The 69,553-nt window shown below is 47.8% G+C and overlaps 5 protein-coding genes across 5 annotated transcripts; 1 reads left to right on the forward strand and 4 right to left on the reverse strand.

Annotated features, from left to right (window-relative positions):
- Positions 1-16,059: 16,059 nt before the first annotated feature.
- On the reverse strand, positions 16,060-17,272 carry CUNH6orf15 (chromosome unknown C6orf15 homolog). Its single transcript, XM_004390400.1, has 2 exons — positions 17,206-17,272; positions 16,060-16,985 (listed from the first exon to the last, which is right to left on the reverse strand). The coding sequence occupies exons 1-2, from the start codon at positions 17,270-17,272 to the stop codon at positions 16,060-16,062; spliced, it is 993 nt and encodes a 330-aa protein (XP_004390457.1).
- A 4,018-nt stretch (positions 17,273-21,290) lies between these two features.
- Positions 21,291-24,871, reverse strand: CDSN (corneodesmosin). Its single transcript, XM_004390390.1, has 2 exons — positions 24,787-24,871; positions 21,291-22,705 (listed from the first exon to the last, which is right to left on the reverse strand). The coding sequence occupies exons 1-2, from the start codon at positions 24,869-24,871 to the stop codon at positions 21,291-21,293; spliced, it is 1,500 nt and encodes a 499-aa protein (XP_004390447.1).
- Positions 24,872-47,487: 22,616 nt separating this feature from the next.
- Positions 47,488-48,518, reverse strand: PSORS1C2 (psoriasis susceptibility 1 candidate 2). The gene is made up of 2 exons (XM_012559694.1): positions 48,464-48,518; positions 47,488-47,819 (listed from the first exon to the last, which is right to left on the reverse strand). Exons 1-2 carry the CDS (start codon positions 48,516-48,518, stop codon positions 47,488-47,490), a joined length of 387 nt encoding a protein of 128 aa, XP_012415148.1.
- Positions 48,519-50,678: 2,160 nt separating this feature from the next.
- Positions 50,679-63,282, reverse strand: CCHCR1 (coiled-coil alpha-helical rod protein 1). The gene is made up of 18 exons (XM_023725301.1): positions 63,076-63,282; positions 62,716-62,782; positions 62,425-62,638; positions 60,239-60,536; positions 58,964-59,127; positions 58,714-58,849; positions 58,409-58,519; positions 58,034-58,183; positions 57,342-57,452; positions 57,148-57,254; positions 54,187-54,299; positions 53,979-54,024; positions 53,673-53,827; positions 53,336-53,524; positions 53,133-53,234; positions 51,366-51,517; positions 51,055-51,244; positions 50,679-50,815 (listed from the first exon to the last, which is right to left on the reverse strand). Exons 1-18 carry the CDS (start codon positions 63,280-63,282, stop codon positions 50,703-50,705), a joined length of 2,625 nt encoding a protein of 874 aa, XP_023581069.1. The 3' UTR covers positions 50,679-50,702.
- A 1,539-nt stretch (positions 63,283-64,821) lies between these two features.
- On the forward strand, positions 64,822-68,569 carry TCF19 (transcription factor 19). The gene is made up of 3 exons (XM_004390392.2): positions 64,822-65,382; positions 66,499-67,066; positions 67,627-68,569. Exons 1-3 carry the CDS (start codon positions 65,154-65,156, stop codon positions 67,865-67,867), a joined length of 1,038 nt encoding a protein of 345 aa, XP_004390449.1. The 5' UTR covers positions 64,822-65,153; the 3' UTR covers positions 67,868-68,569.
- Positions 68,570-69,553: the final 984 nt, after the last annotated feature.

Here is a 69,553-nt window from a genome sequence, read left to right on the forward strand (position 1 = left end):
CGATGACTGACAGCTCATACTTCTTTTCCCTGGTCCCTATTTCCTGGATTCCATAAAGGCCACCCCCTTCTGCAGCCACATTCTTCCTTCAATGGGGCCCAGTACCATGGATTTGAATTTTGCTCCCTTAGTTATAGCCTAGGAGTCTCCGGGTGGCACAAACGGTTAACGACTCTACTACTAACCAATAGGTTGAGAGTTGAGCTCACTCAGAGGTGCCTCTGAAGAAAGACCTGGTGAAATGCTTCGGAAAGGTCACAGCCTTGAAAACCCTATAGAGCAGTTCTACTCTGCACACATGGGGTCACTGTGAGTAGGAGCCGACTAGACAGCAACTAACAATGACAACAGTTACAGTCTCCATCCAGGCACGCTTCCCTGGGGTTACCTTTTGATTGGACTTGTTTACTCCTGAATTTCCTTAGCACCATCTGTGATTCCTTCCACAGATGGCGCCTCTCATTCACTGTGTACAGATTCTCCACAACTTTCACTCATGGGTGATTAACTTACATCTAACTCTTCAAGAAGCCCTTTAGTAGCTGTGTGACTTTAGGTAAGTTAGTTAACCTCTCTGAGCTATCTTTTCGTCATTTATAATGTTGATAATGCCCACGTTGGAGAGCTGTTTGGAATTAGAGTGATTGTAATAATAACAGTAGCAGCAAAAGTTGATTGAGTTCTTACTGTGCCAGGCACTATGCTATACATTTAACATGCAAGTATTTGGTTGAGTCATCTCAACAACCCTATCACATGGGGTACTCTGATTATCCCCATTTTACAGATAAGGAAACTGAAGCTTAGAGAGCTTAGTGCCTGGCCCATTAGCCGCAATAGTTACAACTATAATTATTCAATGTCCTGAGAAAGACACCAAGTGCATGGGAGTTCAATGGAGGGGTCAGGAAAGATTTCTTGAACAATGAGTCATTTGCAGATGGCCTTGTTTGTTTTGTTTCTTTGTTTTTATTGTAAACCTAGAACTGGATACGCTTCTGGGGAAAAAAAAATCAAACAATTTGAATTGCAAACTATGTTTACAAAGTAAAAAGTTGAAAAACCCTAAAAGGTTTTCCCCACTAAAAAACCAAACTCATTGTCCTCCAGTCAATTCCAACTCATAGTGACCCTATAGGACAGAGGAGAACTGCCCCATAGGGTTTCCAAGGCTGTAATCTTTGGAAGCAGACTGCCACAACTTTCTCCCACCGAGCAGCTGGTGAGTTAGATCCACCAACCTTTCCGTTAGCAGCCAAGCGCTTAACAACTTTGCCCCCAGAGCTCCCTTTCCCCACTAGTTGAATAAAATTCTTGACAGACCTTTCCCCATCATCTATATTGTTTTTTTCTGAGTACCAATTTTTTCTTGTCTGATTTGCACTAAAAAGATTGCCTTTTGTGTTGTTGTTTCAGACCCTCCACTAGTTAAAAACATGGACCTTCAAGTTCTAGTCTAATTGGCGGTTACCCTTTGATCTTTTTCCCCCACTGTGTATTTATTTTTTAAAATCGTTTTTCCTTGTTTTTATTGTGGTAAAATATATATAATAAATTTGTCGTTTTAACCATTTTTAAGTACAGTCATGGAGCTGCGTAACGTCTCTTCGAGCGATGTCTGACTGCATATACCTCTGTGGTCGGGTGAGCGGCCTCCCGAGGATGCCCACAGCCCAACTTGGCAGCGAGCCAGACCTGCTCCGCCGCCCCCACCCGCGGGAACAGGCACTCCTGCTGCTGGCAGGAGTGGGCGCTCAATCCTGCTCTGGAGCCCCCAAGGTCACCAAGACCGCTCCCTGGCTGCTCCAGCAGGCGCCCAGAGTCTCCTCACCACAACCTTCAAGGGCTGCCGGGCTGGGTGGGATCCCACCTGGGACGGCACCCAGCGCTCACCTGGGGCAGCTGCAGCAGGAGTTCCCTGGGCCGTGGGCCACACAGCAGTCCCGAGACCTGTGTGTCCTGCAGACCCAGGTGTTTGAACAATGTCCAAATCACGTAAGGTCCTATTTCAGAGAGCATACCATGGACATTAAGCGATGCATGACTGTATACAATTCAGTGGCATTATTTATATTCACAATGTTCGGCAACCATCATACCCTTTGATTTTTAACAAAGCTATTTAAAGCTATATTTTTATTTAACATCAAAGATTGATCAATCTCTCTGTTAAACCGAGCTTCTTTCACTTCTTTCTTCCTCCTATTTCCCCCACTCAGGTTTTGTTTAAATCTTCTGGAACTGGAATTTCTGGTGAATAAATGAAATATTTAATAGAGGAAAAAAAGGTAAGTGGGTAACAGGAGCAAGGGTACAGAGCAGCCGAGGGCTCCAGGGCTGAGCACAGTGTGGCTGGGCTGGGCAGGGGGCCTGGTATATGCATGCATGCATTCATTCATTCATTCATTCTTTGCCTCTGCAAACACTCCCTGAGCACCAACAGTAGTGCCTGCTCTCACAGAGAGCAGGGCCCAGGTAGAGAAGTAAAAACAAATGAAACCCGTTGCTGTAGTCAGTTCCAACTCATGGCGATCCCACGTGTTAGAGAAGAACTGCTCCATAGGGATTTCTTGGCTGCAATCTTTACAGAAACAGATTGCTGAGCCTGTATTCAGTGGCACTTCTGGGTGAGTTCGAACCACCAACCTTTAGGTTAGCAGTTGATCTCACCGTTTGTGCCACGCAGGGACCTTCTGGGATGAGGAGTAGAGGGAGCCAGAGTCATCCACACATGAATGACCTTCAGTGGAAGCTCCAGGCTCTGCAACCAGCAAAATACCTAAGCAGGGAAATGATCTGACTGGAGCTGTCTTTTAGGCCGGGCTGGAGGAGGCCAAGCCTGTAGGTATGAGGCCAATTAGGAGATTGTTGTAACCATCCGAGTGGGAGGCACGGGATCCCTACTTGAGAAAGAAAGACATAAACAGGAAACACATTTAACAATTAAACAAACCACCTCCCTTGCATGTAAAGCACTCTTAGCCAGGCCCCACAGAACTGACTGAGGAGTCATTTCCTCTCCTGGGGACCTGCCCCAAGGAGTCAGCCCTGGCTACTGCGAAGCCAGCTAGACTTGCTGTCAGTGCTGGTAACCGCCCTTTTCTGTACCATTTCTCACTTGATTGAAGCTGTCAGATCATCAAACTCTATCCCTTTTCTCATCCACACTTCCAAAAAACAAAGAAACCCATTGCCATCAAGCTGATTCCGACTCACAGCGATCCTGTAAAACAGAGTAGAACTGCCCATAGGGTTTCCAAAGCTGTAATCTTTACAGAAGCAGACTGCCACATCTTTCTCTGACGGGTTCAAATCGCCGACCTTTAGGTTAGCAGCCGAGCACTCAACCACTGCACCACCAGGGCTTCTTCATCCACACTTAATTCCCTCCAGTCTCTTCACTCATACTGAGAAATCGTTGTAAAAGGCAGATATGATCCTGTTAATCTTTTGATTAAAACCCTGCGTTCCCATGGTTCTTCAGATAAATTAAATACTCTTTGTGGAAACATTTGACAATGTCTGCCTATGAGGGCAGTGGTAGTTCTGCGGTAGAATTCTTTCCTTCCATTCTTGACTTCCAGGTGGGAGACTCATTTGCATTATCAGTCAATGCTCTTCATGTGCAGCCACCACCCATCAGCCTGCGGAGGCTTAACAATTGTGTATTGCTATGAGTCAGAATTGACTCAATGGCAAAAGGTTTGGGTTTTTGGTTTATGATGCTGTCATGGATTGAATTGTGTCCCCCAAAAAATGTGGGTAGCAGCTTGGCTGGGTCATGATTCCCAGTATTGTATGACTGTGTTATCTGATGTGATTTCCTTATGTGTTGTAAACTCTACCACTATGGTGAGATTATATGTCATCTCCTCAGGTGTTATAAATTCTATCACTGTGATGAGGTTATACTGATGAGGTTGACAAGATTAGTGTCTTAATGCAATCTCTTTTGAGATATAAAAGAGAGAAGTCAGCAGAGACACATGGGAACCTCGTACCACCAAGAAAGCAGTGCTGGGCGCAGAGCGCATCCTTTGGACCTGAGGTTCCTGTGCAGAGAAGCTCCCAGACCGAGGGAAGACTGATGACACGGACCTTCCTCCAGAGCCGAAGGAGAAAGCGTTCCCCTGGAGCTGACACCCTGAATTTGGACTTGCAGCTTACTGGACTGTGAGAGAATAAACTTCTGTTTGCTGAAGCCATCCACTTGTGATATTTCTGTTAGAGCAGCACTAGATGACTAAGACAGATGCTGAACAAGGTCTCTGAGTGGTGTAAATGCTTTGCGCTTGTATGCTAACTACAGTTTCGAGCCTACCCAGCAGCACCCCAAAAGAAAGGCCTGGTGATCTGCTTCCATAAAAATCACAGCCAAGAAACAGAAAACCCTATGAAGCTCAGAAATATCACTGAGCAATCCTATCTGAAACTGATGACCTCAAATCTCTGCAACTAACTGGCTCCCAATTCTAACCTCACCTTGACCTAGAATGTTCCTAATTCATACTCTCCAACCCTCTGCACGCCTATGTTAGCCTCCAAATGTTCCTTCCCTGGCATGCAACCTGGTCCAGAGTATGTTCCCCTCTTAATGATGTAGAAAGTCTTAGTGGTTAATGACACCCCATACTCTAATAAACAAATCATGTTAAACAAGAAAACTTAGTATAAATTGTCTATCTTAAAAGTGGCCAACAGAGAAGGTAACATTTTTACCAACTCTAAAGTGGACACCCAGCGTGCTACCTTTGGTTCCAAACACTGTTCTTCACTTAAACTAGGTCCCTTTAGCATCCAAGGTTTAGGTGACAGCTGATTCCATGTGTCAGGGAAGGAAAGAATCAGGATGGGACTTGAATGTTCTGTTGTTGCTGGAAAGTAAGGATGCCTTCAAGAGTGTGAAGGAAAGTGCTAAGAATGACAGAGGAGCCAACTTACAGGAGCTCCCATTGTTCAAGCTGAGACAATTGAGCATGAGAAACAAGAGCGGAAAGAATGATAATTTCAGTTAATTGAAAGAAATGGAGGTTGTGGAAGCCTATGAGATCATTATAATACTGAAAAGATAGAAGTTAATGTAAAGTGCACAAAAGGTGGTTGTAACACAGAAGAATGGAATCTTCATGATTGTAGTAAAAAGGGAACTGTTCGCCTTGTTTCTTCTATTAATTATGTGTCTGTTTATAAAGCATCTATAGGTGCTTACTTGCATCTATGTAAGCAGAAAAAAAAAAAAAACCCAAAGGCAATGGTGAAAAAGTCAAGTAGCCCCACTGTAAGTAGGAACTTTAGCAGAAATAAGAAGATGTAACAAGGGGTGGTGTCAGGCAATAATGAAAGAGAAGGCAATTTCAATAGTAGGTGTCTAGACAATAAATTAAGAGAAAAGATCACTAAAAAAGCAGAGCTAACCAAGTCAACTCAATTCCTCATTTCTAATAAGATTAAATATCTAGATTGCTCACTGATGGATTGAATTGTGCCCCGCCCCCCCCAAATATGTGTTAAAAATCCTAACCTCTATGACTGTGGTTATAATCTCATTTGGGAATGGATTTTCTTTGTTATGTTAATGAGGTAGTATTAGTATAAGGTATGTCTTAAATCCATCTCTTTTCAGATATAAAAGAGCAGACGAAGCAGAAAGCGAAAAATAGCACAGTTGGGATAAGATAGATGCCATGTTACATGAGATCTCCAAGGAACCAAGAAACAGAAGCTGAAAAGAGGCAAGGACTTTCCCCTAGAGCCAACAGAGAGAGAAAGCCTTTCCCTAGAGCAGGCACCCTGAATTTGGACTTCTAGCCTCCTAAACTGTGAGAAAATAAATTTTTGTTTGTTAAAGCCACCTACTTGTAGTATTTCTGTCATAGCAGCACTAGATAACTAAGATGGCCACTGTTTATAATAAAATACAAGTAAGAAATGCATAAGTTTTCATAGTGCTAATAGATCAAGTCAGTGTATCAAGAGAGAAAAATGAATTATTCAATACAGGTCAGGAGAGATTTTTAAAGTATGTTACATTAGGGGGAGAAAATAGATTGCAAAATTCCAAAATCTAAATGTAAACGATGTGCATTTTAAACAATTTTATTCCACAATGATACACCACTTCACACCCACTAGGATAACTATAATAAAAAAGACAGACAGTAGTGATGTTGGCAAAGATACAGAGAAATTGCAGCCACTTTGGAAGAATCTGGCAGTTCGTCAAAAGGATAAACGTAGAATTACCGGAATGACCCAGCAATTTCACTCCTAGGTATATATCCAAGAGAAACAAAACATATGTCCACGCAAGAACTTCTGCATGAATATTCATAATAGCCAAAAAGTGGAAACAACCCAAAATGTCCATCGACTATTGAATGGATCAATAAAATGTAGCCTATCTGTACAATTTCACTTTCAGGAAGCAAGGTTGTATCATCTGCATAACGAAGATTGTTAACGGCTGCAACAATGGGCTCAAGCATAACAATGGGCTCAAGCATAACAATGATTATAAAGATGGAGCAGGACCGGGCAGTGTTTCGTTCTGTTGTACATCGGGTCACTATCGGTTGGAACTGACTTGACAGCACATAACAACAATAACAACAACATCCATACAATGGAATATTATTCGACAGTGAAAAGGAATAAAATACTGATACATGTTATACCATGGATGAACCTTGAAGACATTAAGCTAAGCGACAGAAGCCAGTCACAAATGACTTCATATATAGGATTCCATTCATATGAAATGTCCATGATAGGCATATTGGTGACTGCCTAGGGCTGGGGTTGGGGAGAAATGGGGAAGGACTGCTAACGGGTATGGAATTTCTTTTGGAAGTGATGAAAATGTTCTAGAATTGATTGTAGTGTTGTTACACAACTCTGAATATACTAAAAGCAACTGAATTGTACACTTTAAATGGGTGAACTGAATAGTATGTAAATTATATCTCAAGAAAGCTGTTATTTTGTTTGTTTTAAAGCTTTTTTTTTTTAACTGGTGAAGTTTAATTAGAAGCAGCAGCAGCTCAGACTGAAGACTAGCAGCTCGAATGAGAATCACCATGAACTGTTTAACCAGGCCTCATGTACAACTGAGACTCAACGGTCAAAATGCAGAACCTGAAATGTTGGTTGGTCTGAGATGATATTTCTTTTCCTTTTGGATATATTAAGGTTATTGACACCTCAGAATGGTATAAAAATTAAAAAATATGGATATTCTACTAAGAATGGAAGAAGAAGGAGAAGCAAGAGAATGAAGAAACAAGTTTAAATCCATGGTACTAATCACTGGAGAAAGACATCATGCTTTGTAAAGTAGAGGGTCAGTGAAAAGACGGGAGATCCTCAATGAGATGGATTGACACAGTGGCTGCAACAATGGGCTCAAACATAGTAACAATTGTGAGGAAGGCGCAGAACCAGGCAATGTTTCATTCTGTTATATACAAGGTTGCCTGGTCCTGCATCATCTTTGTGATCATTGGTATGTTTGAATGCACTATTGTGGCAATTGTGTCAATCTGTCTCATGGAGGGTTTCCCTCATTTTAGCTGACTCTTCTTTACCAAGCACGAAGTCATTTTCTAGTGTTTGGTCTTTCCTGATGACATGTCCAAAGTAAGTGAGTCTAAGTCTCTCCATCCTCCCTTCTAAGGAACATTCTGGTTGCGTTTCTTGCTTCCTGAAAATGAAGACAACTTGAAGCACTTATTGATAAAGGTTAAAGATTACTGCCTTTAGTATGGATTACATCTGAATGTGAAGAAAGTGAAAATCCTCACAACTGGACCAATAAACAACATCATGATAAATGGAGAAGAAATTGAAGTTGTCCATGATTTCTTTCTTTTTTTTTAAATAATATTTTATTGTATTTTTGGTGAAAGTTTACACAGCAAGTTAGTTTCCCATTTGACAATTTCTACACAAATTGTTCAGTGACATTAATTACATTTTTCACAATGTGTCAACATTCTCTTTAATTGTGTTCTGGTTGTTCCATTTCCAATACTCTAGTTTCTCTGCTCCCTTATCTTCTCTTTTTACTATAGAGAAATTATTGACCTTTTGGTTTCATATAGCTAGTTTTTTAATGGAACATCGTACTTACGAGTAATATCCTTTATTTTGTGTGCCAATCTGTTATTTCGCTAAAAGGTGACCTCAGGATAGTTTTGGTACAAGGTAAGGATTTTATTCTACTTACACCAACAATCAACGTCCATGAAAGCAGCCGTCAAGTATGTAGATAAAAGAATGTTAATTGTTTAATGCTTTAATGTTCATTATTTCACAAATTTATAAGAGTGACAGATTTATGTTAAGAGTCTATTAATATAGCAGATTAAGGAGCCCTGGTAGAGCAGTGGTTACAGCACTTGGCTGTTAACTGAAAGGTCAGTGGTTCAAACCCACCAGCCACTTTGCAGGGTAAAGATGTGGAAATCTGCTTCTGAAAAGATTTACATCGTTGGAAGCCCTATGGGGCAGTTCTACTCCATCCTACAGCTTGCTATGAGTCGGAATGGACTCAGCGGCAGTGGGGTTTGTTTGGTAATATAACAAATTGGTTTTATCTTTCTACCCTCACCATCTTCACCTCTGTTCATTGCTAACAGAGGTAGTTGCTCTGAATTCATCATGTTCGCATGTCACAGTGAATAGAACTTGAAGAAATGGGATACAGGAGAGGTGAGTTTTGATGGAGTGAGGCCAGAGGGAGAGTCCAGCTCGTGGGACCAGGAGGTCAGACCCCAGCCAGAGTGAATAGTAGTGGATTGTCCTGGGTAGCCAGCAAGCAGTTCGAGATCTACTAGCATAGGAAAAGGACACTGAGACAGTAAACAGTTTCTGCTTCATCAGTTGTGACTGTCACTTGAGGCCAAGGACTCAATGGTCTTGAAATTATCTTGCAACTTTTCTCTATCACCCTCCCATATTGGGGATTGTCTAGCCGGACACCATCTGAGACCAAAAATTATTTCCACGTCAGCCTACCCTGCTCCTTTAGAACAAACAATAACTATAGCACTAGCATTTACTGCTACTTTGGGGTAAGCCATATCCATCCTGTTGGATGTGTTATGCAGATAACACAACCTTGCTCGCTGAAAGTGAAGAGGACTTGAAGCATTTACTGATGAACATCAAAGACTACAGCCTTCAGTATGGATTACACCTCAACATAAAGAAAACAAAAGTCTTCACAACCGAACCAACAAGCAACATCATGATAAACAGAGAAAATATTGAAGTTGTCAAGGATTTCATTTTACTTGGATCCACAATCAATACCCACGGAAGCAGCAGTCAAGAAATCGAAAGACTCATTGCATTGGGCAAATCTGCTGCAAAAGACCTCTTTAAAGTGTTGAAAAGCAAAGATGTCACCTTGAAGACTAAGGTGTGCCTGACCCAAGCCATGATGTTTTCAATCGCTTCATATGCGTGTAAAAGCTGGATGATGAATAAGGAAGACAGAAGAAGAATTGATGCCTTTGAATTGAGGTGTTGGCGAAGAATAGTGAATATATCATGGACTGCCAAAAGAACGAATAAATCTGTCTTGGAAGAAGTACAACCAGGATGCTCCTTAGAAGCAAGGATAGCGAGACTACGTCTCACATACTCTGGACATTTTATCAGGAAGAATCAGTCCCTGGAGAAGGACATCACGCTTGGTAGAGTACAGGGTCAACAAAAAAGAGGAAGACCCTCAATGAGATGGATTGACACAGTGGCTGCAACAATGGGCTCAAGCATAACAATGATTTGTGAGGATGGCGCAAGACCAGGTAGTGTTTCATTCTGTTATACATAGTATCGCTATGAGTTGGAACTAACTTGACAGCACCTAACAACAACAATAATCCTGTTGGTCTACGTGGGGCCAGTAACAACCCCTAGAACAGCCACTAGAGGGTTCGTACCACAGAGTTATGGATTGAATGGTGTCCCCCCAAAATGTGTGTCAACTTGGCTAGTCCATGATTCCCAGTATTTTGTGATTGTCCATGATTTTGTTATCTGATGTGATTTTCCTATGTGGTGTAAATCCTACCTCTCTGACGTTAATGAGGTGGGATTAGGAGCAGTTATGTTAATGACGCAGAACTCAATCCACAAGATTAGGTTGTTTTAGGTCAATCTCTTTTGAGATATAAAATAGAGAATCGAGTAGAGAGACATGGGAACCTCATACCACCAAGAAAGTTGTGCCAGGAGCAGAGCACATCCCTTGAACCTGGCATCCCTGCTATGAGAAGCTCCTAGACCAGGGGAAGATTGACGACAAGGACCTTCCTCCAGAGCTGACAGAGAGAGAAAGCCTTTCCCTGGAGCTGGCAGCCTGAATGCGGACTTCTAGCCTACTAGACTGTGAGAGAATAAACTTCTGCTTGTTAAAGCCACCCGTTTGTGGTATTTCTGTTATAGCAGCACTAGATAACAAAGACACTGGCCACAGCTAGGTCTCTCAGACCTGAAGCTCCTACTATCCTCCCGCTATCTGATCCCTGGACTCTACAGGCTCTGTGACCAGGGTAATCTGTAAGTGGGTGAAACTAAAAACCCTGGTGTGTGGCTGATTTTCTTGAGGGATTGTGTGTGCTCACTCTGACGTGTGAGAGTATGAGTTAGTAAAGCTGAGAGTCTCCTAAATTGTGCTCACTAGGCTCCTGCCAATCAAAAGGTGAATGCCCACCTAGAAGACAGGAGGAAGACAATAGGGACATCCTTCCAACGGAATAATAAGAAGAGCCCAATAGGTAGGCATCTTGTCTAGAGAAACAGATAAAACCAGAACCAGACTGCTGACCTTCAGGTGACATAGAAAGATGGGAGAAAATGAACTTGTTGGAGGAAGGACTCCAGGTGGTGATAGAGATGTGGGGTCAGGGCCTGGAGAATCTTTCACCTGCTCTGTAGGGTGTGCCCACCCAGGTTTGCAGTTTCCAAATGTTACCATAGCCAAGCTTCTTCACCTCTTACCCATGGACTTGGGTAAATTACTTAACATTGTTGAGCCTCAGTTTCTTCAACTGTAAAACGGAAATAAGAGAAACTGCATGCCAGAGTTCTTGTGAGGATTAATTGAAATAACCCTGTAGTTCATGGTAAATATATAATAACCTGTACCCATTGCCACAGAGTCAATTCCAACTCATAGTGACCCTATAGGACAGAGTAGAAGAGCCCCCACAGTGTTTCCAAGGAGCAGCTGGTGGATTCAAACTGCCAACCTAATATATAATAAAGGAAGCTATTATTATTATCACCCAAGAGTGTACGTATAAGTGAAAAACACCTGACTGAGTGAACACAGTTTGTTGGTGGAATCAAGTATTTAAATGAGAAGCCAACTCTCACTTCTTGATCCTGGAATCATTCTTTAGTAAGTAATTCCTGGGAGAAGCATCACACCAATCTTAACGATCAACCGTGCAGCCAAAAACGGCCACTTCACCAGACTAGCCTCTCTCTGTGGGGCTAAGAACTACCCTGCCATGTGGTCCCACTAGGAAGGCCTCACTGGGACAATTTATTGCATTATAGTCAATCCCTACAAACACTCAGTTTTTCAGTCTCTGAAGCACTTTACCAGTATACTAACTAAACTTTATAACAACCTCGTGAGGTAGGCCGGACATCTGCTTTCATTCCATTTTGTGGCTTACCTAAGCTGACGTGGCAGGGCAAGCAGTGCAGGCACACAGAAGGGGAATCTGGGTCTTCTAACTTCTAGACAAGTGCTTTTTCTACTGTAGAAGCTCACCTCCCAGGACAGGAGAGATGGCTCCTGCTACTCCAGCTGCCACTTCCACCACTAATAAAAACATAAAATCGGTGCACCAGCATCAACCCCCACTGTAAACTTTGTTGTTGCTGTTAGTTGCCCTCAAGTTGGTTCTGATTCCTGATGACCCCATGTACAACAGAACCAAATGTTACCTAGTCGTGTTTTCGTGTCTTAGTCATCTAGTGCTGCTATAACAGAAAGACCACAAGTGGATGGCTTTCACAAAGAGAAGTTTATTTCCTCACAGTCCAGTAGGCTACAAGTCCAAATTCAGGGCATCAGCTCCAGGGAACACTTCCTCTGTCAGCTCTGCAGGAAGGTCCATGTCATCAGGCTTCCCTTGCTTTGGGAGTTTCTCTGCACAGGAACCTCAGCTCCAAAGGACGTGCTCTGCTCCCGGCGCTGCTTTCTTGGTGGTGTGAGGTTCCCATGTCTCTCTGCTCGCTTCTCTCTTTTATATCTCCAAAGAGATTGACTTTAGACACTACCTAATCTTGTAGACCTCATCAATATAACTTCCACTAATCCATCTTATTACATCATAGTGAGAGAGTTTACAACACATAGGGAAATCACGTCAGATGATAAAATGGAAGACAATCATACAATACTGGAAATAATCATGACCTAGCCAAGCTGACAAATATTTTGAGGGGACACAATTCAGTCCGTGACACCTAGCCCCAACCATCCTTATTATCACCAGCATGCTTGAGCCCATTGTTTCTTTCCAACCTTGAGGGCTCATCTTCCAGCACTGCATTGGACAATATTCTATAGTGATCTATAGAGTTTTCATTGGCTGATTTTCAGAAGTACATCGCCAGGCCTTTCTTCCTAGTGTCTTAGTCTGGAAGCTCTGCTGAAACCTGTCCACCATGAGTGACCCTGCTGGTATTTGAAATACTGGTGGCATAGCTTCCAGCATCACAGCAACATGCAACCTGCCACAGTATAACCAACTGACAGACGGCTGCAAATCTTAGAACTTTTTATTCCTATTTTTAGCAACAATTGACCACTCTGACAAGGCTGGCCACAGCTACCCCAGGACCCTCCACTGTTGTAGCCTCAGCACCCACCAGCCATCAACACCGGCTGACTATGGGACAAACCTCACTCCCTCGGCACAGTGTTACCTCTGTGCAATCCTTGGCTTGCTTTCCTCTCTGGGCCTCAATATCTCCCTTGTGTAATGGGGCCCAGCAGTGCCTACCCAGTAAAACTGTCGTGAGGCTTAGCTGGAAGGATGTGTATGAAAGCACCTCACCTAGTGAGTGTCATGCACAAAGTAGGTACTCAGTAAAAGTTAGTTGTTTTTTTCTGTTTTGTTTAACTGCATATTGTATTTGAATACTCCCCGGACAGATACTGAGACAAATTACGTTTGAGTCACTGACTCTGTCACTTATTAGCTATATAAACTTGTCTTAGTTGTTTAATCTCCCTTCACCTCAGTTTCATCATCTGTAAAAAGTTAAAGGAGATCTTATGATACCTTCCTCACAGAGGATTGCTGTTGTTGTGTGCCATCAAACTGATTTTCGACTCAAAGCCACCCAATGTGACAGAGTAGATCTGCCTCATAGGGTTTTCTAGGCTGTAATTTCTATGGCCAGGTCTTTCTCCCATGGAGCTGCTGGGTGGGTTCGAACCACCAACCTTTCAGTCGAGCACTTAACCATTGCATCACCACAGCTCCTTACCTCACAGATAGTCAGAGTTAAATGAAGCAATGAACACAGCATTTTATGAGCTGAAAGGGGCTTTGTGACGTTTGTAAGGAAATGTCTGTGAGGCCCAGGAAAGGCCACAACAAAAGTCTGCATCAGTATTAGACTCTTAGTGTAGCCATGTGGCTCAGGAACAGGTTAGAAGAAGAGAGAAAACAGGGAGTCTCAGTTAGAGAGAGAGAGGATTCATCCATTCATTCAGTGATTACTGAGTGCCTACCATGGCCCAGGGGGGTCCTAGTGGCGCAGTGGTTAAGAGCTCGCCTGCTAACCAAAAGGTCGACTGTTCGAATCCACTAGCTGCTCCTTGAAAACTTTATGGGGCAGTTCTACTCCATCCTACAGGGTCTCTGTGAGTCAAAATGGGCTCGAAGGCAAAGGGCTACCATGGCCCGGACACTGTTCTCACTTTTCTCAGTAAACAAAGTAAGACAAAGTCCCTGCCCTCATGGGGCTTACGTTCTAGGGAGTGTGGGGAAGAGAGGAGGGGAGTGTGGATACAGACTTTAATAGTGAAAATAGGAGTGACTATCGAGAGGAGCCACTACGCGTATGTCAGTTTGTTGTGCTATGGTGGTTTGTGTGTTGTTGTTATGATACCAGAAGCTATGGCGCTGGTATTTCAAATACCCGCGGGGTCATCCATGGTGGAGAGGTTTTAGTGGAGCTTCCAGACTGAGACAGACTAGGAAGAAAGGCCTGGCGATACTTCTGAATATTAAAAACTATTTAAAAAAAAAAACATGTCGCTGTCGAGTTGATTCCAACTCATAGCAACACTATAGGACACAATAGAACTGCCCCATAGGGTTTCCAAGGAGTGGCTGGTAGATTTGAACTGCCAATCTCTTGGTTAACAGCCGAGCTCTTAATCACTGCACCACCAGAGCTCTTTCTGAATATTAGCCAATGGAAAACCTTATGATCACAATAGAACATTGTCTGATGTAGTGATGGAAGATGAGCCCCCTAGGTTGGAAAGTACTTAAAATATACAGTAGCCACAGCAATGGACTTGAGCATATCAACATCATGAAGATGGTGCAGGACCAGGCAACATTTGGTTCTGTTCTACATGGGGTCACCATGAATTGGAGCCGACTTGATGGCAACTAGCCACACCAATAGAGAGGGGGGCAACCGGAAAGAGGGCTAGAGATAGCCTGAGAGAATGAACTTGGGCTTGTGACAGACAGACACTGACAACAGGCCAGCCTGCCTTACCACCAGAAGAAACCAAGGAAGTCCAAGGTGGGAAAAGAATTGAGCGAGGAGGCTGAGGGGATAAAGAAGGGAATGTGGTGGTGATAAAGGTTGGCTGATGGGGAAGGTACCCCAAGAGGGAATTCTCCATGCGGGATGGAGACCGTGGCAGACACTGGGAGAGGAGAATGTTCTGAAAACACCTCAGTGCTGGTGTTTGTCCTCCTCCTGCCTCCCTCCCAACAACAGAACCAATTCCTTGGATCTGGGGTGTTCCACTGTGGGGAGGGTGCGCACACCTGAACCCTGAGGGTGAACTATACATTTGGGGAAACGAATACAGACCTTCACCAGAGGCAGGCCCTTCTGGAAGCCTCACCACCTCCATCTGGCTCCTGCCGGCTCTCATGCGCTCTTTCTTAAGAGTGACCCTCCCCTCCCTCCAACTCCTGTACAAGGATGCAGAGGTCCTGGGAAAAGCAAAGGGAGGGCATGGAGACCACAGTGTGACTAAAGCAAGAGAAAGTGTCATCACTTGAGAATAAAAGCATCAAATGCCACCGCAGGTGGCATTGTTGGCTCCAAAGTTTTTCTCTCCCTTTCTCTTCTCCCTTTCTTTTCTTCCTTTATGGAGGCCCACAGTTTAGTCAACAAATCTTCAAAGACCATGGTTCTTTCGGGCACAATGTGCTAAGTGATGTGTGTAAGGAGACCCACTTCCAAGAACTTTCCACGGTTGAAAACCTAAGCATCAACAATACGGCTTTCTCTGACTCTCTGTGTCTCTGGGAATTGAAGGGTGTTCAGCACCCCCCTGGCCCTGGTAGCAACTCCCTGGACTCAGCCCTCCTTCTGGCACAGGTGCCACCTCAGTTAGTCCTGCCTCCCCTCCTCCCTTCTTCAGGTTCCAGTACAATTCTGGAATCGGTTCTCCCACTTTGCCAGGGTAAGACTGTGAGGCTCCACCCTCAAACACCTGGGCTTTGATCTTTTGCAAAGAATGTGGGGGGGGTGGGCAGCAGGAGAGCATCTGGAGGGGACCAAAGAGGCACTGAGCATGGCTAGAAAGGACAAAATTCACTTCAGTTTTATGACCATAAAAAAATACACTGAGAGAAGGAAATTCCATAACCACTTGTGTTTTATTGTTGATCAGCGCAGGGAGGAAGGGGAGGCAGCGAGAAGCAGGGGTAATGCTGGGAGATCGGCTGATTGAATCTTAATTCAGTTTGTACTGCAAGGGCAGGGGGCAGGACTTCCCTCTCTGATTTCCAATTTAGGGGCCCCCTCCCCATCCCTGTCACACTCCTAACCCCACTGTGACCCAGGGTCTTGAGAACTGGGGAAGCCAGCTGGAATATTCCAAGAAGAGCCAGGAGGACGGAGAATTCTGGAAGGGAATTGATTATTGTTACCTGAGGGTAGATGAATATTCCCCCAGGTAGCCCCTGGATATTGATTAATATTCCCCCAGCTGCCTCCTGGATGTTGATTACTATTCCCCAAGCTGCCATCTGGATACCGATTGATATTCCCCCAGCTGGAACCTGGGTATTGATTATTGATTCCCCAGCATCCCGCATGGGATGATGGCATGCGCCTTGTCCCCCAGCCAGTTCCAGGATGTCCACTTCCCCAGGACACACAAGGATTCAGGGTCCCCCAGGGGAGACCAGGCAGAAGTGACTGACAGATCCTGTTCATGAGAGAGCAGAGTGGGTGTTGGGCAGGGACTTCCCCCTGGGCTTCCAGTGGACTAGAACGGGGTGGCCATCTAAGCTCAGAGTCCTGGTGGAGGAGAGAAGCATCCGGGGGGGCATCTGCAAAGTGTGCAGAAGGACCTTCAGGCATAGGGCCACTACTCAGAGGGAGGGCAGCAGCACTAGTAAGGTAAGATAGTCCTTCCAGCAGCACATCCCAGGGATGGTCCTCGACTGCCGCAGGCATCACTGGCCAAGGACCCTCAGGGGACCAGGAGTCCACAGAGGGCAGTCCCTCAGGTGAGAGCCAATTCTGTACACTAAAACCTTTTGCAGCCTGGGAGCCATCATATGGAGACATCTTGGGCTTCAGAAGACCCTTTGCTAAGCCATTAGACCCAGCATCTGACTTGGGCTGAGGTTGTTCCGAGTTGGAGGTCCTGGCCAAAGAAGGTTGTCCAAGCAGAGGCAAGTTGATCCCCAAGTCTTGGGGGAGTTTCTCCTCCACTGCACTGATACTTCGGGCAAAAAGACCTGAGGGAAAGTGAAGATAAAGCAACCAATGGACTCTCATGTTTGGTCCCAATGCCCTCCCTTCCCGGATTCCCTGGTTCCTAACCCTTCCCTACTCCATCTCATACTTCCCTCAGGGACCCAAGTGTGCATTCTTCCTGCCTTTATCCCTGCCCTTCATTCCACTTCCCCTGGGTGCCCCGGCACCCTCCTGCCCGAAGGCTGGGCATAGCCTCCATACCTGGGAGATGAAGACAAACCAGGAGCAAGCCCAGTAGAGCCCAGCTCCCTGCCATGCGGCCCTGCATCGTGCTCAGCTCTACCATCTCCCTCAGCCCCAGGACGGCCAGCCCTTTATCCTCCTCATGGGGCGGGGGACAGCAGAAACAGGCTGGGCCAGTGGTTTGAAGACAATAAATCTCCACATTCCACCCTCCTTCCTAATTCTGTCTGTGGCAACAGGTGCCACTTGAATGTCCGAGAGGAAGCTGGGTGTCTCCCCACCCTGGCACCTTTCCTTGAGCTCTGGGCCCCTTCTTGATGCAGGTGTCCTGGCTCACAGCTCATCGCAGGTTGCCAGCCCTACCCTTCCCTGATTCCTTGCACCAAGTACATAAGGACCATCACCCTTGCGATCCCAATCACTTCAGTGCATCTTCTCAGCAATAGAAACACCTGGTTCTCTTCTCGCTCCTTGGAATCCAGATCTTTCTCCCCCAGGGACCTCTTTCTCAAGCATCCTCATGTCTCCTTCACCTTGATCCCAATAGGTGAACTCCTGTATCTAGGGAAATAGACCTGGTTCCCATCCTTAACAGATGATGGTGTTATTAGTTCCCTATTGCTGCTGTGGAGCCCTGGTGGCACAACAGTTAAGAACTTGGCTGCTAACCAGAAGGCCAGCAGTTCGAACCCACCAGCTGCTCTTTGGAAACCCTATGGGGCAGTTCTACTCTGTCCTATAGGGTTCCTACTGACTTGACAGCACATAACAACAACATTGCTGCTGTAACAAATTACCACAACTTAATGGATTAAAACAACAAAAATTTGTTATCTTGCATTTCTGGAAGGTTGGAAGTCCAAAATGGGCCTCCCTGGCTCAAAATCAAGGTGTTGAGGGGACTGCATTCCTCTCTGAAAGCTCTAGGAGAAAATCCATTTCTTTGCCTTTTGCAGCTTCTAAAGACCACCTGCATGGGCTTGTAGCCCCTCCTCCCTCCATCTTCAAAGCCAGCAACAGCAGGTGAGGTTCTCACATTGTATCGTTCTGACCTCCTTTCTCTTCTGCATTTATAGACCCTTGTGATCACATTGGGTCCACCGGGATAATCCTGGATAATCTCCCTACTCTAAGATCAATTGATTAGAAAATTCCATCTGCAACCTTAATTTCCCCTTGCCATGTAACCTAATATGTTTGTGGGTTCCAGGGATTAGGATGTGGACATCTTCAGGGGAAGCATCATTCTGCCTACTATAGATGGTCAGATATATCCACAGAATATAAGAGATATAGAAAGACAGCAGATGTTTCCAACTAGCAGTAAAATATGGCATTTAAATATTACTGTCAAATGGCCATGAGTTGATATTTGTTGAAACTGAGTGATGGAAGCATAGGGTTTCTTTGACTATTCTGTCTACTTTAAATATGTTTGAAATTTCTCATGATAAAAAGTTCTGAAATGCCCTTGTTCTCACCACTGCTTCTGGGAGGTCCGCAGACTAAACTTGCCGGCTGCCTGAGGTCTAAACATTAGCTGTTAACAGACTTTACTGTTTCACCACCATCCATACCTGCTGCAGGCTAGCTGCTGGAGGAGTGAAGAGCTCCTCTCCAGACTGGCCAATGGGTGGAGGGCAGTGGCCCTTTTGAGTGACATCCACCATTTTTGCAAAATTAACCTTCACCACACCAGGGACTAGAGGAGTCCCCACAGCAGAGGCTGTCTCCCCCTTGTGATTCTAATCCATAAGCCTCTGATTGCCTTGACTCCTGCAGTGGCTGCCAGCTGTTGGACCAAGGGGGACTCAACCATGATGACAGAAACGGGACTGTTATGGAGTCTTTCTCTGTCTTCAAACAACCCTGCAGGGTGGCTGAGTTGCCCCAGGTCATTTCTGATCAATGTAATACATTTCTCCTGGTTCGGGACTTGAACTTTCAACAGCCCTAAATCTGTGACCAAGTGGCAATGGTGGTTCAGTGGTAAAATTCTCACCTTTCATGAGGGAGACCAAGGTTTGATTCCCAGCTAATATACCTTATGCATAGCCACCACCCATCTGTCAGGGAGGCTTGGGTGTTGCTGTAATATGGAACAGATTTCAGCAGAGCTTCCAGACTAAGACAGACTAGGAGGAAAGAGCTGGGGATCTACTACCGAAAGCCAGCCAGTGAAAACTCTATGGATCACAATGGTCCAGTCCATAACCCATCATAGGGATGATGTAGGACTAGGCAGTGCTTTGTTCTGTTGTTCATGTGATTGCCATGTCTCAGGGACCAGCCAGCACTATCCCAAAAGTAGGGAATGATTTAGGTCCTAAGGGAGAGGTGAATTCCTTTGCAGCCAAGCACAGGTTCTTAGAGGTTGCTTGTGCTTGGGGTGGGGCCCTTCCTATAGGTACAAGCACAGCCCACTCTCCCCTCCTTGGGATATGAGGACTTCCTCAGCCTCAGAATCTCCACCACCTGTCTCCAGCACATAAGTTGCATGGCCCTGAAATCACTCTGTCCATGTTCTCTCTCCCTTCTCCCAGGCAGACCACCTCCACTTCTCCACTCTTGTACTCTGCCCTCTCTCACCCGAGAGCCATGTCACCCACAGCTCTCACTCTAGAACCACAGCAGAGGCAGCAGGAGTGTGGAGGTGGAGGGGACTCTGTCAGCCCCTGTCCTCCATGAGCTGGCTGCCACCCTGCTTTGGACCTTATTATATAGGCCAGTGAGTCACCGTGTTTGGCTGCACTCCCTGTCATGTTCCTCTCCTCTCTTCCTTTTACTTTCTCCGCCCTCAACTCTCAGAACACCCAACTGGGCTCCTACTCAGTCACCAAGAATCTGGTCTGGGTTGTTGTGTCCCAGACTTTCCCAAGGTTCCAGGTGTCCCAGAAACCCAAGAAATCGACACTCATAACTCCCAGAGAGGATGGCTTCTAGAAGGTGAGACAAATTAATGGAGGAGAAGGAACCTGGGTGGGGACGGGGAGGAAATAATTAGGGGTCTATCTAGGGGGCAGGAAGGACCTCAGAGTGAAGGAGGAGTGGAGAGAGAATGGATTTTCTGGAACAATGAGAGAGGAGAGAAGTGGGAGGAAGAATCTGGGAGATCAGGCAGCCTCTGCATTTAGTTCAACAAATATTTATTGTTATCCTTTGTGGGAGGAGTATGTGAAGAAATACTGGGCCAACTTGTAATGAAAACGGGGGACACGGGGGCCACTAGAAGCAAAGAGGAGCACCACCCACGTCCTAAGAGGAGACCCAGGACGCCAAGAAAGCAAAAAGTCTGCATCTAGTTCGCACAGTTTATTGAGCCATCTGTCCAGGATCCACACAGCACAAGGAGCCTGCATAGGTCTCTGAGGATGTCCTGGCATCTCCCTCACACAGGCAACATCTGAGCACTGAGGGAAGTGGCAGCCAGGAAGGGAGCTGGGATGGAGGGAGACCTTAAGAGGCAAGCGGGGTGGGGTGGGGGGGTGATGTTTGGAACAGTGATTTCCAAGGTTACAGTGAGCTCGATGATGGGGGAGGGTACATGGAATTGAAAGTATAACATACCAGTGAGATATCAAGTTGGTTGACCAAATGGTGAAGAGTCTACCCAAGGTGAGTGAAAAGTGGCCACTGTTTTCAGATAACGGTTTAGATGTTGCTTTATTTAGCAAAGGGGGAGTGGATGGGGCAACTTGCTGTCCAGGCATAGAAATCCTCACCTTTTGGGAACATTTTAGGGAGTTTCCCCGTCAAGAACCTGAATGGGTGGGGTTAACTATGGACTGTACCATCTCAAAGAAATGTCAGGGGAGATTTAGGGGATAGTAATCTGACAGAGAAGGCATTGCAGTGGAATGGGAATCTAAGCAGTAGGAGGGAATGAGAATAGGATTTGAGGTCTACCATTTTGGGGAGACGAAGAAAGAAGAGGTGATGAGAGAGAGTCTGCCACATTGCAGTAATGGGGGAGGTAGAACATCTGTCTGGGGAGGGAGGAGGGAAACTGAGTGCACCCCATGCCTGGGTCCCTGGACTTCTCCCACTTGGGAGATGGTGTGCCAAATGTTTGTACCCGCACTTGCACATATACAGAAGCTGACTTATGAACTCTCAGGTAACTCTCCCTGGGGGAGGAAAATTTCAGGGTCAGCTAGCTGGGGCCCCAGAGGTTTCACGCGGGCCAGGATGTCCCGGATGGAACGGCAGGGGTTCTTTCCAGGGATGCCGGAGCCACAGGGCTTAGCACCAGCTGAGGGATCAGGTTTGGGAGAGCCATCAGGACCCCCTCTCAATGTTGAGGAGAAGACAGAAATGCAAGGGTGACCAGAAGAGCTGGACTTGCTGCCACAGGGCTGAAGGATGATTTTGCCACTGGATTGGGATCTGGAGCTGCCGCTGAGGGAGCCAGTGCCTGGTGGGGAGCAGGGACCCTGGGAAACACTGCCACAGGGATGGAGGGATGAACTGGAGCTGCTGGAACTGCGGTGGACTCCAGAACTGGAGAGGGAGCAGGGCCCCTTGGAGCCTGCGGAGCCAACCCCGCAGAGCTGGACCCCACCAGAGCCCACGGGCTGGAACACAATGGCTGAGGAAGCTCCAGACTGGTAGATGCTGGAACTAGAAGAGCTGTGGCTGGGGATTATTGGGTTGCTGGAGAAGTATTTGCCCTCAGAGATGGGGGGTCCAGCTGCAAAGGAGGGGACTTCAGGGGAGCCTTTGACAGGGTTTTCTTTGGTGAAGTAGCCCACAGGGTAGAGCTTACCCCCACTGTAGGTCATGCCTGGGACCAGGTAACTGTCAGAGGAGCCACCTACTACCTCATAGCCACCTTTGAATTTGTCTACCACAGAGGTGATAGGTGGGCAGGGCTTGCCCGGAAGGCCACCATTGCTACAGGGGGCACCTTGACCCACTCTGGGGCCACCAGAGCCATGCTGCTCCACCATCACTACCACAGGCTTCTGACCCCCTGACACAGTGTGGGAGCCAGAGATGTAGGATCCAGAGTGTGAGACAACGGGGCCCCCACTGCAGGGAGAGTCAGGGACATCAGAGCTACAGGGGTGCAGCTTATTGCTGACGCTTTGGCCACTGCTGCTGGACTTCCAAGAGTTTTGGGAAACAGAAGAGCTTGAGCCTCCACCAGTCAGTAAAGGGCCAGATCCTGATTGGGAGCTGCTGCTTCCGGACTGGGAGAAGCCGGATGAACCTTGTAGAGCAGAGCCAGATCCGGAGGAGTAGCTGATCTGGGAATACCCTGTTCCTGGCTTAAATACTGAAGATCCTGAAGAACCACTCTGGGAGACACTGTATCCACTGGACCCACTAATGAAGCCACTGGAACCACTGGAGCCACTGGAACTGGAAATGGAACTGCTGGAGCTGCCGGAACCACTGTGGCCACTGAAACTACTGGAACCATACTTCCCAGTGAGACAGGGGTCATTGGGGGAGGTGATACGAGTGTGGTCCTTGCAGGGGTCTGAGAAGGTCCCGATACTCTTAGCTGAGATCCCTGGGGAGGAAAGTAGTGGTTAGTAAGGGAAAGAGAGGCTGGCTCTCTCCCTCACGCCTCAGCCCACTCCAGTCATCTGCCACCCCGACTTCTCCCAAGAAGAGCTCAGGGAGGGTTTGCAGCGGAAAAGGGAGGGAGAACTGACTGTTGAGTCTCTGAAGGCTGTTGAGACGGCAGAATAAAGACAGTTATATGGCTTTGGGGAGGCAGGAAGGCCAAAGATGTACCAGAAAAAAAGAAAATAGAACCCAGAAGTGGGAGACCTCAAAGAAGTAAGCTGAAGACAAGGGGGAATGGGGAAGTGTCAGGAACGAACAGATCTAAAAGAAAGGAACCCAAATAGACAGAGTGGAGGAGACCAAGACTCTGAGAGGTGGGGGACTAGATCCCGAGGGACCAAGTGGAAGGAGAAGGCAAAAGACAAAACAATGGGGGGCTGAGAAGTGAAGGAAAAACATAAAAGAAATGCTGGGAAAAGAGAAACCAGGTGGCAAAGGGGCTGAAATAAGGGACAGGGTATCAGAGGACTAAGATCCAGTCACCAGCTTGCTGTGAGAGTCTAGGCCTGGGTAAGGGGTGGAAATCCATTTCCTGTACCAGCACTGGCCGTGCCAGTAAAGCTGGCTGGGGGCCAGGACATAGGGGCACCCACCTGTTGCTTCAGAACCTGTTGGTACCAGCGTGACAGGACGCCACACCCAGAGACACCCCTGCGCTCACTGGCCCAGCCCAAGGACAGCAGGAGGGAACCCTCCTCCGAGGCTGGTGACCATTGTCAGCTTCCCTCCCTGACCACCCAGGCCCACATCTGACTTCTCCTGACTTACTTCGCTTGGGGATGGGGAACAACTTCTTGCCCTGACTCTTTGCTCCCACCAATCCCCAGGCTCAACTTATCCCCCATCCTTCCTCCTCTCCTCTCTCACTTGAGTTTCCTCTGCCCACTCCAACCCCACAGGTCCCAAGTGGTGTGGACAGAGCCACATACTAGCTGTGACATTGCACTAAACTTCTCTGAGCTTTAGTTTATACATCCAGAGAGGCTGGGTCTGCCCAGCCTTTCTCACAGCACTACTGTGAGGACTGTGAGAGAATCTACATTGAAGGTGCTTTAGAAAACAAAGCTTTATGCGTTACCATTTATTATTGCCTCTTTTTCTGGAACTCCCATCAGCAACCAGATCTTCATAATCTGTGATGCCACATTCTCTCTCAAAAAGGCTCCTCTGCATATCCCTCCGTGCCAGATCCCTACTCTGCCCAGAGCCCTCTTCATTCCACTGCACTAATTCAACAAGCATTTCTTCTCTCCTCCCCTTCCTCCCCACCACACTCCACACCACAGACCCCACTCTCCACCCACCCAGACCATGGGGAAGGTGACAGAAATTCCTCAAGGGCGATATATCCAGTGGTCAGTAGCACAGGCCCTGGAGTCAGCCAGTCTGAGTTTGAATCCTGGCTTTACTGCTTTCTAACTTTGTGATCTTCAGCCAGTGTCCTAACCTTTCTGAGCCTCAGTGTTCCCAGTTGTAAAATGGGAATAATAAATCTTGTTTTGTAGTTATTGTAATGATCAGAAGTGCTAATGCATTTAAAGTGCTTAGAGTAGTGTCTGGCACATAAAAAGGGCTCTCTAAATGGAAGCAATTATTATTAGTACTAAATATTTACTCCTCATCTTCTAGCCCTCTAATAACAATGATAGTAACAACGACAGCACAGCAATCAACATTTATATAACCCTTTAGAATTTCCAAAGCACATATTACTTACATTATTTGAGTCTCACAGAGGCTATGGCTTGATGTTATTATTAAGCCTGTTTTAGAGTTGCAGAAGCTTGAGTCTCAGCAAGTTTAAGTAACCCTCCTGAGGTAACAAGGCAGTGAAGCCAGCCCAGGACTCACACATCAGATGCCAGAGTGCTTGCTTTCCCCCTCCTTCCATCCTCCTTGGGACTCTCCCTACATGAACTGTGGCCTCTCCAGGCACTGGATCCCCTCAGCTTTCCCTGAGCTGGTGTGGGCATACCGCGTGTCCCTCCCGCTCCCTCAGTTCCCAGAGCCCCAGCTTCCTACCTGGCAGGAGCAGGGCGACCAGCAGCAATGCCATCATCCCATGCCCTCCCACACTCCCCATCCAGGATGCCCGAGAGAAGCTCATCTTGACCGTGCAGTCGACTGACAGCAGCTCGTGGACACGCAGTCCTTTATTCCAGAGCTGGACATTCTCTGGGCAGGAGTCACTGTGGGCAGGGGAGGAGAGGCGGAGGGACAGGTGCCCGGGGGAACTTGGTGTGGCAGGGAGGAGTCGAATTAATCAGTGGGGAGCATCTGCCAACTCAGCAACAGCCGTGGCTGGACTGTGGGGTACCCATGGCCATGGGGCTGAGCAATTCCTGCCACCTGACTGGCCTGCCCCTAGCTCCTCATTTGTGCGTTGCCCAACACAGAACCTGCCCCCACCGCCCACTCTAAGGTGGCTACTCTCCTCCCTCTCGGTGTTCACCTGTCCTCTGACTCTCCATCCTCCCCCACTCCCGCCTCCCCATCCACCTATCCTCCCTCCACTCCCAACTCTCCATCCTCCTCATAGTCCCTCCTCTCCTGACTGACTGTGCTCCCTCCATGCCCAACTCCCCATCCTCCCATTCTCCCCCCAACTCCCAACTCCCTAGTCTTTCCTCCACTCCCAATTCCTCATCCTTCCCCTACTCCTGACTCCCTGACCTCCTCCCACTCACAGATGCAGACATTTCAGCTTTCCCTTCCGGAACCACGTACGTGCTCCAGCACACCCCACCCCAGGTTTGCAATCCCACCGGGGTTTCCACCACAGGCCCTGGTTCCACAATTTTCGTTGGTATCCTGTCAGTCACCCTGGGCTTTCCTTCTCCAAACATGAGGATCTGTGCCCCATAGTCTCCGCCTGTTATCACTGCCCAAGCACCATGCCTGCCACACACCTTTTATGTGCTCCATCAATGAATGAACCTTTTTCCTCTCTGAAACTAGGCATCTGCATTCCAGCAACAAGCTCCCTCAGAGCCTCTCCCTTCTGGGAGACTCCAAGGACAGTTTGGGAGATGCTGGCTGCCAGGGCCTCAGCCTAGGAGGAGGCTTGGGCTGGGGACCCCGGTCACAGCTGGACCTCAGTTACTCACAGGCCACTCACAGCCCCTCCCCCACAACTGGTGTCTCTGAGCAAGAGGCTAATAAGGCTAATTGGGAAGGTGGTGGCCTTACAGCCAATTTGCAGTCTCCCTGGCCTGGATGAGCGAACAGGAAGCAGCCAGCTCATGTTTGGGTAGGATAAGGGAGGGCCAGGCATCTTTGAGTTCCTGAAGGATGAGAAAAAAAGCCAGGATAGGAGGCCTAGAGCCCGGGACCTTCAAAAAGATACCAGTTTCTCCTCCATCCCATTCCCCTCCTTCTTGCTTCAGCTCTGGCCCCACCCCAACCAATTAATTGCTCACTAGTATTGCCATGAGTATCAGTATTGGAGGGAGGGGCCCTGGAGTTGGGTCTAGCTGCTCTCTCCCCTGGCCCAGACCCACCCCAGACGGTGCCCTGGAGGAGCCCCTGCTCACCTCACCCCTCCCCCATTTGCGCAATGTCCCCAGTCTTCTCCCAAAGGCAGCTCCATCCTTAGGAGCCTGTGAGCTGGGCCCTTCCTTTCTCTCTAGTCCAGACCTGTCTTTAACTCTAGCCCAGCACTGTCCAGTAGAACTTCCTTCAATGAGGCAAATGTCCTATACCTGTGTTGTCCAATATGGTAGCCACTAGCCACGCGTGGCTATTGGACACTTGAAATGGTACTAGTATAACCGAGGAACTGAACTTCTGATTTTGTTTAATTTAACTTAATTTAAATTAAATATTCACGTGTAGCTAAGGGCTACCATTTAATATAGCCCTTGACTTTCTCCCAGCACTCAGAACGGGGGTGGAAAGGAAGAGCTGTGGAGAGAGGAGAAAGAATGTGGTAGCATCCCCTAAAGAGAGGCGATGCAGAGGCTTTAGACCCAGGATGACTTGTGTTCAAGTTCCAGCTAGCCCCATGACTTTGGGAAACTTTCTGAACTTTAATTTCCTCATCTGTAAAATGGGTATGTTTTCAGTCATGCCTGCTTTGTAGGATTTTTGTGAAGATCAAATGAGAAATGATCAGAAAGATGAACTGGAACGAGGGATGTAGCCCTCCTAGCAGAGATACTCAGCAAATGCTGCCCCCCAGTTGACCCTGTCTGCCTCCTCCCACTTTGGGAAAGCAAATAAGATGGGTTTGCTCCAGACTCTCTCTCTCTGTCTCCTGGGAATCTAGCCCAACTGACTCTAGAAGAATCTCCTTGGCTCCGTATGTGCCCCCAGACAGAACAACAAACACAAACATGTGGACAGGGATGGTATTTAACATGGTGTTGTTCTTTCTGAATGTCAGTGGCGCCCCTCCCTACCTCAGGTCTGTTTCCTGCCAGACTCCCAGGCACTGACTCCCTCCCATGCCCCATCCCTCTGTTCTAGGGACTTGGGAGAAGCAGGGAGGGAGCTCTGGGAGCTGGGAGGGGAGTGGCAGAGAGGTAAGGGGGGTCAAGAGCCTGTTCCCAAGTGTGGGTAGAGAGAGGGCAGAGGCACAGCAGAGCCTGTGAGTTATTCTTTTCCAACACAAACTTCCTCGACAAGCCAGAGGTGGCAAAGTTTGTCTTGTTTTCTTCCTCACGTTCCTCTCAGGTGCTGTCAGATGGCCAGGGCTGAGGAGACACAATCTCTCTCCGCCTCCCGCCAAACTTCCAGCCTCCCACACAACTCTCATGTTTGGCCACATTCCTTTCTCTTGCTACTCTCCTCCTGGCCACTCTGTCCCTTCTGTCTAGCCCTCTCCTGTCCAGCCTACCACCCCGGGCCCCACTGAGCTCCCCACATCTGGGCCCCACTGAGCTCCTCTTCCCATTTCTTGCTGAGATCCTATCTGCTCTCCTGTACTGAACCCGCTGTGCCCCATGGTGCTCACCAGTAACCTTTCTCTCGGCTCAGGCAGTGAAAACCTGAAGCTAATGGGGCCAAGGAGGGAAAGGAAGGAAGGTACATTAGCCGATGCCCAACACAGGCCAGGGTCACCTGGAAAACTCGCCCGCTTGACGATGTTCATTGTAGCACAGGTGAATGTGCTGCATCTCACAGCCTCAGAGTATACCCCTAACCCCAGACAGCGAGTGCCAAGTGGAATGGATGGACTGGGTGCAAGAGTGTGGATGGCACAGGGCAGCCCACCTCCACCAGAGAAAACCAAGCTCAAAGCAAGCACCTTCTATAGGCAAGGAACGGGGGGCCTCTCCCTTTTATGTATGAGGAAGGAAGGACACTGCCCACTCCAGGCCACTGCCTTCTGCACCAGGCACTGGCTTACCATGTTCTTGGTCCTATGCTTTGCAAGTTGCAGTGATGAGGAAAATGAATTTGTCTTTGCCCTCCAGGAGCTATACTCCAGCTGCATAGAAAGAAGGCTAGAAGCCTTTGATCACTTGACTTCGAGAAGGGGGCAGGACTTCTGCTGAGCCTTGAAGAATGAGGAGAAAAGCAGAGAGCAGGACCTCAGACTCAGGACCCTGGAAGGGCTTAGAAATAGTGACTGGCTTGGGTTGGCGTGAGAAGTCTATATGCAGAGGAACAGTTAAGTGGAGGAATGGAGAAATTTTAAGTGACCTATAACACCAGGCTAGAGTCCCTGGGTGGTACAAATAGTTAACGTGCTTGGCTGCTAACGGAAAGGTTGGAAGTTCAAGTCCACCTAGAGGTGCCTTGAAGAAGGATCCAGCAATCTACCTCCAAAAAATCAGCCACTAAAAACCTTTGGAGCACAGTTCTACTCTGACACTCCTGGGGTTGCCATGAGTCAGAATCAACTCAAGGGCAACTGGATAACACCAAGCTAAAGGAATTTGGATTTCATAGGGAATGGAGTAAATGTGGGAGGGCACAGAGAACTGAAGGATTTTGAGTAGGGCAACAGCTGACTCTAGAAGAATCAGCTATTCAAATTTAATTATTATTTCATTTAAATTAATTTGAATGTAAATACTCACATGCAGTTACCATCTAGCCCTGGACAACGTGTGTTTTCTGTGTAATTCACACAACAACCTTACGGGGCAAGTAAATTTTCTTCCTATTTCATGGAGGAGAAAACTGAGTTTGCATTATTTGCCCCAAACCAGCACCCTAGTGAGCAGAAGAGTTTGGAAAAGAAACCCAAGCTTGTTGGACTACAAAGCCCATGTAGGTACCATTAGCTCTGTGCAGCTGACATCATGCTATAAATTAATGGCAGTGGCTCAGGGACAGACCTCAGAAGTTCCTTAAATGCTGGAGAATGAAGAACACCATGGACACAAGGAAAGTATTAGCCTAAGAGACAGAAAGGGCCACATAAACCAGAGACTTCATCACCAGAAGAACTAGATGGTGCCCGGCTACCACAATGACCGGCCTGACAGGGAACACAACAGAAAGTCCTTGATGGAGCAGGAGAAAAGTAAGGTGCAGAACTCAAATTATAGTAAAAAGACCAGACTTAATGGTTTGATTGAGACTGGAGGGACCCTGGAAGACATGGTCCCGGACTCTCTGTTAGCCCAAAACTAAAGCCATTCCTGAGGCCAACTCTCCAGACAAAGATTAGACTGTACTATGGGGCATAAAATGATACTCATGAAGAGTGTGCTTCTTAGCTCAAGTAGATACATGAGACTAAATGGAGAGCTTCTGTCCAGAGGTGAGATGAGAAGGCAGAGAGGGTCAGGAGCTGGTTGAATGGACATGGGAAATCCGGGGTGGAAAAGAAGAGTGTGCTGTCACAGTATAGGGAGAGCAAGTAGGGTCACAAAACAGTGTATGTATAAATTTTTGCATGAGAGACTAACTTGAATTGTAAACTTTCACTTAAAGCACAACAATAAAAAATAAATCAATAAATAAATAAAATAAAACCTTGCCCTTCGGCTACCAGTATTAAAAAAAAAAAAGTCCCTTAAACACCGTAAGAACATGTGCTAAATTCCTTGCGTGTGTGTGTCTTTCTGGAGAGATGGTCCCAGCTTTCATCAAAGTCTCAAAAGTTAAGAAGCCCAAAGCAAGAGAGTCCACAGCACACTCTGTGTCTACCACTCACCCACAGACTCAGCAGCCTCTTCAGCACCAAAAGTCAGGGCAGAAATTCTGGATCAAGTTTTGCATGTAGGGGTCCTTGGTAGACCCAGGGCTTAGGCTTGGGAGAAGGATGAAAAAAGACAGGAAGAATCTTGAAAACACTATGCTGAGTGAAACAAGTCAGTCACAAAAAGACTAATATTGTATGATCTTGTGTACTTGAAATATCTAGAATAGACAAGTGTATAGAGACCAAAGCTTATTAGTGGTTACCAGGAGTGGTGGAAGGAGCCCTGGTGGTACAGTGATTAAGCGCTCGGCTGCTAACTGAAAGGCGGGCAGTTCAAACCTACCAGCTGCCCCATGGAAGAAAGATGTGACAGTTTGCTTCCGTAAAGATTACCACCTCGGAAACCCTATGCGGCAGTTCTACCCTGTCCTATAGTGTCGCTATATGTCGCCGTCAGCTTGACAGTAGTGGGTTTGGGTTTTTGGTTTAAGGTGGTGTTGGGAAGGAGGGAAAAAGGAAGAAGACACAATGCTTAGGAAACACTGAGCTTCAGTTAAGGGTGATGGAAAAATTTGGGAATGGTAAATGATGTTGGCTGAACAACATGATGGACGTAATTAATGTCATTTAACTGTATATATGAAGATTGTAGAAATGGCAAATGTTCTGTTACCTATATATTTACCACAATAATAACAATTAAAAAAAAAAAAGATAGGAAGAGAAAAGGCCTGAAAGAGGAACTTCTTTTGTGGTGGGAGAGGTGGAGGGAGGTCACCCAGAGCCACCCTGTGGCTCCACCTATGGCTCTTCCCCTTCTCCACATCTCTCTCTGTGCTGTTCTAGTTGAAGGCATTTTCCTCTCCTCCTCTCTCTCTCCCCCTCTCTTCCCGAGATGGACTCATGTCTCTAGCAACAACACCCTGCTCTCCCTGCTGTAGGAAGCTGACACTCCTGGCCCACTTCCAGGAGGGTATGTGCTCTGGGTTGTTTTTCCTGTAGTGGGGATGGGTGGACCTGAGTCATCCATACTCTTTGCCTGGTCCCTCTCATGACCAAAACATAGAAGGAGAAGATACATTTGTATGTGGAGGCCCTACCTCATCTGTGCTGAGATGAGCCCTCTTTAGCTCAGGGATCCTGAAGTGATGGGCTAAACATCTCCAAACCAAAATCAAACCAGTTGCCACTGAGTCAATTCTGACTCATGGTGACTCCATGTGTGACAGAGTAGAACTGTTCCATAGGGTTTTGTTGGCTATAATTGTTACAGAAGCAGACCGCCAGGCTTTTCTTCCACAGCACAATAGGTGGTTTCGAATCGCCAATCTTTAGATTAGTAGAAGAGTGCAAACCATTTGCGTCACCCAGTTTTATTCTCTACTTCTGGGCCTACCTTTTGGGAGTGCCCCACCTACATCTGTGGAGTCTTCCCTGTGGTAGATGATCAATGGTGGGATTCACGTTCTACCTGGCCCAACTCCTTCGCCCTCTCCTCAGATACACTCTGAAGCACATAATCTACGCAACCCCCACAAGCGTTCAAAATACGACAGAAATTAGTTCCTACTGGACTGTGGGCTCCATGACAGAGCAAAGCACATGTCTGTTCACTGAACTCCAAGTACTTAGCCATGGTAGGTACTGGGTGATATTTTTGGAATGAAAGGATGAATGCGTCCAGGCCACACTTCCCCTTTTTACCTTACTCTGGGACACATCTCCCTGGTCCCCGCCCCCTGCCCCCCAATCACACTACCAGGTACAAAGCCCGGTGTAGTGCTGGGGTGGCAGGGGCCATCTGATGACCAAGGCCTTGCCTCCAGGAGGGCCCTGCTGACACAGAGCCACTCACTGACTCCCCATGCTGCCCACGGGCCTCCCCTGGCCTGCCCTCATTCCTCTCAGGTGACTGTCTCTGCTAAACCACTCCACTGGATTATGTCCTTTCTCTGAGGGATACAACAGCTTCCATTAGCAAGTAACAAGCTGACAGGGCCATGGTAAGGAAGGACTGGGGTTTCCCCCTGATGCTGGGGTGGGGAGGGGCAATGCTACTCGCTTTAAATAACCCCTAGATGATTCTTTTAGGTGCCCCCACACCAGCATAGTGTTGCCCTAGCTGAGAATCACCGTTCTTGGGAGCTATCTGCACCCTATTCCTCTCCCTCACAATAGACACAGTGGTGCAGTCTCTACTCAGCTTGAAGGTCCTTGGATAGCACAGACAGTTAAGTGCTCAACTCCTAGCCAAAAGGTTGGTGATTTGAACCCACCCAGACAAGCCTCAGAAGAAGGCCCTGGCCATCTGCTTCCAAAAGGTCATAGCCTTGAAAACCCTAAGGAGCAGCTCTACTTTGCACATATGGTGTCACCATGAGTCAGAATCGACTCTATGGCAATGAACAACAACATACTCAGTTCAACCCTTCCTTCCTTCTCCGCTTGGCTCCCTGGAACCCCACTCGCTCCTCTAGAACTGACCTCCTGGAACGTAGCCTCTTTTTGCGCCCTGTCCCCACCCTCTTAGCAGCTCACTGGCACCTCTAAAGGACACAGGAGTGAGGCCTGGAGTCAGAGCATTGAATCCTGAAAGAGGATGACTTAGCAGGAGGGAGCTTGCTCACCACGCTATCTGCCTGAGGTCTCCACCCATTCCCTCTTCCCTAAAGCAGCAGGAAGTCAGCTGAGCAGCAGTCCATCTCCCTGGACCAAGACTCCATCACTTTGCTTAAGTACGTCTGCTTTGGCCACCACCCCTCCTTCATCTTGTGAGGAGGTGAACACAGGCTGTGATTAGCTCCCAGAGTAACAATAATATTTCCCCCTTCCATCTCTGATCCAACACTCATGTCTGCTCATCATGCATACTTATTAAACAGTCTTTTCACTATGCTATTAATGCTTTTTATTGTTATTGGTCACCCAAAATCAGAGACCTGCCAAGCCCTCTCTCCCATCTTGGTGACAGTACAGGAAAGGGTGGGAGGGAGGGCCAGGGCGTGGTCTGAAAGTGCTCTCTGAACATGTGCTTTTGTGAGAGGCTGGATGGACTTGTAGCAGGGCCAGGCGAGGCCCTCAGCGCTGTCCGGGATGGGAGCTGCATGGCCCACGTCCTCTCCTATCTCTGGATTGTCTGCATCTTTCTGGCCGGAGAGCTCCTGCAAGCAGGAGCTTCTCCTACTCCCCAGTGTTTTCTAGGGCCCTGAGGCCTCACCTAGCTCCAGGAAGGTGATTGTAAACATGGAATGCTATTGGAAAGGCTTGCACCTCGTGTCCAGCTCGGTTCACCTGGACCCCAGGACTAGAACATCTCCACCAGAATGGGTACTGACCTACTGTAGCATTCAGCTCATTGCAAACATTTGCATGTACAGGATTTTTTTGTTCTCTCAGTGACCCTAGGAGACAGGAATTATTATTCCTTCTTCGGAGTTGCAGACACAAGTTCAGGGAGTTAAGCGTGATGTTTACAATTAAAAACAAAACAAAATTTAAAAAAAACAGCTGCTGTTGAGTAGACCCCACCTCATGGTGACCCCATGTGTGTCAGAGTAGAACCGTGCTCCATAGTGTTTCCAATGGCTGTGATCCTTCGAAAGTTGATTGCCAGGTCTTTTTTTCAAGGTGCCTCAAACTGCCACTCTTTCAGTTAGCAGCTGAATGCTTAAGCATTTGTGCCACCCAGGAACTTCCTGCTTACGGTGAGTAACTAGGCATTTCACCCTGGAGTCCTGATGCTGTAATCTACACACTACACTAAGCTGTTTGCCCTTTTCTCCTGCGATATTTGCTCCCTCATTTCATTCAGTTCTTGCTCACCTGTCATCTCCTCAGAGGCCTTCCCTGACTCTCTATTTAAAATTGCACCCCCCACCCCGCACCCATGCACCATCACCCTCCCTTTTCCTCCCTTGCCTTATTTTTCTTCATAGCACTTATCACTAGGTGGCATTCTATTACACACAGCACCTGTGCTGCTGTTTGCTGTTCACTGCTCCCACTAGAAGCAAGCCCCTTGAGGATACAGCCTTGTGTCTTTGACTCTCCCCCGTATCCACAGCTCTAGAGCACTGCCTGGCTTGTGGAAGGAACTCAGTAAATAATCAATGAGAGGAAGAACGGATGTGTGGACCCCTTGGCCAATTTTCCTGAGGGTCCAGGGGCCTGTCTTGCCTCATCTCACATGCCAGACTCCCCTTAGAGGAGGTCACCTTGGCAACTATTTTGGCTCCAGTGCCACCTAATGAAGGTGAGGGTGGGAGTAGGGGGCCTATGATGTCAGGTGAGGCAGAGAGGCAGAGAAAGGACTCTAGAGGAAAACACCTCAAAGGAGTCCCTAGGCTGCCCTCTTGTGGTAGAGTCTGGAAAACCCACACACGGGAAATGGGCTCTTGGCATTGTGAGGGAGTTCAGAGATTATATTCGAGAAATCTCCTAAAGTAGCATCCCAAGGTTACACAGGGAGCAGAAATGGCAGAGTGGAATAAGAACCCAGGTTATAATCTGATGCTCTCACCACTATACTATCCCGTCTGCTCCCAACATGAGAGTTGAGATTATGCTGCAAAAGGGCAGGCTAGGGGGTGATTTATAACTGACTTTGAGGATACTTAAAAAAAAAAAAAATGAGTTGCTGTCAAGTCAATTCCAACTCATGGTGGCCTCATGTATGTCAGAGTAGAACTGTGCTCCATAGTTTTTTTGTTTGTTTTTTCTTTTCTTTTTTAAAATAGGGTTTTCAATGGTTGATTTTTCAAAAGAAGATTGCCAGGCCTTTCTTCCAAGGCACCTGAGGGTGAACTCAATCGTCCAACCTTTTGTTCAGCAGCTGAGCACTTCAACCATTTGCATCACCCAGAAACTCCTTGAGAAGGGAAAAAACCTTAGGAAGTTGACTTGGTTTAATTCAACAAGTTTTTTGAGCCAGTGCCAGGCACCTGATAGACACTTAATTGAAGATTAGGGACATCAAAATGTACAGTAAGAGAGCTTAAGTTTATACCAAAGGAAGTCTCTGGTCAAATGAATTTGAAACACAAAATTGGCAGAGGAGTTGGACCTTCCCTCCCTGGCTCCTACCTTAGGGTGTGCTCCTCTCTAACTTAACTTTTATCACATTTTATTGCCATGATTTACATGTTTGTTTCCTCCTAGACACAGAGCTCCTGGAGGGCAGGGAGGACTGAAACTACTTCCTCGGGTTGTCACCATCACCTAGCACCAACACACAGTAGATGCTCAATAAAAGTGTGCTGTGTGGGCAAATGGATGGACAAATGAGTGGTTTGGAGTTTCCCTGCCTGGAGATCTTCAAAGAAGAACAGACAACCATTTTTTCTGTCTGGTCCAAAAACACTATTCACATGCCCAAGGGCCGGGGGCTGGTCCCGATGCTTTCTCAACGTAACTTGCAGCTTTGCTGAGTTGGTTTCTATAATTAAATTATGCCATGATACTAGTTCTAGGCTCTTTGCTTTCATTGGCCAAGCATTTATTGACTACTGCCATATCTGAGGTTCTGGGCTATTGTGTCCATATATCTGTGATCCTATTATTAGTTCTATGACTCCATGTTGACATAAGACGTCATGCTGTCCTGGCCTTATTCACTTCTAGGTGAGGTCAGCCAAGGCAGATGGGGAAGAACCCAGCATTGTCTAATCGGAATGGATAAACAGGACAATGGCTCCCCTGTGTTGATATTCCACACCATCCAGTCCCACTCAGTCTTTTCCCTAGCTGATAAGCACAGCACATTAAAGTGTCGATACCCATTGCCTATTAATAGATATTTAAATCTCACATGACCTCTTGCCTTCCCCTTTCTCTCTCCCACTCATCCACCTGTGGTGTTGTACTGAGAAGGACTGGTTTGGAGCCAGGCAGGCCTGCATCTAGTCTTGTGGTTTGTCTTGGTAGGTGAGTTACCTCTCTCAGCTGTAGTTTTCTCATCTGCGAATGGGGCTACTAATCTGTTTTATTGAACACCTTCCGTGCCAGGTACTAGGAAAGAAGTAAGGGATATAAAGACAGATGAGGCACACCACCCAAATGAGAATGAGCAAAGGCGATTTATTCGGCCATCATCAGTTGCTTTTGGCAGAGACTCTGAGGCAGGGAGAAGAGTGGGAAAGCTGTATAGTGGAGAAAAGGGAAAACTTCAGGTATGTCCTGATTGGAGGCCGGTGGCATGGGGAAACTGCAGTTGCGCTAACTAGAAGAAGGGCATCAATATTATTGGTTGTTGTTAGCTGCCTTCAAGCTGGGCCCCTGACTCATGGCGGCCCCATGCACAACAGAACAAAATGCTACCCAGTCCTACACTATCCCCATGATTGGTTACAGATGAGACTGTTAGGATTCATAGGATTTTCATTGGCTGATTTTCAGAAGTAGATTGCCAGGCCTTTCTTCCTAGTCCATCTTGGTCTGGAAGCCCCACTGAAACATGTTCAGCATCATAGCAACATGCAAGCCTCCACTGACAGATGGGTAGTAGCTATGCTTAAAGGGCATTGGCTGGAACTGAATTCAGGTCTCCCACATGGAAGGCGAGAATTCTACCACTGAACCTATTTGCCTTTCTCCAGTCGGTCCTGAATTGAAAGTGAGGGCAAATATTAGGGAAGTGGGCAGTGATTAATCAAGTCCTGGCCCTTTGGGGCTGCTTGTTACAGCGGTTTTTGTTTAGCTTCCCGAACTGGTTGCTGCGGATAGTGGTTTGGCTTCCCGGGCAGGTGCTGCAAGTTGTGGGTCAGAGTTCTATTTTATACATGGTCTGGCCATTGTCTGTTTGTGTATTCAGTCTCTCCTTGCCCTCAAGAAGCATAAGCTTTACAAGGGGAAAAAAAAACCCACATGGAAACCAGCTCAATGTTGTGGAAACTAAATAAGACAGCAGGATGCGAAGAGACTGAGCTCATTGCCTGGACTCTCAGGGACTCCGTTCCTTTCCTTCATTTTGTTACTCGTCTAAGTTTTGTTTTTTCTCTTTTCCTTTCCCAAATAACACCCTCTCACTAGCTTGGGAGGTTGCTGAGGGTCAGTTTGAGGGGTATACTCTCCCATCCCATACCTCTCTGCCACCGTACACCCAAACATGTGTGTGTCCCCAGCCCCTGAGCCCAGTTCTAACAGAGGAGAAAGAAGTGTCAGATAGAAGCTCCTGTGCCTGGCACCCAAACGTTCCCAGATTTGCTCCTAAACTACCTGTCCAACAGGTCTCCATCTTTTCCAGGTTATAAACCCTTCACTCCAGCCATTTCGGGGGTCCCTAGGTGGCACACATGGTTAAGCACTCAACTACGGGTAGTCCCCGACTTACAACATATTTGAGTTACTATGAACTGCACTTACAATATGTACTACATTCAGCGTTGCAGCACATAATTCACTGATGTTATCATTCTCATGCCACCTTCCAAAGACAAATAAAGATCAGATTTATACAGACACGATAATAAAAGGCAATAATGATGACAACTAAAAAAAAAAGAGATACTCGACTTACATCAGAATTGATTTACGACGGAGTCGTCAGAATGGACCCCCATGGTAAGTCAGGGACTACCTGAACTAGCCAAAAAGTTGATGTTGGTGGTTCCAACCCATCCAGAGGAGAAAGACAGGCCTGGCCATCTGCTTCCAAAAGGTCACAGGCCTTGAAAACCCTATGGAACAGTTCTACTTTGCATACATGGGATCACTGTGAGTCAGAATGGAATTGAAGGCAAATAACAACAACAACCAGCCATTTCAACCTACTTTCTGTGCCCAAATTCATCATTCATCAATGAATTCAGCCATTCATGAAATGCGTTATTAAGTGTCCATTAAGACCTAGGCACTGGAGGGAAAAAAAAAAAGAGTAGCTGCTGAGGCTGTTTATGTAAAACCAAAAACCTCATGGGATTTGGTTTCTTGTTTTGGAGGTTTAGGGTTATGGTTTCACGGGACATCCCAGTTAACTGACCGTCTTAGGCTGGGTTCTCTAGAGAAGCAAAATCAGTGAAGTGTCTATATACATATATAGAAAGAGAGATTTATATCAAGGAAAGGCTCACGTGGTTGTAGAGGCTAGAAAGTCCCAAATCTGTAGGTCAGGCTGGGGACTTCTCCTGACTCATGTACCTGCAAGGGGCTGGTGAACCCAAGATTGGCAGGTCAGACAACCGGCCTCTGGCTCACAGGCTGTGGAGGCTGAGGAATCCCAAAATCAGGAGGTAAGCTGCTAGCTCAAGTCCCAAGAACCCAAGAGGTCAGATGAACAGGAGCCAGCTGCAGGATCTAGAGCTAACAAAAGCCTCTAAGCCTTGCCAGAAAGTCCACATATATTGGATGCAGTCCATGCCCCCAAGGAAACTCCCTTTCAATTGATTGGCTACTCCCAGCAGATCCCATCAGGGAGGTGATCATATTATATCAGCTCTCATCCTGGAGGTGATTGCATCATTATACAACTGCCAAACTACATCGTAACTGCCAAACCTCTAAGAATCATGACCCAGCCAAGTTGACACACAACCTTAATGATCACAGTGGCCTACTAACATGTTTAGTACTTCTTTTCTACCTCCTAGTTCATTGTGTAGTGCCTGGGGTCTTGCAAGTGGCCATCCAAGGCATAACAATTGGTGTCTATTCAATTGGAGCAAGAGAGGAAAAAGGACCGTCAGGAATAGAAGGAGGATATGGAATGTATTGGTAATTGCCTTCATGAACAACTGCCTCCTTTGCCATGAGACCAGAAGAACTGGATGGTGCACAGCTACCATTACTGAACATTTTGATCAAAGATTCTATAGAAGAATCTTTGATCAAAAGAGGGAAAATGCAGACCAGAATTTCAAATTTTCATGGACTCCGGACTTCCTGCAGCCATGAAGGTTGGATGAAGTCCTGAAGCTATTGCCCTGAGATAATCTTTAACCTTAAAACAAAAATATCCCCTGAAGCCTTCTTGAAACCAAAGAATAGTTTAACTAGTAAAAAATGTAGAGCTGTCCCCTCAAAGTAGAGTCCATCTTAATCACATAGATGGAGTCAAGCTTTCGGGACCTTCATTTTCTGATGTGGCATGACTCAAAATGAGAAGAAACAGCTGCAAATATCCATTAATAATTGGAACGTGGAATGTACGAGGTATAAATCTAGGAAAATTGGAAATCGTCAAAATGAAATAGAATGCATGAACATCGATATCCTAGGAATTAGTGAGCTGAAATGGACTGGTATTGGCCATTTTGAATTGGACAACCATATGGTCTACTATGCCCGGAACGACAACTTGAAGAGGAATGGAGTTGCATTCATAGTCAAAAAGAACATTTCAAGATCTATCCTGAAGTACAGCGTTGTCAGTGATAGCATAATATCCGAATGTCTACAAGGAAGGCCAGTTAATACGACTATTCAAATTTACACACCAACCGCTAAGCCAAAGATGAAGAAATTGAAGATTTTTACCAGCTTCTACAGTCTAAAACTGATCAAACATGCACTCAGGATGCATTGATAATTACTGATATCGGAATGAGAAAGTTGGAAATGAAGCAGAATTGGTAGTTGGAAAGTATGGCCTTGGTGATAGAAACGATGCCGGAGACTGCATGATAGAGTTTTGCAAGACCAGTGACTTCTTCATTATAAGTACCCTTTTTCACCAGCATACATGGCGGCTATACACATGGACCTCGCCAGATGGAATACACAGGAATCAAATCGACTACATCTGTGGAAAGAGACGATAGCAAAGTTCAATATCATCAGTCAGAACAAGGCCAGGGGTCGACTGCAGAACAGACCATCAATTACTCATGCAAGTTCAAGTTGAATATGAAGAAAATTAGAACAAGTCCACTAGAGCCAAAGTACGACCTTCAGGATATTCTACCTGAATTTAGATACCATCTCAAGAATAGATTTGAAGCGTTGAACACTAACGACCGAAGACCAGACAAGTTGTGGAACAACATCAAGGCCATCATACACAAAGAAAGTAAGAGGTCATTAAAAAGACAGAAAAGAAAGAAAAGACCAAAATGGATGTCAGAAGAGACTCTGAAACTTGCTTTTGAAAGTCTAGTAGCTAAAGCAAATGGAAGAAATGATGAAGTAAAAGAACTGAAGAGAAAATTTCAAAGGTAGGCTCGAGAAGACAAAGGAAAGTATTATAATGACATGTGCAAAGAGCTGGAGATAGAAAACCAAAACGGAAGAACACACTCAGCATTTCTCAAGCTGAAAGAGCTAAAGAAAAAATTCATGCCTCGAGCTGCAATAGTGAAAGATTCTATGGGGAAAATATTAAATGACGCAGGAAGCATCAAAAGAAGATGGAAGGAATACACAGAGTCATGATACCAAAAAGAATTGGTCGATGTTCAGCTATTTCAGGAGATAGCACATGATCAGGAACCGATGGTACTGAAGGAAGAAGTCCAAGCTGCACTGAAGGGATTGGCGAAAAACAAGGCTCCAGGAATTGAGGGAATACCACTTGAGATGTTTCGATAAATGGATGCAGCACTGAAAGTGCTCACTCGTCTATGCCAAGAAATTTGGAAAACAGCTACCTGGCCAACCTACTGGAAGAGATCCATATTTATGCCTATTCCCAAGAAAGGTGATCCAACTGAACGCGGAAATTATCGAACAGTATCATTAATATCACATGCAAGTAAAATTTTGCTGAAGATCATTCAAAAACAGCTGCAGCAGTATATCAACGCTTCCAGAAATTCAGGCGGGATTCAGAAGAGGATGTGAAACCAGAGATACCATTGCTGATGTCAGACGGATCCTGGCTGAAAGCAGAGAATACCAGAAAGATGTTTACCTGTGTTTTATTGACTATGCTAAGGCATTTGACTGTATGGATCACAACCAATTATGGATAACATTGTGAAGAATGGGAATTCCAGAACACATAATTGTGCTCATGAGGAATCTGTACATAGATCAAGAGGCAGTTGTTCGGACAGAACAAAGTGATACTTCATGGTTTAAAGTCAGGAAAGTTGTGCATCAGGGTTGTATTCTTTCTCCATACCTATTCAATCTGTATGTTGAGCAAATAATCAGAGAACCTGGACTATATGAAGAAGAATGGGGCATCAGGATTGGAGGAAGACTCATTAACAACCCGTGTTACGCAGATGGCACAATCTTGCTTGCTGAAAGTGATGAAGACTTGAAGCACTCACTGATGAAGCTCAAAGACCACAGCCTTCAGAATGAATTACACCTCAACATAAAGAAAAATCCTCACAACTGGACCAATAAGATCATGATAAATGGAGAAAAGACTGAAGTTGTCAAGGATTTCATTTTACTTGGATCCACAATCAACACCCATGGAAGCAGCAGTCAAGAAACAAAAGATGCACTGCATTGGGCAAATCTGCTGCAAAAGACCTCTTTAAGGTGTTGAAAAGCGAAGATGTCACCTTGAGGACTAAGGTGTGCCTGACACACGCCATGGTGTTTTCAGTCGCCTCCTATGCATGCGAAAGCTGGACAATTAATAAGGAAGACCGAAGAAGAGTTGATGCCTTTGAATTGGGGTGTTGGTGAAGAATATTGAATATACTATGTACCGCCAAAGGAACGAACAGGTCTGTCTTGGGAGAAGTACAGCCAGAATGCTCCTTAGAAGCAAGGGTGGCGAGACTACATCTTATATACTTTGGACATGTTGTCAGGAGAAATCAGTCCCGGAGAAGGACACCATGCTTGGTAAAGTACAGGGTCAGCAAAAAAGAGGAAGACCCTCAATGAGATGGATTGACACAGTAACTGCAACAAGGGGCTCAAGCATAGTAACTATTGTGAGAATGGTGCAGGACAGGGCAGCGTTTTGTTCTGTTGTTCCTAGGGTCGCTATGAGTTGGAACTGACTCAACAGCACCTGACAACAACAGTAAAAAGTGTCTGCCTTGAGCTTTATGCTCTTTCAAGAACTATCTAACCCATTGCCGTGGAATCAGAAAAGAGTAGAACTGCCCCACAGGGTTACCAAGCAGTGGCTGGTGGATTCAAACCACCGACCTTTTTTTGGTTAGCAGCCAAGCTCTTAATCACTGTGCCACCAGGGCTCCAAGATCTATCTATATGGGATCAAATTGACAACAGCAACTTGAATTTATGTTAATGGAGGAGGAACAACTCAGAAAAGGAAGATGAGAATGGTTGCACAACTTGAAGAATGTAATCAGTGTCACTAAACGGTGCATGTAGAAACTGTTGAATTGGTGCATGTTTTGCTGTGTATATTCTCAACAGCAGCAAAAAACAAATAAAAATTAAATTAAAAAATATCCATGCACTGTATCCCGTGTCAGGTTACACAAATGAATAAAGAGGTGGGATGACATGATAGGCAAAATTGGAGACGTTGGAGTAGGACAGATCTGAGTTGAAAGCCCAGCTCTGCCATTTGTCTTCTGAATGACTTGTATGAGTCACCACCTCCTCTGCACGATGAGGTTAACAATGGGTTGTTATGTAAATTAAGTGAGAGCTTAATCTGTACCACATTTGGCCTGCACAGTAAAAAGTAGCTGTAATGCAGGGGGAGGGGAAAGGGATGAATAGATAGAGCACAGGGCATTTTGAGGACAGTGAAACTATTCTGTGTGATACTGTAATGATGGACACATGACATTATGCATTTGTCAAAACCCATAGAACTGTACAACGTAAAGAGTGAAACCTAATGTAAACTATAAACCAAAAAAAAAAAAAAAACACGGTTGCTGTGGAGTAGTTTCTGACTCATGCTGACCCCCTATGTTGCCAAGCAGGACTGCTGCATAGGGTTTACAAGGCTGTGACCTTTTGGAAGCAGATTGCCGGGCCTTTCTTTCGAGGTGCCTCTGGGTGGGTTCTAACTGCCAAGCCTTCAGTTAGTAGTAGTTTGGGCCACCCAGGGATTCAATATAAACTATAGGCTTTAGTAATGATGTATCAATATTGGTTCATTAATTGTAACAAATGTGCCACAGGAATGCAAGATATTAATAACAGGAGAGACCTCGTGCTGGGGAGAGCATGGGTATATGGGAACTCTATACTTTCTGCACAATTCTTCTGTAAACCTAAAACTGCTCTAAAAAAAGTCTTTTTTTTTTTTTAAAGTAGTTTAATGGTATGCAGCAAATGATACTTTTAGGCTGTATTCCCCAGAGCAGACTCATCTAAAAGGCAGGTATTAGAAAGTGTGGGGCGGGGAATGGGGGGAGTGGGGGTGGGAAGGATGTAAAAAGGGGCAGGAAAGTGGAGAGTGAGACCTGGAAGGGAAGGAGGCCAAGCAAAGTCTCACAGAGAGCAACTGCGGCTCAGAGGGAACTGGAGCATTTATACCCCCAGATTTGTCAGTCAAAGGTCCCTGGGTGTTGCAAACTGTTTGCACTTGGCTACTAAGCAGAAGGTTAGCAGTTCCAACCCACCCAGCCACGCAACGGAAGAAAGGCCTGTCGATCTGCTTCTGTAAAGATTACAGCCAAGAAAATCCTATGGAGCAGTTCTACTCTGTACCACATGGGTACTATGCGTCAAAACCCAAACTCTGCAATGGGTTTGGGTTTTTTGGTTATTTGTCAGCCATCGCTTCAGGGCTTAGGGAAGGGGACAAAAATTTCCAGGAGCTTCCAGCACTCCCAGCACCAGGAAACAGTTCCTGCAGCCAGAGACACAGGTAGGGCAGTTGGGGCTGAAAGTGCACTGGGGGTCAGTGTGAACAAAATAGTCAAGGATAGAGAAGAAACGTGCAGAACACAGTCTCTGTCCGAGGCTCACGACCTAGGAGGGGAAGGCGGCGTTGAGTACATCACTGTAGTCGGAGTTTTATACCAGGCACAGCGGCACCACAGACTGGGGGACGCGGGAAGGGGGTGGGCGAGGAGAGGCTTCACTGAAGAGACACACAGAGGTCGGTCACTCCAGGCAGAGGGGACAGCACGCACAAATGCAGAGGCCTGATAAAGCCTATTGCACACTGGCGCAAAGTCGGGTCTTGGGGGGGACCAGTGAGCACCTGAGCCGCGAGAGCCTTGGGGATGTTGGGGGGAAGGGAGGCAATTTCTGCGCCTGCGCATTCACGCAAAGCTCCTGGGCGGCCCCTTTCTGGCCTGTCCTCCCACCACAAGTTCTGCCCTTCCCTCCAGGCCCTGCTCCGGCCCCTCCTCGTGGAAGCCTCACTGGACTATACTGGCTCGCCGTGACTCTTCCGTCTTTGAACTCATGGCGTTTACTGCCAAGACTATTTTGGTGCTTACTCACGTAGTTATTTAATTATCTGCATCTTTACTTATGACATCGGTATTTAACTTTACATGTAAGTCCAGCTGGTCTCCCCCGGCTTACTTGTAAGCGCCCTGAGAGTGGAAGCTGTATATTTTTCATTCTTTATATTCCCCCACCACGACTGACATTGGTGGATATATTAAGGGTATAAGATAATGAATGAACAAATAGGTGAATCTAGTTCACTTTAAAAAAAAAAAAGCCGCCATGAAGTCGTTTCCGACTCATAGCAACCTTAACCAAAAAACCCGTTGCCGTGGAGTGGATTCGGACTCATAGTGACCCTATAGGACAGAGTAGAACTGCCCCATAGGGTTTCCAAGGAGCGGCTGGTGGATTCAAACTGCCGACCTTCTGGTTAGCAGCCGAACACCTAACCACAGCGCCACCAGGGTTTCCATAGCAACCTTAGACCTACTAAATTCTACTGCCAAGGGCAGTGGTGGTTCGGTGGTATAATTCCTGCCTTCCATGCAGGAGACCCAGGATTGATTCCTGGCAAGCTGCCATCACTTGTCTGTTGGGGAGACTTGCATGTTGCTATGATGGTGAATAGATTTCAATGGAGCTTCGGACTAATACAGACTAGGAAGAAAGGCCTGCAATCTACTCCCCCCCCCAAAAAAAAAAGCCAGTGAAAACTCTATGGAATTGGTGTATGTTCTGCTGTATATAGTCTCAACAACATAAAATAAAATAAAATATATATTTTAAAAAAAAATGAAAAACAACCCTATGGATCACAATGGTTTGATCCCATTGTGCATGCGATTGCCATGAGTCCACCAAGTTAATGGCAGCTAACAACTACAACAAATTCTACTAGACTCACTCCTACAGTTCTTATGTGTTCTAAAATTAGGTCTAAATCCTAAACTTAATTTTGTTTCGATATCACCACATATAGGTTTTAATGGGAGTTACTATGTAAGCAAACTTAGCCCTAAGGGGTGAATTTTAAGGTCATGCACCCTCAATTTCTTTTAGCCTCTCTTCAATCCCAGCCCTGATAGCCTCTCAGTTGATTCAACCCTTGGAATCTCTAGGCTTTTTTAACTTTACCGTTCAAATACTCCCATAAGGAATTTTGAAAAACCCTACACATTTACACATTTTTAAGTCAACATCTAACATTTTTAATCATAAGTTTAAATAGTTGCAAGGTGTGTAATTTCCAGGGAATTTTAAATATTTACATATTAAAACAAAAGTCACTTCACTCTTTTGAATATAGCCTATGAAATACAATATCATAGCAATTTTATATCCATTAATACTCTTAAGAAGTCAACAAGTCATTAACCAGTCAGAAAGTTTGACTTGTTTCTTTTTCTTCCTTTTCCATTCCACTTTCCCTACAGAATTGTATCCTAAAGAAATATAATTCAATACTTGGAAGTCTTTTACTACCTATCTCTGTAACAAAAACATGTATATAAATTGAAATTTATTACCCGTTACCACAGACTCTAAGTATTAACAGCAGTTGTTCTGCACTGAATTTACAATTACAGGTAGTCCCCGACTTATGACCAAGTTCCATTCCAACTACTGCTCTATCATAAATCAGTTCTGATGTAAGTCGAATACTTCATTTTTTTTTGTTTTCCTTATTATTGTCTTTTATTATCAGTATCTTTATAAATCTGATCTTTATTTGCCTTTTGAGGTTGGAAACATTACATCTGAGAATGATAACATCAGTAAATTACATGCTGCAACATTGTAGTACATATTACTAATGATAAGATGTACACACACACAAAAAAAACTGGATGGTCGTTAAGTGTAGTTCATCGTAACTCGGATACGGATCCGTCATGAGTCAGGGACTACCTGTATAATTATGAAAAGACACAATTGATCAAAACTGCAAATATTGACAACTGTGGGACAGTAGTTAAAGTGCTTGACTGCTAAGCGAGAGGATGTCAGTTCAAACCCACCAGCCACTCTGCAGGAGAAAGATACGGCTCCCGTAAAGATTACAGCCTTGGAAACCCTATGGGGCAGTTCTACTCTGTCCTATAGGGTCGCCATGAGTCGGAATCAACCCAATGGCAATGGGTTTTGTTTTTTTTGTTGTTAAATATAAGACATAAACTTTTATTGAAAATGCATCTTACTGATCAAAAGGGAGAAAATGCAGAACAGAATTTAAGTTCTCATAGAATCCAGATTTTCTGGAGCCATGGACACTGCATACCCCTCTATTGCGCTGAGATAATCGTTAAACCTTAAACCAAAAATATCCCCTTAAGTCTTCTTAAAACCAAACAATCGGTTAGCTTAATTAATAAACAATGTCTACTTGAGCATTATGCTCTTTTAAGATCTATGTGGGATCAAATTGACAACAGCAACTCAAAAGATTAGATAGGAACCTTAGGGGGCGGTGAGTTTGTGTCAATAGGGGAGGAACAACTCAGAAAAGGAGGGTGAGAATGGTTACACAACTCAAAGAACGTAATAATCAATGACACTAAATTGTACATGTAGAAATTGTTGAATTGGTATAAGTTTTGCTGTGTATATTCTCAACAACAAAAATATTTTTTAAAAAGAAAGAAAATGCATCTCTTAATGAGCTGGAAAGGGTTAACTGATATTTGCCATTGACTGTTTGGCAGCCCTGGGAAGAGCAGTCTGGATCCAAGAAAAGGGTCAGGGAGAAATGTAAATGTCTTTGTAACTCTTGATAGCTATATTTCCAACCCTCCTGCTGAGCCCCACATCCTTATACATTATGGACAAGACAGAAACTCAAATTACTTCCAGATCTCAGTAAGTTAATGCTATGAGGAGGGTATCTGAATATTCAAGAACTAATCATTGACAAAGAAGCAGCCTAGATTCAAAATTAAGAGTATATTGTTTTTATTTTTCCGTTTTGGGGAAGTACCATCATTGTCTGCCGATAGTTCCAGCTCTGGCCACCAGGTGGCAGCAGAGAACACAGTGCCACCATCCCTGTTCCCAGGGAGCAGGGAGAGGCAGTGGGAAGGAGGTAGGAGAGGCAGGTGGAGGAGCGAAGCCTGGACATGAGGTAGAGGTGCATGATTAGGCTATCAGAGGAAAAAGGAAGGGAAATGTGAGGACTAAATAAGGATCTCAAGAGAGGATAGAAAATATTGAGAACGACACCCTCAGGGTTCAGAATAAAATTGAGGGGATGAGGAAAGGAATTGTGGAGTTAGGCCAAACTGGGGAGACTTTCAGGGGAATCTGAAGGGTAGGGGTGGGCTTGGGTAGACTCTGCCTAGAGGATTGGGTGCGCACCCAGCGAGGGTGCCTGGGAGCGGGAGCCCTCCACCCAGCTATCTGAACTCCTGCCAGGGCAGGTCAAGGTCCATCTCAGGTGCCGGCGGCCAGGGGTTTTCTGGAGGCTGGGGTCCTGCTGGCCAGGGGTCATCAGGCCGGGGAGGTTGAGGGGGATCTGTTATAGGGGGCTCAGGGGGCCAGACTCCAGCTTCAGGCAGGTCTCTCCAGGGACGATTGGGGCCTGGAGGTGGAGGGTCCTCAAAGACAGGGGGCACCCCTGGCCAGGGGTCACCGGGGATTGGGGGGCCCTGAGGCCATGTTGGGGAGCCCTCCTCCTCGTGGGCCTCTGTGGGTGAGGGAGAGGGGTGGTCCCCACTGCCTGAGATGCCTGTAGAGGAGGAAGCAGAGATAAGAGGTATGTGAGGGCCAGATCCCCCTCAGCTACAATTCCAGGGGCATAGGCTCTCTGGGATGGGCCATAGCCCCAGGGGAGCTGATCCCACAAACTAACCTCAAAAGTAACTCTCAAAGAGCTCTCTCACATTTACAAAAGGTTGAAGTGATCTTAAAATGACATGAAAACCCCATACTGATCTGAACCATGGACTTGACCAACTTTAAACTGATCCCTCAGATAAGCCCCATCCACCCTTGGTTGGGACAGCCAACTGGCACGGCCCCTAAGCTGGTGTGCACGCCCAAAGTGGTCTACACCTTGGCCCCATGTGGCACCCAGATCTCACTTGCACAATGACTGCCACCCTCCTTAGCTCAGACCCCAGCTCCGATACTCGCCCACACACCGAATTCTGATCTAAATCTCCACATGCAGCTACCCCTGACCCCACCAGAAAGCATCTTCCAGCATCATCTGATTGTGAATTCTTCCCCTCATGCAAACTCCCAGAATCTCCTTCACTGCTCTGCATCCCATTCACCCCCTTCCTTCTTACTTAGTGGGCACCCTGGCCTCACCTGGACCATCCCCTATCATCCCCAAAATTACACTCCAGGCCTCTATCCCCAGCTCACCTTGGGAGCACAAGCAAAGGACCAGGATCCCCACTAGTTTCCAGCTGAGCATCATGGATGTCTCCTGATCCCCAAAGCAAGGGGTGAACTGTGTGGGTGTCTGGGAACCCCCAGAGGCTTTATAGGGAAGGAGGGAGAGGAGGAGGCCAGTCTCTGGGAAGGGACTGGCCCAGTAACACGACTCTTCTCAGAACCTAACTGGTCTAGCCTGTTTGGAAGGTCATGGCTAATATGTAGCCTCTGACAATAGTGGCATCCCTCATTTTAGAACCCCAGCCCAGGGCCCAGCGGCCCAGCTCTCTCTATCAGTGACCCAGGGGTCACCTTACCCTTGTTTTCATGCCCCCCTCTATCTACACTCTGCAGCAATCGGTACCCATCCGTCCCCCCCGTAATCACAGAGACGTCCATCTTTCATCCCTCATGGCTGCTGGGAGCCGAAGAATGGGAGCCAGCCACGCGTGGGGAAGCAGTCTAATTACAGGGCTGGCAGGCAGGACGTGTGGGCTGGGGGGGCCTTTGAACCCCTGGATGCATCTAGGGCACCTCAGCCAGTGCAGGAGCCTCCCCACCTACCTCCACTGTGAACACTCCCAGATAGGCTTAGTTCTTCCCTGGAACATGGCCCCTCAGGGCCCAGGCACAAAGCTCTCCAGGATCTGCCTTCTTCAGGCATGCGGAGTTCAGGGGGCCTCCCAAGCAGGCACTTGTGAGGAATTCCATCCAGGAGCTTCCTGGGGTGACTGTGGATGAGGAAGAAAACATGAGGACACCCTGATTCCTGCTCCCCACCCAGAGCAGAACATCAGTCATAGTGCCGAGGCTGTGGAAGAAACTACCTCAGCCTCTCCCTCCTCTCTCAGGACTCCTCTCTGCCCTCTGCCCCTCTCCCCTGGTCCTTGGCTCCAACCTTCTCTGCCCACCTCCTCCCTCCCCTGACCCTTGCCTTTCTGTGGGTCTCAGCTTACTTGTTTAAGCCTGAGATACCCGTGGAATTTTTCTCCTCAAGGACGCCTCTGCTCGTAGGTCTAATAAGCCTCTCAGAAGTCCAAAATAGAACTGAATTCCTCCCCATGTTGTCTCCCATCTGGTCTGCCCCATGGCAGTGAGAAGCACCCGCCCTGTGGCTGAAGTTGAAAAACTTCATTCCTCTTCTCATCTCCCCTCCTCCACCTTTACCCAACGCACCTGCATGATACCCCAAACCCAGCCACTTCCTGTCCACCTCCCCTGAGCCTGAACCACCACCATCTCTCTCCTAAATCCGTTGCCATGGAGTTGATTCCGATTCATGGCAACTCTACGTGTTAGAATAAAACTGCTCCGTAGGGTTTTCTTGGCTATACTCTTTATGGAAGCAGATGGCCACTTCTGTAGCACCACTGGGTAGGTTCGAGTCACCAACCTTTAGGTTACTAGTCCAGCACAAACCGTTTGTGCCACATTGGACACCCCTAATGCCCTAATTGGGTCTCCTTGTTCAGTTCCATCACATTACTAAATTTTATTTTCTCTTCACAGCACTTAACTATTGTTTGAAGTAATCTACAATGTTCACTTATCAAAAAAAAAAACCCAAACCCATTGCCATTGAGTTGATTCTGACGCACGGCAACCCCATGGGTTAGAGTAGAACTGTTCTATAGGTTTTCCTGCCTGTAATCTTTATAGAAGCTTTTCTTCCATGGTGCATTCAGTGGGTTCAAACCACCAACCTTTGGTTAGTAGTCGAGTATAAACCGTTTGTACCACCCGGGGACCCTGCTTCTTCACTCAGATGCTTGTGTACCGTCGTCTCTCCTCACTAGGCTGTGAGGCCATGGGAGCACGGACCCTGGCCGTCAAGCCCACCCCTGCAGCCCTAGCAAGCACACTGCCTGGTGAATAAATGGCTGCTTTCTCTTTCCCATTCCCGGCATTTATCAACTTCCTGAGGTGAAGTTTTAGAACAAGATGAGAACAAAGAAAACCTGGAGACTCTCAAACAGCTTCCAAAGCAGCCTAGGAAAGGGGTTTTGAAAAGGAACTATCTAGAGAAAGCTGTATGGGAGACTTCTCATGTCTCCAGGAAAAGAGCTGACTGTAGGGAGGAATCCCTTTCATTCCCGGATATGACAATTCCAAACAATGGCTCTTACTGTAATCATCTTTATTTAGCACAAGAGGATTCACAGGTATCGGGTGGTAAAGAGGGCTGGCTGCCTGCTCCACTTCTCCAGATCCTTCCTGGTCCTCCCTTTCAGCTGTGGACAGGCACAGGAGAGTTCTGGTTGTCTCCTTGACACAGACCTTCCTCTTTGGCAATGGCCTCAGTCAGGCCCTGTAGGTCATCAAGCAGAGCAGAGAGGGACCCTGGGGAAGAAGATGCCAAGGGGTAGGAACTGGACAGGAGAAGGCTCCCACAGTGACTGTGCAGAAGGAACAGGGTATGAGGGTCGTGAGGGAGAAAGTTCCTTGGGCCATGGTGAGTGTGGATAAAGGAGGCTGTGGGCCTCCAAGGATCACAGAGAATACCACTCATGTACCCAAGAGTGTCTGGAGGAGAGATTCCTGCAGTCCTCTCATTTATCCCTTCACACCTGAGCCCTTACCTTTTATGGGGTCCCTGGAGGAGGGTGCCATTGCTGGAGATGAAGCTGCTGGGGGAGCTGAAGGTGCTGAAGATCCTGGAGGCTTGGGGCTGGACTCCACAGATCTCCCCTTGTCCAGTAAGGATGGAAGGACTGCCAGGAGCCGCTGCTGCTTGTAACGGGAGAGGAGACCCTCCTGCCGCAAGGTGGCCTGGGAAGGAGAGGGTTAAATGCCACCTAGCCCGGTGGGAGCCTCCCCTTCCTCTTTCCACACCTCTGCCCTCCAACCAGCCCACAATAGGCCCTGGTCTCCAGGTCTCACTGTCCCCTACCAGCATGAGGTTCTTGTCCCTCTCCAGCTCCTGCAGGCGCCGGGTCAGCCGCAGCCCCTCCTCCCTGCGGGCCTCATCCTGCAGCTGTCTGAGCTCCTGGTTTCGCTCCTTTTCTCGGGCGGCTTTACGCTGGATCTGGCGCAGGGAGACCACTATGGGGAAGCCAGGGCACAGAGGGGGCGGGGCGGGTCAGCCCAGAGGCAGCAAGATCCCATGAAAACACACTGGAATGACAGGCAGGAACATTGGGTCACCCAGCTCTGTGACCTGGGGCAGTCACTTACGTTCTGAGGACATCTGTGTCTCTTCTGTACAGTGGGCTGGTGGGCTGGTGTTCAGGCAGCCTATGAATCTCTGAAGCCAAAGCACCTTCCCTATCCCCAAACCACCCCAGAGTCACTTAGGGGAAGGCTGAATATGGACTGGATATCAGATGTGGGGCAATAAGTTTTTGTTTTCTTAAAATGTGGTAAGGTATTGAGGTTATATAGGATAATTTCCTATTTGTGGGCAATGCAGCCGAAGGGTCATGATTTTATAACTATCAAAGTTTCAGAAAAATGAATATATAAATGTGTACATAACTAGAAAGATCAAATGTGGCAAAAGGGTGTTGCCTGGAAGTATTAGAAGTCTCTTAGAAGTAATGTGTCCAAAACAGAACTTAATTCCTCCCCAGGTTGTTCCCCACTAGATGTTCCCAAATGCATCTAGTTAGAGAAGGTATATGGCTATTCATTATGGCACTCTTTCAACTTATCCAGGTGTCTGAAATTTTTCTTAATAGAAATTGAGGGGTTAACTGTTGAACTGGTATATGTTTTGCTGTGTATATTCTCTGCAACAACAACAAAAAAAAATCATATATATTAAAAAAAGAAAACTGAGGGGTAATCTGTGGTGTTAGTCAGGATGGTGTGGCCTTTGTGGCAGGGTAGTGACTGGTGGGGCATGGGGTCTCTCGTGTTGGTCATGTTCTGCTTCTTGATCTAAGTGCTGGCAGCGTGGGTGTGTTTACCACATAAAACTTCATTTACACCCTTTCCTTGTGTACTTCATTACTTGTATATAACGATAATGTCTTAAAAAAAAGTTTAGGGGAGAGACAAAAGGTGCCAAATAAACCAGAAACTCCATCAGCCTGAGACCAGAAGAACTAGATGGTGCCTGGCTACTACCAATGACCGTCCTGACAGGGAACACGACAGAGAGTACCTGACGGAGCAGGAAAAAAGTAGGGTGCAGAACTCAAATTCCAGTAAAAAGACCAGACTTAATGGTCTGACTGAGACTGGAGGAACCCCAGAAGACATGGCCCCTGGAGGAACCCCAGAAGACATGGCACCTGGACTCTCTGTTAACCCAGAACTAAAACCATTCCCAAAGCCAACTCTTTAGACAAAGAACAAACTGGACTATAAGACATAAAAGGATACTCGTGAAGAGTGTGCTTCTTAGTTCAAGTAAACTAAATGGGCAGCTCCTGTCCAGAGGCGAGATGAGAAGGCAGAAAGGGATAGGAGCTGGCTGAATGGACATGGGAAGTCCAGGGTGAAAGGAGGAATGTGCGGTCACATTATAGGGACAGCAACTAGGGTCACATTAACAATGTGTATATACATTTTTGTATGAGAAACTACCTTGGGCTGTAAACTTTCACCTACAGCACAATTAAAAAAAACAAAAGTTTGGGGGAAGAAATAATAGGCTCCTGTCTCAACACTTCCTTCTTCCTAGAAGGCCCACGTCTCCCCTGGCAAATCTCACCAGCCTTGGCATGCTCCCTCCGAGCTTCGTTCAGTCTCCTCTCTGTTTCCGACAGCTGTTCCCGAAGCCGAGTTTCCACTTCGGCCACCTTCTCTTGCAGAGCTGGGGTAAAGGTGCAGATGGGGTGTGTCAGGAGGAGCCATGGCTCACGGCTCCCACCTTCGCCCCTCCCTCCGCGTGTCCCCCCTTCCCCTCCACCACACCTTGCCCGTAGATCTCCTGCTGCTGCATCAGCTCTCGCCGCAGGCTGGCAGCCTCCTCTGTGCTCTCCTGCTGGCCCTGGCGAGCCGCCTCCAGCTGCAGCCCCACACTGGCCAGGGACTCCTGGGTTTGCTGCAGCTCCTGCTCCAGCTGCTGGGCAACCTGGCTGAGCTGCTGCCGCTCTGCCTCCCCTAGAGGAGGTGGCACTCAGCCGCAGCCTCCTCTCCAGGCCAGCGCATCAGTGCCCAGGCCCCTCCACACCCAAACCGCAGAGGTTCCTCCTCCTCTCCATCCCCACTGCACCCGACCTGGCCCCTGGGAACTCAGGGCCAGATGTACCTTGCTCCCGGGCCCGGCCCACCTCCTGCTGGATGAGGTGGGCACTCAGCTGCAGCTCTGCATCCAGACGGTTCCGCTCTTCCCGAAGCTGCTGCAACTCAACGCCCACATCTGTGGTCAGTGGGGGAGGGGGTGGGGATGGGGGCGGAGGACGGCTGAGACAAGAAGGGGCAGAGAGTCAGGGGAGCTCACACCCAGCACCAACCCCTGTAGCTCTGCCCCTCCTCAGTCTTCACTGCTTTGGGTCCCAGCAACCAACACCCCAAAGCCCACTCTTCCCCCACAGATCCAGGCCCCAAACTTCACCTCTCCTGGCGCAACTGAGCAAGGGCCACTTTCCGAGCCACTAGGCCTGGGTGGGGGAAAGGCAGAGAACAGAGAAATGGGTTTTCAGAGGCAAAAAGAAGAGATGGGGGATGGATATGGGATCAGAATGAACTGGGCCAAGAAGAAGGTCAGAGCTGGTAGGGGCAGGGGCAGGGGGCAGAAAGTGTCCTGCAGTGGCCCTACCCACCCTGAATGGTGTGGACCTTGCGAGCAGCATAGCTGAGTCGGTTGCTGAGGCTGGGGAGCCGGATGACAGCCTGTTCCACCTTGGCCACGGTGTTCTGGAGCCATATCTGAGAGCTGGAGAAGGTAAAGGTCACTGACACTTCAACCCTTACCTCATTCCTAAATGGCCTTGCCAGACCTTGTATAGATAACCCACTTTATCCTGAGCTGTCAAACAAGAGAGGAAAGTTGGACAGGGGAAACAAGAATGGGCAATAGAAGCTGGAGCCAAGGGCAAAGCCAAGCCTGTAACACACACCATCACTTGCCGGCCCTTTGCCGGAGCTGCACTGTAAGCCTGTCCTCCTGTCCCAGCTACTTCACAGACAACAGGGAAGAAGACAGCCTGAGCACTGAGATCCTTTAGTGACTGTCACCATCAAAATGACCGAGCTCCACCATTTTTAAAACACCGTAGGCTAAGTGAGAAGAAATGGTGTACCCTACACAAAGCATACATAGTGAAAAAGTTGGATTTTTTCCAGCAGGTGCCAGTTGTAAAGAATGTATAAGAATCAACTAGGGGCCAAAATGCAAAACCAAAAATGAAGTAGCTACATATAGTTAGTAATTTCTAGTTTGAACTGTAACTGAATATTGTGGCTTCATGTGTATTATTTTATATTGTACTTCTTTCATGATTGATGGTTTGGACTTTAATAAAGGAAATTCCATAGTTTTTAATGTCATAGAAATGAGACTATTCTCAAAAGCAATATACTAACTAAAGTGAATGCTTGTATATATTAAGACAGCCTTAAATCTTTTCCTCTTTTGCCTTAGCTGTCAAATAATTAAAACTTAAAAGCACAGGAATTTAGTTAGCAGGCTAGACTGAGAGGTAAATACCAATGCAGTTTGTGAGCAGGTACTGACGCTGTCAGGGATCAGCACTGTGTGTTTAACTGTGTTTATGCTACAAAAGTGCAATATTAGACACCAGCGAGCTGGTACTGCTACTTTGTGTAACTCCAAAAAGGAAACTAGAATTTGATTAACTAAGTGCACATATTTCTTTAAGTTACCCCACCGTCCTTTGCTTGGATGCAATGCTATGCACATTTATGTGGTGGCTATTTTTATTTAGTTTGCATTACTTTGATTAACACCTTAAACGGAGAGCCAAAATTTCCCTTTTCAGCTGACCAGCAATGGCTGTTTAACTTCAGCAGGGGGGAGAAAAAGACATTTGGGGTGCAAATTGGTAATAACTGGCACTTTAAGATCAGAAAACAATTCTTTGTACTTACACCTCAAAGTTCTGCCTAAAGCTTTGATAAACAGTAATACTCACTACATTTTTTGTAGAATTGTTACATTTAATAAAACTTGCCTGTTTAATCTCAAAAAAAAAAAAAAAAAAATCCAGTTCCTCATAAGAAAACACAGCTATCCCCGATAACCAAATCTATGGTAAGCTTCCCATTTGGGTCCTAGCAATCAGTGTCCTTAATAATAGTCCTACAGTCAAAACAATTATGAGCTTCATGGAATCGTATCTTATCTGGCCCTAGATACCATAACACAGTAAAGCGTTCAGTAAAAACAATGCTACTGGGGCTACAACAGCACGCACCACAGAGCTGTGTAATCTGCAGCAGATTTAGACTTGTCACTTGCAGGCCCCTGAAGGGTCTGGAGGTTCTGGGAGTCCCCTGGCGCTGCGTGCCAGATTTAGGGTATATGAACCGATAGGTTTTGGGAGGGCCCCCGCCCCACAGAGGCATTAAATCACTGCTTATCTTTTCAACAACCCGCTAAGCTTATTCCTCACAACGTGGTTCCTGATCACTACTATGTATCAAAGTTATCCTCTCTACCAAGTCCATGAACGTAGATTCTGATACCAATGAAGGGCAGGTCCCTATGCTTCATGACTGACTGTGCCAGACGTAGGACCGACACCAGCTCACGAGGGTAAGAAGGCTAAGCAGGCCACAGGTTCCTAGGGACAAGGGCCCCGGGGATGTCTGGGGACAGGGCCGTGACTTCCTCAGAGAGTCCAAGTCTGTGCAAACAAAACGACAAACGAATGACAAAGGTCTGAAAGTTGTGTCTCAAACAGCACAGCAAAGAACACTGATACCTGGAAATTGTTTAAGTAGGTGCTTCCAACACCTACTGTGGCTCTTATTTAAACAATTTTCTGACTTCTCAATGTTACATAATACCTCAGGTACCTCGACGTCCAAAGCCGAAAAGAGGTTATTACCTATTTTTCCATCGAGGTGTTCCTCAAGGAGATAAAGGTTCTATAACAAGAGTCAGTAATAGAACAACTAGGAAGTTGTTTAGTGACTGTCACATTAAAATGACTGAACTCCACCATTTTTACGACACAATAGGATAAGTAAGAAGAAACAGCGTACCCTACACAAAGCATATATAGTGAAAAACTTGGATTTTTTTTTTCTAGCAGGTGTAGAGTTTTAAAATATTTTTTTTTCCAACTAAACAAGTTACACCCGTAAATTTTTGGAGGGGGGGGAAAAAAGGTGGACAGAGAAGGAGGGAGGGAGGGGGGAGAGGGAAAAAGAGAGAAAGGTAGAAAGAAAAAAAGGTTGAAAGAAAGGCAGAAAGATTAAGTACCCACACCCCCATCCACGAACTCCTAAAGCTGGAGCTCCTCCCAGGTGCTCTATAAGCCCCAGCTGTTTACAGACTCAACTGCCTGAGGAGCCATTACCTCACCCCAAGACAGAACACGTCAGGGGAGTTCATAGCAACTGCTCTCAGTGTGAATGTGGAGGGGTTGCAGCAGGAAAAACAAATCCAGGGACTTTTACGGTGCTGAATGCCTCTAGCCCTGTAGCCTCAACATTCGCCAGCCTGCCAGCCCCTCCTGCCTGAGGCCCTCAGACACAAGGTGTCCTGGAAGCTGATAAGCGGAAACAACCCCACCCTAAGCCTCCTTCCCGGGTACCTGCACACAGAATTGGCCACCAGCTTAAGCTGCTCCTCTGCCACAGCCGTCTGCTGCTGCTGCCGGCGCCAGGCCTCCAGAGCACGGCTCAGCTCCCCCTGCAGGGCCTGGGAAGGATGCAGGTCACCACAATGTACCCGTTCCTGGCCCCATCCCTCCCTGCTCGGTAGCCTCTGGCCCTCTCAGACCCTGACCTTAGCGCCGACCCGCTCCACCTCAACCTCTGCGGCCTTGTCCTGCAGGGAGCGCTGCAGGATGGCCTGCTCCTGGCTCTGCGCCGAGACTCTGCCCTCCAGCTCGACCACCTGGGGAGGAGAGGAGGCTGGGGCCCAGGCACTTCTAGAGCCCAAAGCTGCAGGAGGAGCACTGAGGATGAAGGGTGTCAGGGCGGGGCTTGCTGAAAGAATGCCATGCAGGGAGACAAGAAGCTTGGGCTCCTGAGAGTGGGGCCTTTTTCCTTCCAGGAGCATTGTTCTATGTGCCCACACCTTAAGGAACTGCTCCATGACCCCCCAACAAGAACCCACCACCTCTGACCATGTCACCCACCTCCTCAGAGAGACCTTGCCTGACCATCCCACCTACAGCTGCTGCCACCCCACAGTCCCTCTTCATCACATATCTTTTATATTTTTCTTTACAGCACATACAATTGCTTGACATCATCAAATTACTTAGTTGCTTATTGTGTGCCTTCCCTCTAGAATGTACGCTCCGTGAGAGCAGGTACTTGGTCTGGCTTTGCTCGGGGCTGCATCCCCAGCATGTGGTACCACTCAATAAATTTTTGTTGACTAAATGAAGAAACACCTTCCCATTTATGTAAGGAGCAAAGGGTTGGCAGGGGCAAGGGAGGGAATCATTGGGAGAAAAAGAGTCAAGTGACCTGTCCCTTCAGGTGCTCCGCATACTCCCTGTGGCCCAGCTCCTGGGCCTTCAGCTGCACCATAAGGGCAAACACCTTCTCCCGCCAACAGGTTAGCAAGGACTGGAACTTCTTGGAGAGCTCGGGCTCCAGGGAATCTGAAGACTGAACCTGCGGTGGGAGGAATGAGGCGGGTGTGGGCTCCTGGGGGAGGGGAGGAAGGACAGGGCATCCTTTGCTTTTTCTCTGTCCCACCCTGAGCAACAGGAGCTACAGCAAGAAGAGGAATTCAGGGAATGACCCTGGGCAGTTCCACAGCACACCTGCCCCTCCCACATGAAGGGAGTGAGGCTGGGGACAGAAGATCAGGACCCAGAGTGGAAAAAGGGCCCCTACCTTCCTGGCCAGCTCCTCCTCCTGCAGTGTCAGGATGTAGGTGAGGCTCTGCACTCGCACCTGCAGCAGCTCAGCAGTGCTGCGCAGGGCATCCCGCTCCTCCTGCAAGCGCTGTGGGCAGGAGGGGAGCCACCTGTAGGGCCTCCATGCTTGCCCTCACTCAGCCTGGTCTCCCTTGCAGCCCGTCTCCATGCTGTCCCCACTCCCAGGGGCCACCCCTACCTCAGGACCCGGTCCCTGAGCTCTCACATCCCACCCAGACCCCCGCTACACACACATAAATGCACCCCAACACTCTCTCTCACCTGTACGGTTTCCAGGAGCTCCTGACGCTCCAGTTCCCAAGCCTGGCTGCGGACTTCTTGAGGGACTTGTTCCCCCACATACGTCCTTAGATTCTCAACCAGGGTCACCTGAGCCTCCAGGTCTTCTCTGGTCTTGCTGGGGTTGAGGTGGGAACAAGCAAACCATCAGTAGGGTGTTCTGGAGATATGCCACACCCACCAACTGCTGGCCTCCTCCAGGGCGGCCCACCCCCCACCCCCATCCACTTACCTCAGCTGCTTCTGCAGCAGCTCATTCTCCCTCTGGGACATGGCCAGCTCCTTGACTTCCTCTGCCCGCCTGGCTTCCAGGCTATTCAAAGACTTCTCCAAGCCCTCAGCCTTGTTGGTCAAAGCGGAAAGAGCCTCCTGGTGAGCTGCTGTTAAGCCGGAGAGCTATGGAGAAAAGACAGGGCTCAGCTGGGCCAGCTAACTCCCACTTCTGTGCTTTCCCCACCTGCTCCTGCTTTGGCTTTATCCCTTCCCTCTCACCTTCCGTGACCTTAGGTAACGACCCAACAAACCACCCCACTGCACATGGCAAGATGGAGCCCGCAAATGGGCACCTCTCTCTCCTCCGTCGCCCACACCCAATCCATCACAATTCCTGTCTGCTCTTCCCTCAAAGCATAATTTCACTTATCTCCATCTCCACTGCTGCTGACCTAGGCTGGTGAGGCCCTGGCCTCAAGGATGAGCTTACTGTCTGCTGGGGGAGACACACATTAAACATGTGATGGACTCATGATTAGTTGCACCCTCGTCTCTTGCCTGGACGACTGCAACAATTTCCTAAAGAGTTTTTAAACACCTTCAGTGGATTGCCACTCCAACGTCAGAAAAGAATTCAGCCATGTTTTCTTCCTTTATGGTTTCATTGTTTAACATGTCAATTTGTTAGGCTGGCCTTCCCTACCGCCCCCCTACCCTCAACTAGACTAGGGCTCCCTTGCCCTTCTTCTTCATGGCACTTCTCCCAATTGCAATTAATTATGAGGACATCCAGTATTTCATGTGTCTCCCCTACTCGACTGTAAACTCACCCATGAGGGCAGCGCTCGGGCTCGTTTATTCCCCCAATGAATCCCCAGCTCCTATCTCAGGGTGGCAAAGAGAAAGCATCAATAAGTGGTGACTGGAGAATCTCCCTCTCCCGGTTCACAGCAGGCCCCCCCTCCCACCTCCTCACTCTCCCCCACTGCACGGCTCCCAGATGAACTGGGTCCTGGAGTGAAGTAGGAAAGCAAAAACTATAAAGGTCTTGGAAGGGGAAGGAGGGCATCAAGTGGAGGGAGGGCATATGAGTCCTGGGAAAAGAGTGGAATCTAATTAAGACCAAAACATCCAAGTTCTCCTTTTCAGGTCACCTGTTTTTTCTCCTTTACTGAAGATCTCACCACTTCACTGCTCACAGACACCTTTTCTGCGGTACCTTAGTTCTTTGTTGGGAAGCTACTGCCCAGTTCACACTGTTGTGAAGCTGAGCCCTTCCCGCTCCAGCATTCACCTGCTCTTGGTGCAGCCTCTGAACTTCCTCCAGCTCCCGCTGGCTCCCCTCTTCCAGGTTCTTCCGGACGACCTCAGCCCCAGCCAGGGCAGCCCGCAGGCCCTCGGCCTCAGCTCGGCCGGCCTTCTCCGCCCGTGCCAGAGCCTCCAGCTCCATGGCCTGGGATTCCAGCCTCATCTTCTGCTGCAATGAGGTCTCCCGCAGGAGCCGGACCTCCTCCTCAAACTGCCGCAGCTCTTGCAGCTGCCGAGAGATCAGCTCAGCCTGCTGGGTCAGGGCCTGAGACCCCTCCACGGACCTTCAAGACAGGTTCACATACGTGAGACATATTTCTGGTGCTGGGAGGGTAGACACAGACACCTGGGCCTCTCTGCTGCCATCTAGGGCCATAGGAGACAGGAGGAGAAGATTCCTCTTCTCCCATGTGGGGAGGTGGAGCATGAAGATGGGCCATGGGACCTCTGCGGAGGCATGAGGAATATTACACAGAGATCTCTGCATTTACATCACCATCATCCTTCATCAAGGCCCTAAGCACACTAGGCCCACTGTCTGGGCTCACACGGAGCCCTGATGGCACAGTGGTTAAACGCTCGGCTGCTAACCAAAAGGTCGGCAGTTCGAACCCACCAGCCACTACATGGGAGAAAGATGTGGCAATCTGCTTCCATAAAGATTACAGCCTTGGAAACCCTATGGAGCAGTTCTACTCTGTCCTATAGGGTCGCTATGAGTCGGAACTGATTCGATGGCAGTGGGTTTCTCCAGGCTCACAGGACCTAAGGGCTAGCTGAGATCATGGAACATATACCTAGGAAGAGCCACATATATAGATATAGATATATATAAAACATCAAATGCACACATGGTTGTGGTAGAAAGGGAAAGCAAGAGGTGGGGAAAGCAGTGTGAGTAGGGTACATCATTAGGACACACATTCTGAGTAGATAGGCTGGAAGAACACTCAGAGACTTCTAGATTCTGATTTAAGGGCAAGGAAGTTTGGACGAGGAGCAGGGGTACAGAGATTATGAGCTTCTAGTACCAATATGGTAAGGCCAGGAATTAGTTAAAGGCACCTACTGAGTGTTCAGCATACTGTATGAGGAGTCAAAGAGAATAGTACATCAATAAATTACACAGGCCCTACCTCTGGGGAGTATACAGTCTACTGGTGTCGTGTAAAGTTTAAACTAACTCATAACAAGGTTCTTGAGACAGCTTCCTCACTGAAGCCCAAAGTCAAAAGATTTTTCAGAAGTGGCAGGGATCTGTGGCCTAGAAAAATTAAGTGACTGGCTAAAGGTCTGTCAGCTAGCAGCCAAGCTAGCATTAGAGGGTGTCCATCTCCTGACACCTAGTCCAGGGCTCTGCCTTCTTTATTATGCTCCTTCCTCTTTGACAGGGTCCAACGCAGACTCATGTGTGTAAGCCCACTCTAGAGCAAAATGGCAGAATGACATTCCAGTACATTTGGGGAAAACACACACGAAACATTCAGAATAAGAATTTTTATAGACAGCACATTAACAAATAGCATGGTCAGTTCTAATGCCATGTCCTCTGTAAAGGCCTTCTTCAACTACACCATCAGAATGAATCTATACCACCACAGTTGTTGTCAGGTGTCGTCAGTCAATCTCGACTCACAGCAACCCAATGTGACAGAGTAGAACTCCCCACAGGGTTTCCTACGCTGTAAATCTTTATGGAAGTAGATCACCAGTCTTTCTCCCACAGAGCCACTGGGTAGGTTGGAACCGCCAACCTTTCAGTTAGCAGCCAAGCACTCAACCATTGTGCCACAAGGCTCCTTCACCACCAGAGTACTGAGTCTATACTCCTGGACTGCCCTTCTTCGTGCTTATTAGGATCAGCTATTGACCAATCTATCTCCTCCCCTAGGATTTTCGATTCTTTATCATCAGGATCTCTTATTCATTTTTGTTATCCCCATCCCTAGTCTCTAACACTCTGCCTTATTATTATTTATGTGTTGTAGGCGCCCAATAGTTGCTTATGTAAACATGAACGAATTATGGAACCAAGAGCTGAAAGAGGAATAAACGCATGCAGATAAAATTAACATCTTAAAAAAAAAAAGAGCTGAAACAGAGTAAGGAATCTATTTTCATGAAGGATCAGCGGCAGGCAAGGCTGAGAAAACAGCAATGAAGGATCCCTACCTGACTCTCCGCCCTGGCTCCTGCCCATCACCAGAAGCATCTCGTTCCCACACGGCCATTTGAGGTCTCAAGTTGTCTAACCGCCTCTCTGAAACATCTTGATGGGCTGGGGATTGGACCAAGGGAATGTCTGCAACCCAGGTGGGAGCCATTCTTGGCAGAGTTGGAAGCGATCGAGCTTGGAAGTGAGATGGGGGAATTAGCCCAGTGGAACCTGAGGAATCACAAGGGCACAGATGGTCAGTTTCCCAAGGAGAGGCAATCACCAGTCCCCTGCTTGGTCCCACTGACCTGAAGGTCGCAACATCTCCACATTATTTGAAGTCTCTAGATTCTGTCTCCAGCCATCCATGTTCCCCTGGACAATTGGAGAAACAAGGACACTCCAATTCAATTTTCAAGCCTATTTCCAAAGAGAAAGCCCCTACAAATAACAAAGTCATCCTCCCTAAATAGCAGCCAGGTCCACCCTACTCTCAGCTCCTCTTATTTTCTGAAAGGAGATGCCTCAAGACCATAGATTGTCCCAACTAAGATCCTGACAGAACTCTGGCAATAACCATAGATGGAGGGAATTTACTGAGAGACAGGCTGAGGAGGGATGCTCTTAGGTTCTACTCATACTTTTAGGATTCTGGGCAGTGATTTTACCCTCTTCCTTAAGCTTCTATAGTCCTTGCTGCTCCTGCACATCGAAGGTATGGATTCCAGGGGCTGCAAGCCCAATCTCCAGAGTTCTCTCCATGGCTCAGAAAGGCCTTGGGGAAGCCCATCCAGACACCACCAAGCCATGACTCCTGGGTCCTTCCCTACAAAAGCGCCTGCCCAAGGCCTGGCCCCAGATGAACGTGGCCACATGTGGGGCAAAGCACCTCCCCAGGATCCCTGGGAATACAGCCAGCCTAGATCCCCAGGCAGAAAGACCAGCTTTCTGCCATCTCATCCAAACCTTCCCTGAAACCTTCCTCTCAACTTCTTTCTACTATGCCCTCAGCTTCCATTCCTGTTGCCCACCCTCTCCTCTCCAGGGACTTGGAAGATAGAGTTAGCTCTTCAAGATCTTTCCCCCTCCATCCTACCCCAATTTATCTATTTTTTCCTTAATTGGGGATTCGTACTCCTGTCCCTCCCTACATCCTAATCTGCTTTTATCCTGAAGGAATTATCCTGGCTCTTCACTCTCACCTCCCAACTCATCAGTCTGCTCTCGCTCCCTGCACTCCAGCTGGCTCTCGGTTCTCAACCCCGCTCTCCCCACACACCCGTTGCCCCTGAGCCTTCACCCTGGGGGCCCTGGGCGCTAAGGCTGTTCTGACCACCTCATCTGGCCCTTGTATCGCTCGTTTCCTCTGGACCCCTGAGCCCACCCTCGTACCCCTTTGACCCCTTCCCGCCCCCAACCGACTCTTCTCGAACGACCCTTACCCAGCGCGAGAGCCCCCATTTGCCCTTAGGCCACACCCCCTACGCCTCACTCCGGGGCCCTGGGCTCCGCCCCTGACTGCGCCTGCGCAGAGCGGGCAGGTTGGCAAGCCGCTCCAGAGACCGATTTCAACCCGGAAGAGAGCTAGAGGAATGGTTTACGCAGGCGCAGTAGCGTCTAAAACTGGGGCCAATTATGGTGTTTGAGCATCTCCGCGCCCTGGCAGCTCCTCCCAACTCCGGGAACCCGGGAAAACTTTTGAGCCAATCAGAAAAGGTGGAAGGCGGGAGTACAGGGAACCCAGGGCGCCGCCCAATGGAGCGAAGCAAGGACAAGTGAGCTGTCCATTCGGGGACAGCACGGGGGGCGGGCTCTCTCGGCGCGAAGCGGAGACCCGGGAATTCCGAAGGAGGGGTTGCGCCAGCCCGCGCACGGAGGCCCCGCCCCTCCTGGCTTGAGCACCCTGGCTGTCAAACATCTGCGGGAGCTTCGGTCCGGGCCAAGGAGCCTGAGGGGTCCAGGGGCCCCAGCACAGGCCGACACTGTCTGGAAAGGAGACCACTCCGAGATGTCACTGCGTGGGTAGATCCGAAACCGGGCTGGGACCGGGAGGGGAAAGGCTGAGTTTGTCTTGCATGATCGCGGGGAGCTCCTTCCGCTGTTTTCAACCCACCCAGAGAAGCTGGGAAGCAGGGGTTTAGATCCGCTTTGGTGAAGAACTTGGGGGTCTTTACGGAGGTGACAGTGGATACGCTTCCCACAGGGTGCCAAATTAGTTACAAGTGAGGATTGAACAGAAAAGCGAGGTGCGGGCGAGCAGAAGGGGTACTCCATTTGGCTATGCAGGTTTGACAGGAAGCTTCTTTTCAAATTACACTGAGGTGATGCGCTCTATTGCACAGAAGCAAGGCCCCACCCCACCCCTCCTGTTGGCATTTCCCCAGAAGCTGCCTAATGTGTCATTGCTTTGCACAGACCGGAGACCTCCCGAATATTTTGCGGCCTGAGGATCCGGCTCAACTGAGGTGCCATAGGGCGTGTGCCTGTTTTGGCATTGCACCAAGGATCCTCCCCGAATTTTCCAGTTTCAAAGCTGCTGGACAGCCAATTTTGCATTGCATGCCTGAACTGCTTGTAGCCTGAAATTCCCCTACTCAGGGAGTGTGCTCCAGGTTGAAACTGCACAAAGCAGAACCCAAGTTTGCATTACACTGGGAAGAGAACTTGGACCAGTTGTACATGACCTAGGAGTGGGAAAAGTGATGAATTCCTGAAGTGGAAGGCGTGGTGCAAAGGAGCACCGCCCATGCTGCCTTGCTTCCAGCTGCTGCGCATAGGGGGCAGCGATCTCTACACCTTCCACCCTCCCACCGGAGCTGGCTGCACCTATCGCTTGGGCCGCAGGGCCGACCTGTGTGATGTGGCCCTGCGGCCCCAGCGAGAGCCTGGCCTCATCTCTGGGGTGCACGCCGAGCTGCACGCTGAACGCCAGGGTGATGACTGGAGGGTCAGCCTGGAGGACCACAGCAGCCAAGGTGAGCAGTGAACAGGGCAGCCTTGCCCCTGGACAGTCGCAGATCCAGGCTTTTGATTAGGGGGCTCCATGGTGGCCCCGCCTGCCTCCAAACTCCTCGTCTGGTTGGATGGAGAGCCGTGATCCAGACCATCTTCCTCCAAAAAGGGTGGTGTCAGAAGTCGTCTGTAGGGCTGACCCTTGATGGTCCTTTTTAGCTCATACAAGGGGCTGGGAAGTAGATCTGGGGCCTGGAGCATCATCGGGGATATCAGTGGGGTTAATCTGTGGCCACTGAGGGCCAGACTCAGACTTGACCCAGTTTTTAGGTTTGTTGAGGCACCTGTTTCCATCTTACGGTAGTTATGTTGAATCACATTTTAATGACTTGGGGAAGTGTCTTTCTCCCTGACTCAAAGGCAGTAATAGTCTCAGCCTCAGAAGGCCAAGGTTCAAGTCCCAGTTCTGCCACTGGCTCCTGGTGAAACCTCAGACCTGTCACTTCACCTCTCTGGGTCTTAGTTTCCTCTTAGGTAAAATGTAAATAGTAAAGCTTAGTGGGTCTGCTTTGGTAGTTGTAGGGATTAGATAATTATAGTAGCCAACGTTCATTTAAGATTTCCTGTTATGAGCCAGATACTGTTTTAAGTGCATTGAGTGTAGGTGGGCATTAATAGTCCCATTTTACCGACTGGGAAAATAAGGCACAAAGAGGTTAAGAAACTTGTCCAGGGTCACAGAGTTGGTAAGTGCTGGAGCCAAGATTTGAACCCAAACAGCCTGGCTCCAGAGCTATGCTGAGATAATAACTGTTCTTTGAATTGGAGCTGGGTGATAGAGCTTCTGTGGAGATGGAGACGTGGACCTCAGGAGTGAGAGAAGGAGTCCATTCCCTCTGTGTGCCCTGTGGGAGGGCACAAGAAAAAAAAAAAACTTGCCGTAAGCTCACAAGCAGCTTACTATCTGGTGTCACCGGCTGAGGGCTTAGAATGTGAGGGAGGGAAGAATGGCAACAGTGTACCATGTTCCTCGTGATGGGCCCCAGAAAATTGAGCACGTCTAGATTTCTCCACTCCTGACTCTGGTCCTTTCTCTTTTTGTTGTTCTCTGTATCTGTCTGGTGCCCCACCATCAACAGGGACCTTAGTCAATAACGTCCGACTCCCAAGGGGTCATAGGCTGGAGTTGAGTGATGGTGACCTCCTAACCTTTGGCCCTGAAGGGCCCCCAGGAACCAGCCCCTCCGAGTTCTACTTCATGTTCCAACAAGTTCGAGTCAAACCTCAGGACTTTGCGGCCATTACCATCCCGCTGTCTCGGGGAGAGGCAGGGGGCGGGGGTGGGTTCCAGCCCATGCTGCCCTCTCAGGGGGCTCCACAGCGGCCCCTCAGCACCCTCTCCCTTGCCCCAAAGGCCACACTGATCCTCAACTCCATCGGCAGCCTCAGCAAGCTCCGGCCCCAGCCTCTCACCTTCTCCCGGGGTGGGAATGGGCCCCAGAGCCTACCCCCTCCCACTCCCTCTGGGGAAGTGGGGACCACCCCTTCTGCCCCACCCCCAGCCCCTAGAAACCGGAGAAAATCAGCTCACCGAGTGTTGGCAGAACTGGACGATGACGAGAGAGGGCCTCCTGAGAGCCCCTCACCAGTCCTCGTGGAGCCCAGGAAGAAACAACGAGGAGAGAAAGCCCCACTGACACCCAGCGGGTAAGTGGAGAGGCCTTCTGGATCATGTCTGCCTTCTGGCAATATTTTTGCTACCTTTTAATTCTGTTTCAGAGCCCCAGTCCCTGAGGAGGCCCTTCTGCTTGGGGGTGGAGATGGGAGGAGGTGGGCAGAGGTGGAATCGATATTGGAATGGCAAGACCTGGGTTAGCTCTACAGACAGAAAAAATATATATATACAGGACAAAGTAAGAGTTAGGTGGGGTGGGGGCAGTGGTTTTAAAATTGAGTGGGTAGGTCAGCACAGAAGTTCCTACTTTTATGTTCAGACATCTTCAGCCACATTCTTCTAGTGCCTAAGGATGGGGAATTTCCAGGCTTACCCTACACGTTTTCAGGGACTGTTTCCAGGTCCACCATACAGATTCTAAGGACAATTTCCAGGTTCACATTACAGATGTCTTACTGAGTTTATCTAGGTCACCCTACAAGCTTCCAAGGAGTTTCCAGGTTCACCCTGTGGTTATCCAGGAATAATTTCAAGGCTCCTCCTACAGTTTTCCAGTGACCCTGGTTTTTGTGTCTTCCCCTCAACTTCCTAGAAACCGTCGTGGGCGTCCTCGGAAGCACCCAGTGAGCGCCCACATGGCCCCCCCTGCAGCTGGGGGTGGGGAACCCTGTGCAGCTCCCCACTGCTGCCTGCCCCAAGAAGAGACAGTGGCCTGGGTTCAGTGTGATGGTTGTGACACCTGGTTCCATGTGGCCTGTGTTGGCTGTAGCATCCAGGTTGCCAGGGAGGCAGATTTCCGATGCCCAGGGTGCCGTGTTGGCATCCAGGCCTAAGGCCCAACATCCAGAGGACAGAGCTGGGGCCTCCAGGCCAGGCGTGTAAACAGTGGTGTGCAAATGGATCCTAAGAAATGCCCCTTCTTCCCTTCCCTCCCCAGGAGGGAATGACACCAGGGAAGGGCCCATTGCCATGGATACTGATTCAGGGACTGGAGCAGGCGCTCATGGCCAAAGGTGACAGAAGAAATGTTCCCTGCCAGAGATACTGCCTCCAAGAAGTTGTAGCCTGGGAATTGGAAATTCCCATTGATACAGGCTGTAGAGCTTGTTCCCATGGACAGAAGAAGGTCTGGGACCAGAGCATCCATCAATTGCAAAGGCCATGCCTAGGAAGATGTGTCATGTGCCCCAGATTTGGACAAGTGGGTTTCTTAATGTCCTTTGATGGCATCACCTGAGGGATTCTGGAAAACCTGGCCCTAAAATCTGCCTATATTATGGCTAGTTCTGCCTGTGGCCGTGATCATCATGACCTGGCTTGAGACATTTTGGACTTTCTGCTTCTATTTCCAAATAAACAATTTCACCCGTGTCTGGCTCTTTAGTCTTCTTGAATCGCTGCCATTAAAGTAAAGTAGTTGAGATTTGGTTAACTTCATGAGGATGGCAAAACTGTTACTGGTTTCACTAGCACTACCAGGAAAAGAGAACGCTAAAGTAGGTGCTGACCTGCTTTAGTGTGGACCAAGCTCCTAACCCACATACAATCCTTGTGGTTTTCTTTGGTGAACCGCACACCAAGCCAAGAGCTTGTCAGACCCATAGTTTTCTATAGTTTCCTTTACCCAAAACAAAAACTTTACTGTATATCAAGTTGATTCCAACTCATGGTGACCCATGTGTTAACAGTGTAACTTGTTCCATAGGGTTTCTTGGCTGTAATCTTTGTGTTAGCAGACCGCCAGGCCTTTATTCTGTGGTGCTGCTGGGTAGGTTCAGACCACCAACCTTTAGGCTAGTAGAGCACAAACCCTTTGTGCCACCCGGAGACCTATATAGTTCCTATTAAGAAAGTCTTGATTATTTTGCAACCTGAATGTCCCTCTCCCTACTTCTGTCCCTACTTAAGACTTAACAACCCAAGGTTTTCATTGAGGAATCAGCTCCAGGAAAAGGGTACCCCATAGCTAGTGACAGAGTCAGACCTTAAAACATGAGGATTTGGCAAGTCACTTAGACAGACAGACAAAACTAAGTGGAAACCAAATGAACCCTTGTATCAAGAAAGCATAAGGTAGAGTTTCTGGTTGGGGTGATCAGCAAAAACAACCACCCAGACTTGGCTTCTCAGTACATATAAAGCCACTGAGGACTTCTAGAATACAAAGTGGGAAAGGCAAAAAAAAAAAAAAAAAGTCAATTTCTAATAGGCAAGGAGGATACGTGGTGACTGCATCCGTTCAACTCATTCTCCCCAGGAACTCATGTCACAGGCTCCCAAGAACAAGCTTAGGCCTAGAGGGCTCTCTACCAATACACTTTGGTTCTAATTCTGACTCTCCCTCTATGTGACCTTGAGCAATTTGAATGGCACTTTGGCTTCCAGGACCATTTGCTTATGAAAACAGCTAATATTTAGCACTGGGTATCCCCATGCCCTGGAGCCCTGGTGGAGCAGTGGTTAAGAACCCAGACTGCAGTGCTTAAGAGGTTAAGAGCTTAAGAGCCCAGCGACTGCTG

The sequence above is a fragment of the Trichechus manatus genome, unplaced genomic scaffold (assembly GCF_000243295.1).
Source record: "Trichechus manatus latirostris isolate Lorelei unplaced genomic scaffold, TriManLat1.0 scaffold00295, whole genome shotgun sequence".
NCBI lineage: Eukaryota > Metazoa > Chordata > Mammalia > Sirenia > Trichechidae > Trichechus > Trichechus manatus.

Coding starts and splice junctions, on each gene's coding strand:
- CCHCR1 (XM_023725301.1), bottom strand. CDS start 63,282: ATGTGGCCACGTTCATCTGGGGCCAGGCCTTGGGCAGGCGCTTTTGTA. Junction 60,537..62,424: donor GAGCCAGGGCGGAGAGTCAG/GTAGGGATCCTT, acceptor CCTGTCTTGAAG/GTCCGTGGAGGGGTCTCAGG. Junction 57,255..57,341: donor TGGAGCGGGTCGGCGCTAAG/GTCAGGGTCTGA, acceptor CATCCTTCCCAG/GCCCTGCAGGGGGAGCTGAG.
- PSORS1C2 (XM_012559694.1), bottom strand. CDS start 48,518: ATGATGCTCAGCTGGAAACTAGTGGGGATCCTGGTCCTTTGCTTGTGC. Junction 47,820..48,463: donor CCTTTGCTTGTGCTCCCAAG/GTGAGCTGGGGA, acceptor CCTCCTCTACAG/GCATCTCAGGCAGTGGGGAC.
- CDSN (XM_004390390.1), bottom strand. CDS start 24,871: ATGAGCTTCTCTCGGGCATCCTGGATGGGGAGTGTGGGAGGGCATGGG. Junction 22,706..24,786: donor GGTCGCCCTGCTCCTGCCAG/GTAGGAAGCTGG, acceptor TTTCCTCCCCAG/GGATCTCAGCTAAGAGTATC.
- TCF19 (XM_004390392.2), top strand. CDS start 65,154: ATGCTGCCTTGCTTCCAGCTGCTGCGCATAGGGGGCAGCGATCTCTAC. Junction 65,383..66,498: donor GGAGGACCACAGCAGCCAAG/GTGAGCAGTGAA, acceptor CACCATCAACAG/GGACCTTAGTCAATAACGTC. Junction 67,067..67,626: donor GCCCCACTGACACCCAGCGG/GTAAGTGGAGAG, acceptor TCAACTTCCTAG/AAACCGTCGTGGGCGTCCTC.
- CUNH6orf15 (XM_004390400.1), bottom strand. CDS start 17,272: ATGCAGGGCCGCATGGCAGGGAGCTGGGCTCTACTGGGCTTGCTCCTG. Junction 16,986..17,205: donor GGTTTGTCTTCATCTCCCAG/GTATGGAGGCTA, acceptor ACTTTCCCTCAG/GTCTTTTTGCCCGAAGTATC.